This window comes from Pleurodeles waltl, chromosome 8 (genome assembly GCF_031143425.1).
Source record: "Pleurodeles waltl isolate 20211129_DDA chromosome 8, aPleWal1.hap1.20221129, whole genome shotgun sequence".
Taxonomy (NCBI): Eukaryota; Metazoa; Chordata; class Amphibia; order Caudata; family Salamandridae; genus Pleurodeles; species Pleurodeles waltl.
This window is the reverse complement of record NC_090447.1, coordinates 273,625,610-273,697,698: the sequence shown is the minus strand read 5'-3', so window position 1 is coordinate 273,697,698 and position 72,089 is coordinate 273,625,610.

Here is a 72,089-nt window from a genome sequence, read left to right as displayed (position 1 = left end):
AAAAAAACAATGTACACATTTTGCAAATGTAAACAAATCAGCCACTGTTTTGAGTGGTGGTGACACATTTAACAATTAAAAATACACTAAATCACATTCTAAACTGATAGCTGCCTGACCTTGCCATCAGGAGATTTGCAATCCGATGGCTGTCCATCGAAGTTGGCCGCTTAGTGGGTGTAAACTGCGCGACAGACACAGCCATGGGCTAATATGTGTGACTGCTGCACACAAAATCCAGTGGATGTGTCGGTCTCTGTTGACAATCGTGCATGTTGTGTAGACGGCTACAGCGGGTTCTAAGGCTATAAGTACATTCTGCCACTCGGGGGCAGATGTTCTATTAAATAAAACAAATTCCTCACGAAGCCCGAGGGGATTAAAATCCCCTCGGGCTCCATGAGGCTTTGTTCACAGCTGTTGCTGTGCTGTTGCTGTGAACAAAGAGAACTTTGGAATGTTGGCTCCGGGCTTTTACCGGCTGGCAAAAGCCCGGAGCACTCCATTGTCTGCAATGGAGATCGGAACATTCCAGTGTTCTAATTCATGTTATGAACTTGTCTGCAGAATTATTTTCGGCCCTTTAAATATGAATGTCTGTTTGTGTTTTAGATGTAATGGTGCCACATATGGCAAAAGGTATTTCCCGTGATGCAAGTACATACAACACAGGGTCTCAGTCACCCAGACAAATATTTCCCATTCCTACACACACATGGTCATGGATCACCAAATCCACTGCACTCGCACTGACACAAATGGCAGCCCTTTCATAGTGCCCTTAGTTAGCATATAGTTCAATGCATAGTATCTGGCTGTATGAACATTAGGCATTCAGCCAATGCTGCTCGGCATATGTGGTAATGCAATGCAAGTTGTTTAGCCTTCAGGAGTTCACAATGATTTGCAATGATCAGAAGTAGCTCTCACTACATGGAATGTTTCAGACTCCTGGCCTAGATGAAGTTAGTAGCCTGGATTTTCAAGTAAGGACATTAAAAGTGATGAGGGTACTTAATGCATCACTAAAAGTTTGTAGTTTCAAGAAGAAATAATATATAAAAAATTATGCTATGGCTACTTTTTAGAAATGCTTGAGAAAGTTTTGGCAAAATTGTGTTACATCAATACAAACAACCAATCTCATTTTAAAAAAAAGGTATTTTGTATCCATACAGGTCAATGCCCATTAGAAAAAGGCCATATGGAAGGCCATTGTGAAGAAGGTGTGGACCATGGGGGTCTGCAAGCGGAGCAGCATTCACTGCAGGAAAAGGTGGGAGGACTTACAATGGTGGTCTCAAAAGTCATTTGAAGTCCAGATTGGTCAGTCCTCCCAATGTTGGAAGAGTGTGCAGTGAGGCAGTGAGGCAGGGAATCAGCTTGCCACTGTGTGTAGGGTGAAAAAACATTGGACACCGAAGGACACAGTGGCATGGAGGGTGAGGGGACTGGCATGCAGACCACCAGCTCAACATCTTCGGAGGCCTCCACAAGTGACCAGTACCTATTGGTGGTGCACCCTACAGGGCCTGTTCCACCATTATCCTTGTCCACCACCCAGATTCCCACCTCCTCCTTCCCTCTTACCCCTGAATTGGCCAAACCCACCCACAAAAGGGCAGGAGTCTCCTTTACCACAGGTACCTGCCCTTGCTCCTGTCCCCCTGGCTGTGCTCAGTGAAGAAGAGACTACTGACCTCTTAAGCAGCATCTATGTAAGCCAGAAAGTGGTCATGAATGGCATCCTGGGTCTTAGTTCCCAAATGCCACAGATGGTTGTATTTCTGGATGCCATTCATAGTTCAATATCTGGCATGCAGAGATGACTTGTAAAAATAGCCTCCGGACTGACCGCAACCCCCCCAACCGGCCTAACCAGCCCAACCTTGTGCTCCTACTCCAGTCCCTTCCCCATCCCAAATCCCTACTCCCACTTCAATCCCAAGCACACTCACGTCTTTGCATGCACTCAGTACAACAGTCACAAGCAGCACACCCAACCATAAACACAAAATACCAAAATACACAAACATACACCCATCCAACATATACAAACTACTGACACTTCACCCACATGCACCACAAGCACCACCATACACACAAGCACCACCACCACACCCATAAATACCACTACAACACACACAGGCACCAGCACCACACCCACAACCACAGACACAAGCGCCACCACCACAACCACCACCAAACACCAATCAGCACACCCACAATCACTACAATGACCAGCACACCCAAAATCACCAGCATACCCACCAGCCCCACAACATCCACCTCAACAGCACACTCATCCAGACACATAGTCATACACACACCTACATGCAAAACAATACCCAACTAACCCTCCCACCATGCTCAAAGCACCTGAAAACAAAACACCTAAAAAAAACAATCACATCCAAACACATGCCAGACACACATGCATCTACAACACATACAGACACATGAACCATAACCACACTCATCACCTGAACAGCACAATCATCCAAACAAACACACTCACAGAACTGCAACAGCACTGCAACAACGCAAATGCACATACTCACCTGAAAACCACACACCTTCCAAGAAGCACACACCCAAACATATATCACATACACCAGACCCACATGCACCTGCAAAACAGACACAGACACATCACTCACTCCAGCTCCCTCTACCTCTCAAACCCAATCCTCTCCCACGCCTTAAAACACTTCTCCTCCATCCACGTTTAGTCCCCTACCTATCCCTGACTCCTAACAAACCCAAACACACCCCTCCCAAGAAGGATATCGGAGGTGCCTGCTCTGTGCCCACTAGATGCCTTTCCAGCAGAGGTTGTCTCTTGGCAGTGTTACTATGAGGCACATTCATAACATAAACCCAAAGATTGATGCAGTGCATCCTGTGTTTGCTTTTTTATGATTTCGCAATAAAAACATGATATTGAGAGAAGAATCTTATTAAAAATATAAAAGAAATTGGCAGAAATGTTGGCCTTTATTATTTATTAATTAAATGTAATTGATTGATGCCAATGTTATTTATGAAAATGTGAGTAAAATGAACTTACTTTCATTTATGACAGTGAACAAAGCAGGTTTTTATTTTTGACTAATTTGTATAGTGCATACATTAATGTTGAACACTTGTTATGGACAGGATAATTTTGGTGCAAGCATTCATTATGATAATGGACATTCACACTGAAACTAAACATTTGTAATTTATTTTTACATGTTGATACAAGTGTTACAAATAAACACATATGCCTTACACATAAATGACTTTAGATTTAACTGTAATTTAATGGTATATAGACAATGAACTAGGCAAGGGGAAATGTAAGATTAATACACATATAAAATGTTTTAAGTTTAGACATGACATTTCTGGTGCATTTCTTGAAAGCCCACTTGTTGCATTGTGTAGTGCAAATACAGTGGATGTTTCAAACTTCACATTGGTGAGTTGGTATAATGAACAATCAATCGTGATTTGATAGTTTACGTAAAATATTACCTACTCCTGTATGGACACATTTTGTATTTGGGATTAATGTGACTTTCTGTGTAGGTGCCGATTAGCATGAGGTCAGTTTGGTCAAAATTGTAAAGTCTAAGAAATATACAGGTGTGTTTCTTTAAATTTCTTAAACTACCACCTTACACACACATATATGCATTGGACATTATTATACTATTGCTTGTATGTATATAAACAGACAATTCCAATGGTGACAGGTAACAAAAAGACTCTTGCCTTTGATTCCGGTGACAAAAGGGTTGATTTGTGTAATGGTCCAGTTTCAGCAGCAAAGGCAGGTCTTGTACAATCGAGTCTATGATGGCTGGAGTAGTGAAAAGAAGAAAAAAGGTAAATTTTTGAGCTTATATTCCTTTCAATGCGTCAACTCAGGATTAGCCAACAAACTTACATTGGCAGGAAGGCACGTCGTGGTTGGCTCGCCGGAAAAAAACTGTCTGTGGTTCCTCCGCCGGCCTCTTTTGCCTATTGCGCCATCAAAGCAGGTATAAAATCTTGGCAGTGATGGTGATTTACTCATGGACTTCGTCAAGGGGCGTGCCAGCATCTAAATAGCATCTAAATATGGTCAGTGGACAGATTAGCTGATGGAAATTTTTTAAAAGTGCTAGTGTGTTTTATTCTAAAGTGCTTCCATTATTACATAATCACTATATGAAATGCTATTTGCCCAGAATTACTAAATTGCATAATCTTGCATGTGCAGTGGACTCATCCAGGTGAAGTTGTGCTAACTGCTGTTTCAGGCACTATTCTAGGGAAATATAAAATTGGTTTGGTAGACCGCTCCTGAAATAGGTTAGAACATAACAAATAGGAACAGGTTTTGGTTAACCCAGACCAATCAATCTCTTCACCACAATTCATAGAGCACCAGGACAGTAACGAAAACAGGTCAGTGCAAAATAATCAAGCTTTATAACTGATTTCATATTGTGTGTTCTCAACATTATATGAGAGTTTAGCCTTCGTATCAGGTGTCAAAGTGGCTTAGCACATTGGCATCTACCAGTGCATTGCTTTTTTGGTCTGCATGATGGAGTTTTCAGTTTAATTTAACATTTATCCAAATACAAAAGTGTCAGACTTGACATCCTTTGTGTTGTTTTCCCCCAACCTTTGTCCTTTAATACTCCTGTTTTGCTGGCTTTTGTTTTGCTGGTCTTAGGACTATGCACACTTACCTCTACTAACCAGTACTAATGTTCGTGTGCTTACTCTCTAAAACATGGCAACATTGGCTAACACCCAATTGGCACATTTAATTTGCTTGTAAGCCCTCAGTACAGTGGTACTACATGTACCAAGGGCCTATAGGTTTAAATGCTACTGGTGGGACTGCAGAACTCAACGTGCCACCCACTGAAGTAGTCTTTATCATGCCTCCATCCTGCCACTATAGCCTGTGCATTCAGCTTTAAACTGCAATGTTGACCTGTCAAAATAAACCTTATGCCAGGCCTAAATAGCCCATAGGGAAGGGTGCAATGTATTTACAAAGTTAGATGCGTACTTTTAACTTTAACTCCTGGAAGTGAAAAACTCTTAAGCCCTTTTCTTTTCTAGGTCTACCTCTCCTATAGTATAACATTGGGTTAACATATTACATTTAATAAAGGATAACTTCCAATTGGGAACAGGCCGGCTAGTTGAGTTTGGTGTATAAATCATTTACAGTTAAAACTCTATTTAATGATAAAGTTGGAATTGATTTCAAGTCACAATTCTGAAAATACCACTTTTAGAAGGTTGGCAGTGTTTTGTCCTAACCATTTGGCTCCTGCAACCTGTACTTTGAGTCACATGACTAGATGTAGCTGGGAAATGGTCTTTGTGTATTGCTCCTAGACAGTGAAAAAAGGTGACTAGATGTTGGCAGGATGAGCCATCTCTGACTTGATGATGGGGAGGAACTGTCATCTATCACATTTGCACATCACAAAGCATATGTCTGAGCATACTCAAAAAGGGTTTAACACTAGGTTTTTGTGCCCCCAGACAAGCTGTGGCTGGGACAGGGAGGCAGGAAAATCCAGACAACTCTTCCAGAATCTCCACCTTCATCAAAGTGAGCACCAGGTATAAATAGTCAACCCTCAGACCCAACTCTTCAGTACACCTCTGGCCCTGTGGAAGGCTCAGAAGGGCTGCTGAGCTGGTCTGCAAGAAGGACTGCTGCTCTATTGCCCTGCTGCCCAGCTGCCTGAGTAAAAAGAACTAGACTAGCATTCTGATCCCAGGACCACCAAAGTGACCCCAAGGGCTAGTTTGCTGGCCTCCTAATCAGAGCCCCAGGGACATAAAAGGCTCAAAACACCTTGAACCCAGCACCTGGACTCTGCCTGCTGTGAGTCTTGCCCCCATGTGTTGCCACCCAAGTACTGACAGAGGACTTTGCCCTCCATTCTATCAGAACTGCCACTGCAAAAAAAACTCTCTTTGCAGGACCAAGCAAAGCTCTGCAACCCAGATATAAGGTACTACTTTCAGCAGGTCTAACGTGGTCACTGTACCTTGCCTGCACTCCATCACGGTTGGCCTGAACTTATGACATTGTCCAGCATGACCACACAGTTGGTGCTTTGTGATTCTAAGTACTGTTTTAACTTACATCTATAAAATTGGCTGGTTCTACTAACTGGATTTTGTCATTTGGGGTCAAATATTTTATTTATTAAATGTGTGAGGGATTTTTCTTGTTTGGTTTTGTTTTCACCTTATTACTCTTTGAAGTGCTGCATAAGTACTTTACACATTTTCTCCAAGTTAAGCCTGACCGCCTTTGTGCCAAGCTACCAGAGGGTTAATCACAGGTTAATTTGGGGTTTGCTTGTGTTTCACCCAGCCAAGAAATATGGTTGCTGTTTCAGTAGGGTTTCACCCTCTCAACCAGTTATTCAATAGCCAACAAAAGTATAAGTATTTTTTATTGGTATTAGTGATTGATAACACACTGTAGCTTTACAACTCCCACACACCGTTTTTTGTTGCCCCCATCAAAGCAAACCCTTCTAGTTTAGGTAAGGTTTAAAGTCAAACAATGAAGTAGAGCATATGTGCATGTTTTGTGTACAGTTTCCACTGTAATCCAGTGAGACTTATCCCAGTAATAATATTTAAATAGGACAGACGTTGGAGCTCACAGGCTATAGCTTCTTCCCATCGAGAATAATTGTTCTTTCCATAAATTATTGATCAGAATGCAAACATACAGAGTAAAAATTGAGGGGCATATTTACTAATTTTTCATACACTGCATGGCAGCAAGCAAAGTTTCTGCACTGCGTGAAAGGAAGAGAGAAGAAATGCTCCATATTTTCATAGATATGTAGTGTTTCTGCTCTTTCCTTGGGCTGGTGCACTGTGTGCTGCCTAGCACCAATGCAGGCACACTTGCACCATAGTGCAAGGATGTCTTTGTTGCAAGCAGGATTTTTCTTGTGTAGGAAGGATTACCTTCCTGTACAAAAAGAATACTTGCAGCCATTTTTCTCTGTCTGTGTGGAAAGAGGAAATAACAAATAGAAATTAGGACTTTTCTACTTGTTATGCTTCACTGGGAAGGGCATAGCAATTTGATACATTCCCAGGTTTACTTGTGCCACAATCCATTGGTGGATATATGGGAATGCCCATAGTACACCAATAGAAGGCCTCCCAAATTGAAATATAGCATAACACAGCACAAGCAGCTGCATGATGTTACATTTTTTTACAAAGCCACATAAGGTGGCACAAATCTCCCTTTGTGTGGCTTTGTAAATGTACCTAAAGCCTTTGTATTGTTATTGCATCACCTAGCACGATGCAAGAAAATGCAACGGCTTGATAAATCTGGGCATTTTCACCTGTGTCCATAAGGAGCCATTTACTCCCTATCATGTCACTAGACTAGTTCTTGTTCATTGTGTCTGTGAGTGTGACTGGTAGACCAGTAAGCCATTAAGTATGCCATACATTTGTTCTGCCATCAGGCACTTAGCATTCAGCAATACCCCTTTTTACACAATGGACAATTTAATTGTCCCATACACAAACTACTGTGGAAGGTTGATTAAATGGCAGTAAACCCCCAGTCTCCAGCTAATGTCCTTTCTTGTCCAGTGTTATTCTAGCAAGTAATTTTTAAAGCAGGACCAGCAACGTTTAATTTGTTGGATTGTACTTGCTTTCCTTTTTGTATATAGGTAGTACCAAGGACCCCAGCTACACTTGACCTTATTCAGTCACTTTCACAACAGCATGGAATAATGATGGCAAGAACAGACAACAACAATATAGATCATCAAGTCTAATGATGCCACCATTTTCACTTTACTCTTAACATGAATAATTGGATTAATGTTGATATGGACCCCCACAGCAGTAACTGTGATCTGAGGAGTAGGGCAATCATATACAGTCTTTAACTTGAAAACTAAAGCTTTCTCCGTGACCAACTTTATTCTGATTTCTTCCTGATAACTGGGACACTTTGTAACTCAGTGCCAGAATCTAATATTTAATGGTGCTTTTTAATCCCTAACATCCTGTCCCAAAGTGAAATTGTAAAGTATGTTTTTTCCTTTAATTTGTTTATTAGGTTTGTCTATTGGTTTTAATCTTGTTGACTGCTGGATGTCAGTCCAGGAAAGTCTTATATATATTCTGCACTTATTTTGCAACAGATCACTATTGGACCGGACCTTCTCTGCAGGGTCACCCCAGACTTTTTGCCTTCTTTTCATGAGCCAATTTTGGTTGGCATTAGGACACTGTGCACTTTTCCCCTGCTAATGAGCTGTAAAGTGCTTGTGCTCTCCCTTCTAAACCTTGTAACATTGGCTTCCACCTGATGGGTACACTTAATGCCCCTAGTCTATAATACTACATGTGCCCAGGGCCTGTAAATTAAAAAGCTGCTAGTGGGCTGTATCACTCATGTTGCCACCAACTAAAGTAGCTCTATCCATTTTGACCTAGTAAAATAAACATTTTGCCAGTCCCAAACCTTCCTTTCTAATACCTATAAGTCACCCCAGAGGTAGGCCCTAAATGCTCACATGGAAGGGTGCCTGGTATTTAAAATGTAGGACATGTGTACATATGTTTTACATGTCCTGATGGTGAAAAACTCCTAAAATCATTTTTCATTGTGGAAGGGCTATCTCTCCCATAGACAGACTCCTGGTTACCTTATTATACTTATTAAGTAATACCTTCAGTTTAGGAACTGATAGAGCAGTACTTCCTCCACTTGTTTGAATTGTAATTTAAAATCATCTTTAATAGTAAAGTCAGATTTAAAGTTACTATTCTGAAAAGACTGTTTTTAGTATGTTGCCATTTTTCAGCCTAATCCAAATGTGCCTTTCTGCCAGCATTCAAGGTTGCATGACTGTGAATGGCTCTCCTGTGGTGTGGTGTGTATTCCTTCAAGATGCAGGGACAAAAGAGGTCTGACTGAAGAGGGAGTAGGGCTTCCTGATAGGATGGCTGGAGAAGAGTTGCGCTCTGCTCTAATCAGACTTTAAAGACTGTCTGCAGAACATACCAAGAAAAACCTTCATTACCTTTCATCAGAACACACCTTAACCTGTGGAAGATTCGAAAGAAAGACTGCTTTACTGTCTGAAAAAGGAAGAATGTACCTGTAGAATGTAGGAGCATTGAACTCAGTCTCCTCAGAAGTGAAGCCAATGGTGAGGTGGCTGACCTCCTGTTTGGGATGCAACACTACATTCTCACCAGGTTGTCCTGATGATGATCCTTAAATAAATAAATAAGGGTTGAAACATCGGCTACTGATACTGTGAAATGGGGCGTTTTTTGTCAATCAAGGATGTGTGAACTGTGCATTCAGTCATTCTCTTCCCTATGTATTTAAATTGTATCTAACTATAGTAGCCCTTCTGCTGGGTATATGTATATATGATTGGTTTTTATATGTCTTTTCTGTGCTTCACTTGCACCGTTCACAAGCACAATATTCACGAATACCTTGTGTTCACTTGCACATTTTGGCTATAAGAATTGTGGTTACTGTTTATGGTTTTTACTGCTGTCATAACAATAATATAGACATTGATTTTAATATGCATACTTCCCTGTGGTAACCTTATTTTTTGAGGTTCTTGAATTTTGGTTTACAAATTACACCTGTTGATACATTGTTGTGGATACTCATCCATGGTGCAGTAATGAAACTCGCTGCCTTTTCAGTTGGGTTAAGAATTGGACTTAAGAGAGTTTAGAAAGACACGTTTGGTGCAAAGTGCTGCTTACCTTCTTCATCCAAGCCAGCCTCAGCATAACCACCTATTTTTCCCTCAAGACTGTGGAAACCCTTTTAACCATGTCAATGGGCATCTGTTCTGAAGTTCCCATGAATGTTCTAGTTTCATCTGTTTTGATCTGTGGCTCATGTTTCCTTTACATGCCTCAGCATATGATCATTTGAAGGTAGTATCCCAATATGCTTTTGGATGTTTTTTCCACTTTTGGTGAACATAGTACATCAAATTCATATGGCACCATATTCAAGGTTGACTGTTTCTTCTTTGGTGAAGGTTGGCATCACTCCAGCTGCCACTTGGTAGTTTCTTGTGGTGCAGGAACATAATAATAGCTTCTTGTTGAGCTAGATTTCAGGTCGGTGTCTTCTGTTATTATGTTTGACCTCTTCCCCCATGGCAATCAGGCAGCTAACACCTGTCCAGCACTGAATGTCCAGGTATTAAGGACTAGCATTAGGGGACTAAAGTACAAGCTTATTGGGTCATGTCCCTGTCAGAACTGTAGGTATTTCGCTCACAGTAATGTTTGTATTTCCAAGAGTGTTTTCATTTGCATTTGATCTCCATAGAATTGGTGTATACCAGTGGTCTTCAAAAAATGTTATGCCGCACCCCCAGTATAAAAAGGAACATCAGGCCCCCTCCACATTTTTCACAATTATTCTATTAAATTGGCAATGTTTAAATATGTCTAGATGTATTTAAACATTGCAGCTAAGTTGTGTTACTGTTTCAAAAATTCAATCAAATACATTATGCCAACATACTGTTCTGATCAGGCAGGCCTTACTATTGTGTAAAAGTGTCCACAGTGTGATTATTAGGGGTCTGGTGTGGGTTTTGAAGAGTATTTGGAATCTCTTCCCTTTTGACACATACTCCCAGCTTGGATATTAATGACAAAACATGTTAGTGATGACCCATTGCAAAGCAATTTACTGCTGCTCATTTTTTTCAGCTTAAAAGAAGTCCTGTTGTTAGCATGATGCTTAATTTGGCCAGAGCCGGACACCCCCCTGGGATAATTTGAGGCTCCACTAGGGGAGCCCACCCCACAGTTTGAAGATCCCTGGTGTATATGGATGTAGTACAATTTTATCCTTGTTTGGCTTTTGACTAATGGGTGATACTGCAGGTGTCTTGCAGTATCTCTTTGGGCTGGGTCACAGGTGTTGGTGTGACTGGCTTAGGTGTACCCAGGTGTGTTGAACTTTGAATTCATTTGCCTGTTAGTTTATCATGTGTATATAATTTATACATACAAACATGCAGACACCAACCCTTCAAAAACATAAAACATAGCCGCCCACAGCTCCCGGCAAGCAAAGCCTCGGCGTTCCCAGGAAGGTAAGGACCTCTGCCTTCTCTCATTGGCTGACCTTAGGTCAGCCCATGAGGTGAGGCAGCATTCCTGCACTTGTCACAGAGTGGGATCGGTTCCCTGATACTTGCTGAATCCACACCACTCTGTGACAAGGTGTCACTCAGCCCTGGGTACTTGATGGATTAAACCTGAAGTGTCCAGGTCTGATGCAATTGGTGATGCTCTCCCTCGTCCTGAGGGGGTGGCACCTTGAGGCACTTTTGTTAGGTTGAGGAACATTCAACTCAGGCATTCAGGAGCCTGTGCATTCAGTGTATGTCTAGCTCCTGGCTGCCTGACCCAAACAAGAAGAGTGTCTGTCAGGCTGAACTTTGCTCTGAATGACAAACACTCTTCTCCGGAAAAAGATGAGGTAGCTGGCCCCTTTCACCAATATGGATGGGATGCAGCCTCGTCTAAATCAAACTCTAATTTTTCTAACTATGCTTGATTGCTCTGTGATAGATTTTTCAATAAGGATTCCATGTGACAATGATCATATTTTGAAATGTTTGGATGGTCTCAGCTGGACATTTTCAGTTTTCTTGCTTGTACCCATGCATTACATCAAAGATCTATTGCCAGATTTATCACTGCAATACATCTTGATATGCTGTGTTTTGTGAAAGGGAGAGGGCAGGAATGTGCCACATACATCAAGAAATAGTACATTCCTGCTCTCTTTCTGAGGAGATGCATAATCTGCTGCCTAGTGCAAATGCAAGCACCTTTGTGTCATGGTGCAAGGGTACCTGTATTGCAGGTAGGATTGTTTTGGGGCAGGAAGGAACACCTTCCTGCACAGAAGCAGTCCTCTTAGGCCTTTACCTCTTTCACACTTAGAAAGAAGAAATTTCACATTGGCTCTCATTATGCTAATGAGCCTCACACTTGCAAAGACAAACAGAGGCAGGAAATGGTTCAATAATATTTATTGAATCAGCTGCATCTTAGATATAACATACTAGAAGCAAAATTATGACAAGGAAAGTGAAAAAACGGGAAACGTCCCACCATACTGTCACTTATGCACTTATATGCAATTCCTACCTAAGGTATGTTAGAGCACAGCAGGATAAGCCCTAATCCGCCCTTCAGGATTCCCCCTTGGGAAGACATTATCCCCCATACGTGATGAAACTAATGAAGAGGCCTGTTATCTACAGAGACACCATCCCTGTGTAGGTCAGAGAACCAGTGGTCTCAGCAAGCAGCTATGACATAGTCAAACAGCATGCGGTCGTGGTCTTCTGGCTGGAACCTCCCTCTAACATGTATGGAACAGAAAAGTGTTTTTATAATAAAACAATTGATGTTCTGAGAAAATGTCTCCACTTCAAAATATGTGTATGTGTGGGAAAACAGGGCTGATTGAGAGCCCCCCTGGCTTTTTGCCCCTCATTTTTCACTTTTTGCTGGTGTTTTCCTGAATCTGATGGTGCCCTGGGTACTGCTTACCAGTCCCAGAGCCTGTGCTTGGTATAAAATGAGTATGCAAATTAGAATAATTATAATTGACGAAGTCAACCCACCTATAAGTCCCTAGTATATGGTAGGGCATGTAGGTTTTGGGACCCCAGCATAGGTGGTGCCCCCATAAGTGCACTCCTGAGATGCCCAGTGTCATTTTAAAGGCAGGCTTGCCTTGCTTGTTGCTTTTAAATTCAAGTTACATGCAAATTTGACTTTGGAATTAAAAGTAGTTCCAAAGTCTTAAACTACCTTATTTTTTACTTATGATTTACCCCTAAGGTGTGCCCTATGTGCCCCTAGGGCTAGGTGCCATGTAACTATGAGCAGGGACCTTGTAAAAATAGTTTTTAAGCCCTGGTGAGGTAAAACAGCCACATTTGTTTTTCCCTCATTGTAGTGAATGGCCTCCATGGTCTAGAATGGGGAGACTTTATTTTAATTTTAAAAGTCCCATCAAGTAAAATATACCTCAAGTTTGGTATTGAATTAATTGTTATAATAAATCCCACAACTTCCAGCTGTTGGATTTAATTTAACTTGTTCAGGTAAAGAGTTTTAAGCTTTACCTGAAAGTTGCCAACTTCAGCCCTGCAGTGTTTTTGCTGCTTTGCTCTGATTGGCCAGCCTCTGGCAGCCTGGCTGGCCAGGCTGCCTTGATGAGGTGTGAAGTAGCCTGGCTCAACACAAAGAGATGTACCTGGAGGAGGAGATCTTTCCTCAGCAGATGGAGTGGCAGGAAAGGGGGAGGGCTGCCAAACTGGTCTTCAAAAGCAGGGAAGGACATTTGGAGCAAGACAGCACCTCCCTCACATCCTGAAAACCCAGACAATTAGGTGCCCCCCTGATTAGATGAGGAGAGGGCAGGAGAAGGGTGTGTTTAAGGTTTTTAGTCACACCAGTGGGTGGGCTCAACCAGATATAACCTCCAAAAATCATTTTCAGGCATGGTGGATTTTTGAGGAATGTTGATCCCTGGGATTGATTTTTGCCACACTTCAAAGGAAGTGGTCATCACAGGGGGAAGAACCCTGCACCTGATTGGAGAACCAGGACCCTACAGTTTTTCACCCAGAAGCAAGGATAAAACTGGCGGACCTGCATCCACACCTCAGATCCCTACAAGGAAGAGCTACAAGAGAAGAAGGACTGCCCTGCTAGACCCCTGGCCTGCACCTGGACACTGCACACTGGAGGACTGCACGAGCTGCACACTTGGGCTTCACCACAAGAAGGACTTTGCCTGGCTTCAACTGGTTCAAGGAGGGACTCCCTGTTTGCTACAGGTGAAAACTTGCTAACCAGAGTTCCCTGCACCAACTCCTGAAGAAACCAACCAGCTGACCACTATCTATTGGCCAAAAAGGAGTTTGCGCCAAGTGCATTCTGGGTGTTGTAGTTTGCACCCTCAAGGAACATCTCAGAGCTTCTGGAACCCTGGGTTGAGCTGTGGACCTCAAAAGAACCTCAAAGGAACATCTGGAAGAAGATCCAGAAGTTTGGAGAAGTTTGGAGAACTTTTTGAAAAAAGCTCCATAAAGGGACCGCCCCGCCGCAGCAATGCTAGTCGGCTTGCCTGAACCGTGACCCAGCCTGACTTGCAGGTTCATCCCAGTGAAGAAAATCTCCAAAAAAGTGACTAAGTCCGAATGTAGGAAGTTGACTGGGACCTCCTAGACAGTGTAACCGAAGAGGGCTTCAGGGACGTCAGATCAAGATTCAGGTTTGCCCCGGTCAAAGGATTTTCATCTAAAAAAATCGATTACGTTTGAAGGTAAAAATCTCCACTGGAGGCCACCGCGACACCTATCTGAGGTAGAGTTCCAGGAGGCCGGATTGGACTGGCGACTTGGTCCCGCTGAAGAAAATCTTCAAGAAAACGACTAAGTCCAAAGGTAAAATTTTGACCCAGGCCTCCCGCGAGCTGTAGCCGAGCAGGGCTTCATCGTGGTTGTCCTCAAACTTTGACTTTGCCCCGGTCGAGGTGCGACCAGATGACCAGATCGGTACTATTCGTTTCTAAACGCTAAAAAGCATTAATTCTTTAAAAAATCCATATCTTCGGTTCCCTTTATCTGATTTTATTCATTTTGGTGTCATTTTAACAGTAATATTTATTCCTATTTTCATAAATTGGTTTTGGATTTTTAAACTGTTTCCTGTGTTTTATTTAATTACTGTTTTGTGATATTTGAGTGCTTTAAACTTTGTCTCCTAAACTAAGGCTTGTCTCTCGTTGCCAACCTACCAAGTGTTGAGCTAGGTTTAATTTACTTAGACCTAACTGGACCTAAGTGGAGGTTAGTGGCCTATTGCTAAGTGTAGGTACTTACCCGCCCTTACCAATAACCCATTTTCCAACAGTGTGTTTCTGTGAATTTTAGAGACGCACTGTACCACTTGTGCCAACAACCTGTCCAATCTTGCTGCAGCCTTGAGGAATGCACTGAGTGAAAAGAATATTGTGCTAAGATATAGAATAATTTCCTATGCAAAAGGAACTAGATAAAGAAAATAAAACACCACCATGGATCCGACTAATTCTAAAATAATTAAATGAAGCAGAATAAAATGTTACCAGGCTAAAAGGCAGAAGCAGCAGTCCTCGGTGCTAAAATAACCTGCCCAGCGACATCACTAAAAATGGCTATACAACAGAAACAAATATATTTAACCTTGCTGTGCCTACACTGGGAAGGTGTACCCCATTTTGATGCATTCCCTGATTTACCAGTATTGGTAAATCTGGAAATGAGTCAAAAGCAATGGGTGGAAGCATGGGAACAACCTTGCTCCACCCATGGGACGCATTCCTAGGGCAGAATAATATAAGGCAGTGACTTGCTCTGTCTTGCATTATTCCAAATTTACCAAGCAACACAGGCCAATCAATACAAAGCGGACTTGCGCTGCTTGGTAAATCTAACTCCGGTATTGCGTTGTCCTTGCGACGACATGTGTGAAACAAGGGCAACGCAATACCATGATAAATCTGCATTTAGTATGGGTTGTCCTGCTTTCCATTTCTATAGGCAAACTCGTCGAGAACACAAACTCTCAAAAGCATTGAGGTGTACGCTGTACCCATTTGATGTCATCAGTGAACATATGCGGTTCCACGGACTATAAAGGTTGGTAATGTATATGGCAGTTTGATTTCACATGCAAATTATAAATGGTGATCGTCTTAAGGGTGGACTATCTTTTAAATGTATTTAACCAACATTTCGCACTCTTTAAAAGAGAGTTTCAAAAGGAGCATAATAAATGAGAAAGATAATTTCATCCATTATGTATGAGATTCATGTTTTTGTGATCTTTTCTTCTTGCATTATTGTTCAGGGAATTTCTTATTAGTCCAGGTTCATCATCTGCAAAGCAACAAAAGAAGAAATAAGACACTCGCCTCGTTTCTCTGTAAACCGCGCTTAACATGTCTTAAACTCAAACACTGCGATCCCAGCGGTATACAACTACTGAGACAATATGTAGTGCACATAAAAATTAGTAATTTCTTCTTTTCTTCTTAAAATGTCAATCCAGTAAAAGAATTTCTAACTGAAGATCACATTGGTGGCCTTTGACCCACTGAATCATTGCATGCTGACTAAGTTTCTGTCCTCCATTTCCAAGGTCGAAAGAACAAAGTTAGTTTCGATCTAATCCCCTTGGAAGGAGTGATTTCTGGGACTTTTAATGGCAGCCTTGACCTCATTACATGCTGCTATTTCCTGCAGGTTAACTCGGAGAACAGTGTCGTCATTGTTCCTTTTTCAAAGGGCATTTGTTTTCCTGAAGAAAGGTATTTTCTTGAAAGAAGAGACGTATGTTATTCTTAGAGATTTCGTATATGGGGATATGATGCACAGTCCACCCTCAAACGCCAGCCAATAGCCTAAACAGGCAATAGGGATGGTGAGAGGTTTACAAATTAAGGACCAAGCAAATGTAAGACTACAAGTTGCATCTCGAAATGTCACAGTCTTTCGAGATTAATGACTATGAGCACAGATTAATCAAACATATAAATTGATATTTAATGGATCGCTCTAAGAGGGAGCATCGTTGGACATGTGAGGATTAGGCTGATGAAATAAACATAAAAAGAGCAAGAGTTGCACCTAAGAAACATGTGGCTGGTACATGTTAAAAATCAATAACTTTACTTCAAGGTCCTCAGGTAAGGACACCCTGGAGAGCATCACAATTCTCAATAAGCTCTTCACCCTGCTTCTGCTCACCCATAACTATCTCATCAGCGATTGTTAACACAAGCGGTTATTGAGGTGAAGCAAGTGTGTATTTGCCCTCTTGTGTAGAATTTCAGAATTGCTCAGCTGATCTTGATAAAAAGAGCATGCAGGAAGTATCCATTGCCCAAAGATATAGCTAATAATAGTTACTGTTACTTTGCATTTGTATATCCTGCATTGTTCCATTAGTCAGTGATCAGAATCCCATTTGGTAGTCTGGAGTATGAATTGAATGAATGTCCTAATGTTTCTATGACAGATCGGAGTCAAATCAGATATTTAGGAGAGTGTGTGAATTTTGACTCTAATGAAGTTTGGGTTACATGGAGAAGACAGTTGATCCCAGCTTGACGTTTTACCTTCTGAGGTAGGGCCTGATTTAGAATTTGACAGGAGTTCCGTCATCCTTCCGTGGTAGTGGCTTCAAGGACTCCGCCAAGCTGACAGAGTTCTGACCGGAGGATTTAGATGTGTGGTGGCTGAACCACCAACCGCATTGATAAAGTGTTGTCCGTTGCATGAGCAGTTTCCTGCTGCTGACGTGGCTGACTCCTATGCTGGCTAAAATTACTCTGCCGATTTCAGGATGGTGGGATTGCTTTGAGTAGATTTAGAACTCTTCATTGTGCTGGCATTGTTATAGATTTGTGTGCCTGATGGCATGAGTCTGTAGTGGCACCCATTCAACATTGTTTTATGTCTGTGGCTACTGGATGGATGCTATTAGCACACACCTGATGTCTTTTGGCCATTTGTAAACACACATGTATTCCCCACTATAAACCAGACTCCATTTCAGACCATGACCCTTTGCCATTCCACTGCACAATACCATGTTGCTACTGAATTTACCACACAGAAGTCAGTTTATTTTCTTTTTTACTCCCTCTGTTAATTTTTCAGTTTTTTTTCTTTTTTTTCTTAAATCGTGGATCCACTATTATATTCAATTTCATTTACTCATAATGTCTGGGAGGATAAATATGAATTTTACAGAGGGAGAATTGCCTGTCATGGTGGGAAAAATCATTAGAGTAAAGCCACAATTGTTTGGACCCCAATTACAAAATACCACCATAACTCAGAAAAGGCACATGTGGTCCAGGATATTTAACAGAGAGAATGTTATAGCCAATAATATGGGCACACAGAAGGAAATGAGGAAGAGGTGGAATGACCTGCTGGGGAGAGTGCATTTGCTTTCCTCCAAGAATCACCTGGAGGCCCAGAAGAGTGGTGGTGGTTCTCCCAGCCCCCCATTACAACTATTGCCCTGGGAGGAGACGGTATTGCAGATACTACATTCCGAATCCTTGACAGGAATCCCTGGTACAGTGGAGACAGGTAAGTTAGACTTATCAATGACTAAACCTAAATGTAGTTTTTACTCTTATGTTACCTGTTGTTAATGTGTTTTCCACCTTTGTAAATCAGATTACCCCAAATTTAAAAATCCCAAATCAATCACCATCACCAAATCAGTAGCATTATGGTGCCATCACTCCTTTTACTTCTGGGCAATACATGTGGTGAACATGAGTGTTGCGCCTCAATGATAATTTCTTGTATTTGTTCTTAGTTTAATTGAATGTATTTTGTTGTTACGATAGCAGATTCAAACCCCCATCTATTATACCATTAAGGTATGGTGCTTGTAAGTCTTTTTTTTTTACCTTTTAACATATTTCAAATATGTATACATCTTCACTGTATATATTTTACTAGGAATGTTCAATTTACAATTTTCCAAGTCTTGACAATTTCAAATTCAAAGGACTACAACTGCTATGATGCCTTGTTTTTGTATCAGGAAAATATGTTTGCAATGTGATGTTGGTCATCCTCTCTTTCCTTCCATAAATGCACATGTGTCAAAATGTCAAGCATTTCTCAAACACCATTTTATGCATTGAATAAAAATGGGATTATTTTATGACATTTTCTATCTTGTTACTCTCTTGTCATTTTATTTAAGTGATGTGCATGCAGAATATAAGTTGTAATGATAATAGTTACTCAGCAAAGTTCATATAATGACCAATGGCACTAATCATACTAAGTTGAATACTAGTCTGCATTTTAGTCTGATAGGCATTGGAATGGTTTACTTCTCATTTGCCCTCTCTACTGAGTTGGGTTGGATGTGTGGTATATTTTATGTACAGTCCCTAAGTAATCATTTTCTTTTTATTACATTGCTTCACATGGTGTTTTTGAAGTTTGCATGTGTGTAATTTATAATGTTTGTGTAATTACTAAACAACGCTGAAAAGTCTAATCATACAGTTAATCCTATTTTTTTATTTTAGGTTGCTTCATTTATAGCTCAAAAAACATTTGATGCATAAACCAGACTTTTACAAAATTGTTTTCCTGCAATTCATATTAGGTCCTACATCCAGAGTACGTGGTCAACCATCTGCCACTGAGGATACCTCCACTTCAGACCAGGATCAATCCTTCAATGCAGACCTCACTCCTGAAAGTCTGGATGATGATGAGCAGCCTGGTCCATCTGGTCTGTCTCTGCAGGAAGCTCCAGTGAGTCTCACTCTGCCCACACCTAAACCTCCCATCCCATCCCAGCCGTTACAGCACCACAGCCAATAGATACCTCCACTTCCTCTGTCCAAAGGAACATGACCCCAATATTATGCCTCCCAGTCCTTGCTGCTGTTGAGCCAACACCACAGCCTCCAGTTCAGCCAGGACCCGGTGGGATGGGGTACACCGGCTCAAGGGCACAGGGTAGTGGGAGTAGGGCTTGTGTGAGGAAATCTGTTGTCCAGTAAAGTGAAGACACTCGGTTCACTGTCACCCAGGCCATCATTGACACAGTATTGGGATCCCTACATCAGTCCCAAGTCTCCTGACTCTGGGATATTCAAAAGTTGCAGAGGGAGCACATTGTAGAAATGCAGAATCTGAACTCCAATATGAGCTACCTGACTGGGGAGCTGTTTGACATTTACCACCACATGTCCATGGCTTTTCCAGCAGCATGTACCCCTTTCTGTGGCCAAACAACATCTGGGCCCACTTCTCCTACCTCAACCTGGCACAAGCAGAAACACCTGCAACAGTGCGAAAGAGGACATTCATATTAACCACCAGGAGAGGACAGCAAGACCTCCACCACCACCAGCAAGGGATGCAGAATCAAATTTTCTCCAGTGTGTGACTACCATTTACTCTGATCTATTTTCCGGACACATTTACCTTTTTGATGCCAGTTGTAATTTCTACATTGGACTTCAAACATTTTTGCTTCTACAATAAGAGTTTCATTCACTATGATTGACTATATTTATTAGTATTCATTCTAAAACCACAAACTCAAAGACTGGTGTGGTAGTTCTTGTGGTCTTTACAGTTTTTACTTCTTCCTTCCATCATTATTTTGGAAATGCAAATAACCAAAATGTTTTTCCCCAAAACATTTTTTACATTTAAGTAATGTTTCTGCCTTTTACAAGAATGTAAAAATATAACAGACACCACAAATCTTGATACATTAATTTAATACATTTGTAAGAAAGAATTGTTTCTCAAATTTAAAAAATAGTGTACAATCCATGCATAACCCACATTTTCTGTGCCATTTTTATTTGTACAGTTCCAGACATTGACTCCATTGAAGAACGGGATATAATCATAAACATCAGATTTAATAGGAAAACTATTATTGACTCATGTCTTTTGCTAAAGCCAGGCATCCCACCTCACAATGGTAATCACATATAATGTTATGGGTGGACTTACTTAGAGCAAGTTAAGCATCACATGTTGCCTTTTGTGGCAATATTCAACAGAAAACAAGTCTAACGCAATCTCAAAAATATTCATTTAATCACTGTGCAACTTGTCTTTGTACAGGATATCTACATCCAAAGTGTGTGTGTCTTTCACAAGATCAACCCATGTTCTCTTGGCACTCTGCAACAGCAGCATATAACTGAAAGTGTCACAACTTTCAAATGTCCAAATATAGATGACATGGTGAAGGGTCCAAAAACATAATAGCAAGAAAAAATAATAATGACTTTACGTGAAAAAATAGACACATTACAAATTACAAATTATGAGGACACATTTACTTAGAACAATCAAATGGGTGAAAATGAACACACTAGTCGATGTGTTAAAACTTTGGTCAACAAACATATTTCATGAAATACCCATTCCTAAAACATCCCCAGAACTGCCTGATATGCTCATTATAGCACACATTGTTTTGACTTTGAATGTAACATTGCGCAATGATATACTTAACACCCATGTGAAAATGTTGTGAATAACATCTTGACATACTTCATTTCCTTCCTCTTCACCACTATCATCTTCATTTGCCATGTCAAAACCCTCACACGGTGGCTCATCATGGTCTACATCCTCAGCAATGTATGGGATGTTCTTTCGCAGGGCTATGTTGTGCAACACGTAGAAAGCCATGGTGCTATTGTACACCTTATCGGGTGAGTGGAGGAGGGCTCCATCAACTTTGGCCTTTAGGAGCCCAAAAGCCTGCTCCACTGGCTACGGTGTTCTTTCACGGGCTTCTTGTCGCACAGCACTGAACGTTGGTTGTGACTTGACACTAGATACTGCCACAGTCTATTAGAAGGATCCTGTGGCCACGAAATGGAATAGTGCCATGATTTTGACTATTGGTGTTATTTCTGTGGGATTCCTATTGTGAGGCAGAAGATCTGGCTGAAGTGAATGACATAAATCACATATTCAATCTGGATTTTCTTTTATAATATTCTGTACTTCCATGGTGGCAAGGTCTGGAAATGGTCTAAACATTTGACGCTGTTGTCTTCTACCTCTCTCTGGGTTCATATTTCTGCATTTAGGAAAAAAAAAGAGAAATAATTCTTTAAATGTGCAAACATTTATTTGATAATCAACACACATCTCATGTCTTTGTAAAATTGCATATGGTTTTGTGACATATTTGTTAGCAACTTTTTTTAAGTTATGCTGGAACTTAATTTAACAATTTTTACCATATCTGATTTTTTAAAATCATGTGTGAATAATACATTTAAAATGTACTATTTGCACTTTATTTATTTTTTCTCTAATATTCCCTCAACAGAAGTACAACATAAACTGTGCCACTATTGCATTTAACCACCGTAATGCATTACATTATTCTGTTTTAATTTTTTTTTTTTTATGTGTTCGTATTTAGCTTATGTAAACAAACTAGACTCAATTTTGAGTGGTGGTGACGCACTTCACATTTAAAAATACACTGGTAAACATTCTAAAATGGCAGCTGCCTCACCTTGCAGTCAGAATATTTGCAATCCGATGGCCCTTGATGGAAATTGTCCGCGTAGTAGGTGTAAACACTGGAACGGACACACCCATAGACAAACATGTGTGACTGCTGCGTACAAAAGCCAATGGATGTGTCCGTCTCTGTTGAAGATTGCGTACATTGTGTGGATGTAGGCAGCATATCGAAAAAAGCTGACTTGCTTCCTAACACTTCAGCCAAAAACACTGCCTCAACTTTTGCTGCTGTATTCACACTCTGGGAGCCAGGATGCCAGGAAGAACAGGTGACAGGGCCCCTAACGTCTCAGCTGAGGATTTGGATGTGCTTACTACAGAGGTCCTGTCCTGTACAGCCTGCACTATGGCTCACCAGAGGAAGAGGTACATGTTCTAAATGAAAATGTATTTCTCACTAACTTTTTATTTTAGGAAACACAGGCTAAAAGGTTCCTTTTAGTTCCTGAGTGAAGTTTGGGGTTTGGAGTGAAGTTAACCTAGTATTTACACGTTATCAATGCTTTTAAATGTCTGTAGATGAAAATAAAAATTTACCCTGATGAATTAGGTAACAGTTCATTTCAATTTAGTCAAATTTCAAAGTTTAGCATTTACAAACTGCATGTCCATCACTCCCAGTGCCCAGTAGACCCTCTGGCATATGTATAAGTGAAAAATACAGCCATATGTTGAAATAAGAGAAATGTAAAGTGCCGATAATTAATTAATGTAATGAACTTGTCTGCAGAATTATTTTGTGCCCTTTAAGTTTCTTCCACATTCAAAATAAAAAGTGTCAGTTTGTGTCATAGATGTAACAGTGCCAAATATAGCAAAAGGTATGTCCTGTGCTGTGCTGCAAGTTCATATGACACAGGCTCTCAACCACTCAGACAAATATTTCCCATTCCTACACACACATGTTCATTCATCACCAATGACCATGCTCATACTGACACACATGACAAACACATGACAACTCTTTCATAGTGCCCTAAGTCACAGTATATGGTTTAAAGCATAGTATCTGTCTCTACAAACATTAGGCATTAAGCCAATGCAGCTGGGTGGGGATGTGTGTGGTATCAAGTTGCCTTCAGGACCTCACAATTATTTGCACTGATGAGAAGTAGCTCTCCCTATAGGAAATGTTTCAGACCCCTGGCATAGAAGATGTTAGCGGCCTGGATTTTTAGAGGAAGGATATAAAAAGGGATGAGGGTACTTAACCGATAACATTGTGTTACATCAATACAAACAAACAAAGTTTCTCAACTTTTTTTCTTTCTTTCTTTTTTTTGTAACTATACAGGTCAACGCCCATCAGAAAAAGGTTATATGGAGCGAAGACCATGACCAAGAAGGTGCGGTCTCTGGGGGTCTACAAGTGGCACAGCATTCAATGCATTAAGAGGTGAGCCAACAAACAACCCTGGACCTGAAAGTCATCTGAAGTCTAGCTCGGTCCGTCCCCCCAATGTGGGAAACGCATGCACCTGCACCTTATCGTCCCCAATGGCCTGCTTACTTGTGGTGGCTTATCCCAACCTTGATGGGCAGTTGAGAACCCAACTGCAGCATCAAGGTATAAGTTATTTTTTTGGAGTTCTCATTGTTAGTTAACTTTTATTTGTTACCACAGTAATTTATGGTGTCAACATAAAGGTTGATACACATCCAATGTGCAAGAAGAGTCCTGGAAGATGTACGTTTTGCACACGGTGTATGATGATGTGTTTTGTGTAATGAATTGTTGTAAATGTTACAAATAGATTCCTTTAAGCAGACTCATGCCTGCCAATAAAAAGATGTACCTGTTTTTTTTCTATGTTGTGAAGTACAGTTCTACAAAACAGGCCACTATTTATGATTGTGTCAGGTGTGATGCTCCATCACAGTTGTGAGGATGTTATATTGGCCATACTACAAGTGACATAGCATACAATGCACTTATGATACACTGGATGTTCCAAACTTCACATTGGTGAGTTGGTATGATGAACAAACAATAAAGAGCATGTGATCTGACATGAACAAAAACTTGAACAACAATGGCAACATTTTTTAGCAACAACATTTGAAAAATGTGTTTTCACTGCAAAATTCAAGTCAGCTCAAGTTAACGGTTCCAGATTGACATAAAATCTTACTCTTTCACAAATGTACATGGAAGCCAGTCTGTTTCAACAAACATGAATTGGTAGGCAAACACTTTCAAATGAAACAGACAGCAATATCTACACATTGGTGACAGAGTAACATATACCCAATGCAACATTAGTGTGTCCTTTGTGATGTCCAGATCTTAAACTAATATTGAAGCAAATACGTTTTTGAAAGGGATTTTTGCAGATGGACAATGTAAATGATTCAAAGGTTTCTTGCTACTTATTTAGTTTTGTGACATGAGTTTACTATTTCAAACAACCAATCTGTACCATTCAGAGGTGTTAAATAATTCCATGAGAAATATGACGTGTTTAAGCGACATGATCAAAAATGAAATGGGAGTTATGATGGTAATTTAGAAAGCTGTGAGCAAATAGGTCCAAAATATGGTCCCTACATGCATGGGATAATGTTAAAGTATACCTATGTTTTAAAGCTTTCAAGCAGGTAAATATAAAAATTAGGAAATGTTTTGTTGAAGAATATTGTGATATTTTTTATTTGCACAGACATAATAAAAATGTCGTATGTCTTTTCAGCATCTTTAGAAATAGGTGAATGAGACATTGGCCAAGAAGATGGCCACTGTGTGATGGGTGGAGAAACACAGACAACAATGGACAAAAGTGGCATGGAGTGTGAGGGACTGGCTCGGAAGCCACCAGCTTGATATCTTCTTTGACCAGACCCTAGTGGTGGCAGAACCTACAGGACCTTTACCATTTGCACCACCATTTGCACCACCCTTACTCCCATCTCCATAGTCCCTCTTGCTCCCCTCAGCTGGCCAAACCCCCAAAAAGGGCTGGGGTGTTCTTTGCAGCATACACTTCATCCCCTACCCCTCAACCCCTATCCCTCTCTCCCTGACTGCGCTCAATGAAGAGGTTATTGAACTCAAATCAAATCAACTCAGGATTTATGGAGCTCAACTTCTCACCCATAAGGGTCTAAAGTCAGTGAGGAAGTTTATCCTCCATGCTTCAGTTGGAGAGCCAGGTTTTATGGTCCTTGTACTTCCTGAATTGAGGTAGCGATGGTGACTGCCTGAGGTGCAGGGGCAGGGTGTTCCAGCTCTTTGCTGCGTGGTAGGCAAAGGATTATCCTCCAGTCAAGGTCTTCCTTATGCGGGGTACAGTGGCTAGTGCTTGTTGAGCAAAACAGAGAGGTCTGGTGTGGGAGTGGAAGGTGATGTGATGGTTCAGGAGGACCTTGTACGCGTGGAAGATGAGTTTAAAGTTGATTCATTTCTCAATAGGAAGACAGTGGAGGCCTCTTAGGTGATTGGTGATGTGTTCGCGGTGGGGAATGTCCAGGATGAGTCTGGCAGAGGCGTTTTGGATGTGCTGTAGTTTTTTCAGGTTCCTCTGGGTGGTGCCGGCATAGAGGGCGTTGCCATGGTCGAGTCTGCTGGGAACCAGGGCATGGGTTACGGTTCTGCGGCAGGCCTTTGGGATCCATTTGTAGACCTTCTGGAGAAGCCGGAGTGTGTGAAAACAGGAGGATGCAACTGATTTGGCTTTTCTGTTCATGGTGAGTGATGAATCCAGGATGAAACTGAGGTTGCATGCATGTTTTGTTGGGGTGGGGTGTGCCGAGGATGGATGGCCACCAGAAGTCATCCCATGCTGATGTGGAGAGTCCGAGGGTGAGGATCACGGTCTTGTCAGAGTTGAGCTTGGGAAGGCTGTCCTTCATCCAGGCGTTGACAGATTCTCTCCTGTTGTGAAAGCTCTTCTTGGCAGTTGTGGGGTTTTCAGTCAGTGAGATCATCAGCTGGGTGTTGTCAGTGTAGGAGATGGTGTTCAGCCCACGGTTCCTGATGCTGGATGTTCATGGTTCATGGATCATGCTCCTCACAGTTTACAAATGGATCCTAACAGAAACAAGAAAAACAGTAACCCAGGCCCTCGTCAGCAGCAGACTCGACTACGGCAACGCCCTCTATACCGGTATCCCATCCAAACTCCTACAACGCCTCCAACGCATCCAAAACGCCTCCGCCCGACTCATCCTCAACATCCCTCGCCACTGCCACATCACCCCCCACCTAAGAGACCTTCACTGGCTCCCTGTCAACAAGAGGATCACCTTCAAGCTCCTCACCCATGCACACAAGGCACTCCACAACACCGGACCAACACGCCTGAACAAAAGACTCAGCTTCTACTCCCCCACCCGGCAACTCCGCTCCGCCAACCTCGCCCTCGTCTCCATCCCCTGCATCCGGCGCAAATCTTCCGGCTGCAGATCATTCTCGTACTTCGCCACCAAGACCTGGAACACCCTCCTGTCGGATCTACGACAGACCCAGGACCTTCTTTTCTTCAGAAAACTCCTCAAGACCTGGCTCTTCGAGCAGTAGCTGGTGGAGGTGGGCCTCAAATTGAGAGTCCAGCAGGCTCTCAGTTTGAATGCAACAGAGGCAGCAGCAACAGGTGGAGCTGCACAGAGGAGAGTGAGCAGATGCTGACCAGGCTGTCAGAGGAGTCGCCCTCTCAGTGCGCAGTGGCCACCATGAAGAAGGAAAGGGAGGCAGGGTGTCTGGTCAGCTGGGTGGCAGAAGGGTGGGAAAGTGCTTTGCAGGGAAGGAGTGGTGGGTGCAGGTGCAGCAGCAGCAGGGAATGGGGAATGTGGGGAAAGTGAGAGGCTGAAAGGAGAAAGAAAGTGATAAGAAAGAAAAATAAAGATGACAGAAAGATAAGCACAAGTGAAAATGACAGCAAGATACTTACACACAGATGGCCACTAGCCCACCAGGGATTAGGTGCAGGCAGGAGCCTGTGGGTAGGGGTGGGCCTCGAACTGAAAGTCATGCAGGCTCTCAGTTCGATTACAGCAGTGGCAGCAGCAGCAACAGGTGGAGCTGCTCAGAGGAGAGGGAGCAGACGGTGACCAGGTGGTTATACAGCATCTCTGTAAGCCAGACAGTGTTCATGAATGGCATCTAGGGGCTTAGTTCCTAAATGCAACAAATGGTTGCATTTCTGGATGCCATTCATAGTTCAATGTCCGGCATGCAGAGTTTGCTAGAAAAAATAACCTCTGCTCTGACCGCAGCCCCCCCAACAGCCCCTACTCTGGTCCCTTCCCCATTCGAAATCCCAAAGCCCATCCCAATCCCAAGCACACTCTTTTCTTTGCACACACCCATTCCACCAGACACAAGCAGCACACCCACACATAAAAAGAAACCCACAAAGAAACACAAACATACATACATTAAACATATATATATATATATATATATATATATATATATATATATATATATATATATATATATATATATAATATTGACACTATACCCACAGGTAACACAACCACCATCACAACCACCATACCTACAAGCACCACCACCATATCCACACTCACAACACCCACCATCATAAACAGAAGCACCACCACCACAACAGCAACCACACAAACAACCAACAGCACTCCCACAATCACTACAATGTCCAGCATACCCACAACCACCAGTACACCCACAAGCATCTCAACCACAACATCCACCTCAACAGTACTCTCATCAAAACACATACAGTCACACACAAACACACCCCCTACATGCAAAACAACAACCACCAAATCCACATGCTCACAGTGCCTACAAAGCCACACATATCCAAACATACACCAGGCACACATGCATCTGCCACACATACAGACACCTGCACCACAACACACCAACTACCTGAACAGCGCACTCATCCAAACAAACACACTCACAGAAAAGCACACCCAATAAAACTCAAATGCATACACTCACCCAAACACCACACATCTTTCAAGAAACACATACCCAACCATACACCACATACCTGAGACCCACATGCACTTGCAAAACAGACACATGCACACCACCCACTCCAGCTCCCTCTACTTTCCAAACCCAGTTCTCTCCCACCATTGCTACCCTTCCGTCTCTACCAATTTTTACATCTTACCTGTCTCTGACCCCTAAGAAACCCAAGCCCACCCCTCCCAAGAAGAATCCTTGAGGTGCCTGCTTGGTGTCCCCTGGATGACCCTTCCTGAGGAGGTTATCCCTTGGCATTGTCATTAGGAGGCAAATTCTTGGGCAAATAACCCACATATTGATGCAGTACATACTGTCTCTTTTGACCCTGAAGTTTTGCTTATGTTTAGAATTTTTTGAGAGACGAAAGATGAGGGACAGAGTACTAAAACTTTCTAGCCACTCACCCTCAGTCACAGACCTGGGTTAAATCCGTTATTCTTTTGCTCACGATGCCATCCAAGTTTAGACCCAGCCATATGCAAATAAGTCTTGACCCTTCCATCCATGGCAACAGCCAATCCCTCACTGCCAGGCCAGGTCCTCCCTGAACCGCAAACACGCATCCTGGGACTGGTTTCATCAAAAAGTTGCAAAGTTATCAGCTACTATAGAAACATGATCCTAACTATAACTATCCAGTGACAACTATCACTGGGAAAATATACATATGTATATAAATGTATACACATCAGTAGCCACTCCCAGAAATAGGAATTCCTCAACTTTTTTCTTGCTAATAACTTTTCCACTGCTCAAAGAATCTCTACAAATCTTTGCAACCCTTTTGATTTTTCGATATTGGCTGGTGATGCAAAGTTTCTCAGTGATTTGTTAAGGGGGTACAATGAAAAAAGGGGGTCCCAAAATGTGTTTTTCCACTTTTGCATTTCCCATAGACATTTTACACAGATGTAGCAGCAAAATGGCCAGATGGATTTTCTTTAAAATTGCCAAGAATATAGATCATTGAGTAGAAATGGTCCTTTTTGTTACTGGATATAATTGGTTCAGCAGTTAAAAGGTTGGAAGGTACAAAAACGTAGTCATACGGTAAGACTTGGTATACTGCAGTTTTCTTGTGGTTCACCGCAATACATGTACATATATACATATGCTGTTGTCCCCCTGGTCAACACAATCACAATGTTAACTGTCTGCTTTGCAAACAGTGAACATTGAGAGGGTGCTGGTACACCCTGCATCCTACAGCATTGCCGATTGCTCAATTACGAGTTGGAGACAATGCTGTAGGGTGTTTCCCGCTAGGCCAGCAGACGGAAACTCAGGTTTCTGCCTACTGACCTAGCGGGAAACTATTAATGGGCTCGGTGGGTAGATAGCCACTATGAGGAAAATCCTCCTATCGGAAGTTCGTCATACGGCCTAAACTGTCCGTCAAACTCGTAAGTATGCCCTTAGTCTACATTTTGAATTTTAAGTGGAAATATAGTATACTGCTAGAATAAAGGTGCTTGAGAATGGTTGAGGCACTTTAGGTAAGTTTATAGAGGAAGGAAAAAGTTGTTTTATTACTTCATTTATTTTAAAAATGTTTATGGGGTGCTGCAGTACTACCTAGAAAGTACTACGGTACTTCAGAAAGCTTACTGTGAATTTTATTTCTGTAACTACCATGGTACTGTATAGGTCATGCTTCTCCAACGAGTAGCTAGTGCGCTACTGGTAGCTCTCCAAATACCTGTGAGTAGCTCTCCTGTGTGCAGTACAGCCTACTAAGACAGACAATTCTGCTTGGTTGAATTACTGTATCAAAAATGGTTGCATATTTAAAAACATATTAAAAGTTGATACTTGAGTGATAAATCATGCAGCTTTGGACAGAGTTATTTTTAAAAGTATTAACTTAGTGTCAGGGGTATTGCGGCTATAGTTTTTTTTTTACCAATGCAGCGGGAGTCCACATTAAAAAGCACTTTGAAAATTACTTCTGGCAGCGTGCCTGAGGCTCTGCTGTGATCACAGCTAGGGATCTTGCATTTTGTGGACACTAATGTGATCTTGTTTGATGTGCCACTATTCCAACTCTAATATTAGTTGCTCTGGATGTTTTCTTTAAACATAAGTAGCCCTTCTTTCTGAAAAAGTTGGAGTCCTCTGATCTAGGTACTACCGTAGTACCCAGTAAACTTTTTTTGAAATATATGGAAGTAATATGACTCAGTTTCCCTGTGTTTACAGACTTACCTAAACTGCTGCATTCCTTCCTATGCACTTAAAATATAATAGTACACTGCATGTCCTCTTAAAAACCCAGAGCACAGACTGTGTGGTCTAAACAATATAGTTGCATGTTACTTTTATATGGGCTTTCATTACCCAATCATATACCATTTTGTCATCATGATGTTCTCGAATATGCCACAAAATTACTGCAGTATGCCACAGCACAATATATCACTATGTTTTTGTGCATTATGGGTCAGGTTCACAATAGTACACTTACACTTTTGTGTAAATTTATCATTGTTTAATATTCACGATAAGCCTGACTTAGATCTCTTAGGATGGGTTACTCGATCGCAACGGTGACAAATATCCCATCCTCCAAAATCTAAACACCATAGAAAACAATGGTATTTAGATTTCGGCAGATGGGATAGCTGTAACTATTGCAGTGGAGTAACCCCTCAGCCGAGATCTAAATCAGGCTGTAAGGCATTCTACTAGTAGTATATTTATGACAGCGGCATCGCCACATATAAAAAGATAGGACTGTCGTACAACTACCTACTTTGTGTCCGTTTTTGTCATGCATACCTGCCTCCTTGTGAACTGTATTTTTTTTACCTTTCCTCATTTTCTGCAGCTGACTTCCTCTTGTATGTTGCATTTTTCCCCTTTCCCTCCTCCATGTTTTACATGTCTTGAGGTGTCTACAGAAGATTGTTGGTAACGTAAAGAGGAATATAGACCTAAATATTCACAACTTATAGTGTGGAAAAAGGGTTTTATTGAGCATGCAGTCAATAGTAGAAGAAAAGAGATGATCATCGTGGACTGCAACAGGATGTTATGACAGTACAGCATGATAGAATATCAATGCAATATCTCCTTTCCATTTCCTTGCACACCTTCATTGCTTTTCAGATCTGCTTCTAGACATGTTCATCCATTATGAGAAAATATTGTAATGTTGAATGGTTGACTACTTGGTTTTCAAAATGTCAAGTAAAACTTTCAAAGTGATTCTTCCAATAGAAGATAAACAAGGATAACTTAAAATTAGTACAGCACTGATTTTGTAACGTGCAGAATAATGTGGTGGTTACAGATATTTAAGTATGTGCGTTTGGGTCTGTGGAAGAGAACAGAGGAGACCGATGAGGAACAGAGGAGACCACCATCTTGTGAAGGGGTGGAGTGGCAGCTCACACATGTGGTACATCACTTTAATTTCTCAGTGATAAATGCTGTAGTTTTGTGAGGTATTCCTTCCTTTCTTCTAATTCCAGTTAGTAATCCATTTTATGAATTATCCAGCCTCCTACGTTCCTACTGCATCCTCTATTGAATTGATGGCCACTGCTCACTCACCTATCACTTCCTCCATTCGTTCTGTCCCAGTGAGCTCAAAAATGTCAATCCAATCTCTTCAAGTGCCACATTTTCCCACAGTTTCGGCCTAAGTGATTTAATTTCATGACTTTCATCACAGTTCTGTCTTCTTCCTTCCATTACCCATGTGGCTAAGCCTACAAGTACAGTATAAGCCTGACAACTCACAAGTCCATAGCCGAATATTTATTTAGCCAAAGCCCTGTACTCTATATACAGCTCACCTCACCCAACAGCCTGCTCCCCAATGCAAAGGAAAAAAGTATTTATAGGACATTATTTAGGGTGGAGTGTTTAGTGTGGGACTCTGGGCTTCATTACAAGTTTGGCGGAGGGGATTACTCTGTCACAAACATGACGGATATCCTGTCTGCCTTAATACAAGATACATAGGATATAATAGAATTTGTAATTAAGCAGACAAGATATCCACCACGTTTATGACGGAGTAATCCCCCCTGCCAAACTCGTAATAAGGCCCTCAGTGTGGAACTTAGGTGGAAGTAGGATATGAGCAGGACCATTGTCCCTAAAAGAAAATGTTACCCTGTCAGAATGGCTCCTATAATGTTGCACATATAAAGACAAGTTAAATATGCAGTATAAATGTAATGTGTCATATCAATGGCAATACATTTATGTTTGCCAGCTAATTCATTATGTGTGTGTTGTAAGTGTTACCACATAAACCACTTCAACTTTTCATCATTTAAAAAAAAAAAAAAAAATGATTACGGTGGTGGTCATCAATTCCTTCGTACCACAGGCACACCTGCCAGGTCGAATTAGCAGTGCAAAACTTCACACACAGACACTGCAGTGGCTGGTCTGAGACATGTTACCAGGGCTACTCATGTGGGTGGCACAACCAGTGCTGCAGGTCCACTTGTAGGATTTGATTTACAGGCCCTGGGCACACATAGTGCACTATACTAGGGACTTGTTAGTACATCAAATATGCCAATTATGGATAAACCAATCATCAGTACAATTTACACAGGGAGCACTTGCACTTTAGCACTGATCGGCAGTGGTAATGTGTGCAGAGACAATAAACCAGCAAAACCAGAATCCATTACGCCATAAAAACAGGAGGTCAAAAGGCAAGTTGACAGTGGAGACATGCCAAAAGCTGCCAGGTCTAACAGTATGTATGAGAAGAATCTTTGCCCTACAACCAAAAATCACATCAAAAACATTTCCAATTACCCTTGAGGACCACCAATATTCTGGTACTGGACAACTGTATTTAAACAAGTGTTTGAATTGAGTACTACAATTCATGGTACTTTCTTCTTTGTTTGGATCATTTAGCTGTTCCTTCTCGTGGAGGACCATTCCATATAGGACATAGGTGCTGCCTAGCTGTGTAGCCACAAACTGGAGGCAATTCAGCGGAGTACCAATAGCTTGTGGTCACAGAGGAAGAGGCTGCATCCACCATTTCCTCAGGCCACCATTGGAGGTAACCTGCAACATAATCACTGCTGCTGCAGGCAGCCAATGTTCCCAACCACCAAAGCCAACCCCTGCACAACACCACCACCATCTACTTCTGTCCTCCAAGATATTGTACAGAGCCTAGAAGAACTGATGAATGGCCTGTAGGGTCTTTGAATGAGAAAGGAGGTTTATAGAGGCCTATTATTTTTATAGGGAGGGAGGGTGTGGGACTGTTGTTGTGAGAGGTGAAGGTGTGAACATTTGGAGACATGGTAATTTAGATTTTTGGACATTTAGGATTTTTAGGGTATTGCTTTTTAGGGTGAAGAGAGGGCCTGTAGTGGAGGAGAGGGTGGGAAGAGAAATGAAGTATGGGAACAGTGCACTTTTGTTTGATGTTTTTCAGACTTATTGATTGAGGGGCAGGACGGTTTTGGGACGAGAGGCTGGTAGCTTTTTTCTTCCTAATTAATGGGTTAAAGTTTTTACTTGAATATCTGTCTTTGCATTTTGAAAGTGTAATACTACTGGTAATTAAACAGAAAGAATGACCAAAATAGTGATGAGAGGATGGCCTCCTCACCTGTCTCATCGCAAAGCAATTATCAACCAGTGTACATCCCAAGGTCAGAGCACAAAATTGACTATGAACACACAAGCCTTCTTTACTATAAGACTTGATCCATCTGTGCTGCACCCATGCTTCCATCAGTAATAGTTGTATACCACTTACTTACTGTCCTTGCCCTTCCCTCCGTAACCAGTGACTGTTAATGGGGTCTGTCAACACATACCAAAACAACAATCCTTCCTTCTGGAGGACTTCTTTTTTAGCTGCATAGATTAAACAATGTCTGCTACTTGTCCCAATAGGCAGATACCTCACTTCAGAGTTTTCCAAAGGTCCTTCCTAATGCTGGTGGTGGCCAAACAATAACAGGGAAGACATCACAGGAAAAGCTAGTTTCTTATTTTTCCAAATGATGCTGGTGAGGTAGCCCAAGGATTCTGATTAAGCATCTCTGGCAACTAGATTAAAGGACCACACAGAATGTGTGGATAATCCAAGAATGAGATCATCATGACAAAACAACTAACAACATAGTGATGCGTTATATACTAAAGTAAGCAGACAAGTCTCATGAGTTAGGACTCTAGAGGAGGTTACTTATGTAGTATCCATCCGGCAAGGATTCAGTGACGACATTGTTCTAATTAGTCTTTGCACTATGGTTCTCCTTTCATGACTGAGTAGGAGGAGTAAGGTAGGCAAATATGTGCATTTTGCTAACCATCTCCTGTAACAGGTGGCATATCTTTAACCACATCCACCCCACTATTTGTGAGATCATACAGCCTCAAGGAAGAAGGTTAGGGTATCATGAACTGGGGTGAAAGTTAGAAGGGAGATGACAGTTTAGCTACCAAATGCACAAAGTGCTTTAACTCTCAGACTTCTAAATTATCCAAGGTTATCCAATCAAATTGTTACCTAGAATTAAAAAAATACAAAGTAGGGAAGACCTCAACAGTTAAAAAAAGACACTGTATACAAATGAAAGGTGCATCTGGTTTTCATCTGGCATTTGACTGTCATGATTGCAGGGCTGAACTGCAAATCAGGAAAGCTATGGAGGGTTCTTACAGAGAAGGGTTGTGCAATATAAAATTAAAATGTCAGTATTGGTGAGTAAAGGTAAGTATTATGGCAAAAGGCCGGAGCATAGGCTGGTGCAGACTACTAGTCTCATGTACCCTCATTAAGTTCTCCTGTTTCCCATAGCCTTAGATAGGCAATAGTCCTTCTTATAACTGTTGTCCATGGTACTTTAAGATTTCACTTTTAGGAGATAGACCTTAAGTGTTGAGCAAGAAATGAAAAAGAATCAAAGAAATTGAGGATTAGTTTAGTATATATATTCAAAAATAAGGATATTAAAATCCTATCAATTTTTTATCTTGCTGACAGAAAGAAGAGACAAATCTCTTGATTTAACAAATGAGGGCCACTCAATTGTTAAGGACACAGATACTCTTCACCATGAGCGTGATTATCTCTACTCCTACAAACATGACCAACACTCAGGAATTTCATTCAGATCTTATCAGCAAACAGGTTAAACTGTTAAAATCTATAAACTCAGACCTAGCACCATAGATCCCTTTCAACATTTCCCTGGTCGAGGTGGGCAAGAACCTTATAACACTAACGGAGAATACAATCAATCTAGCAAGGATGGATTTTTTATTAGCCTATTACATCTCCTCATTGGAACAAAATGCTCAATTTAGAAATCAGAGATCAAATTCCCCTCTTCATGTGATAATTCCTGGCTGGCTGGCACAGGATACAGTTTTTTTCCGTCCAAGCTGGTAAAACTTATCAAATCTGTCACAAAACTATCTCCAATCCCATTGTTTCAAAAACTGATTCTTCAATAACTACCAACTTAAATTCATAGTCCGGAATGCAACGTCAAGAATTACTTGTATTGACCAAGAGGCGGCTTCCAGGCCAACTACGCAAGCATATTGGCACAGCTAAAAAAAGCTTGATTATAAAAGGATTTTAGTAGCAGAAGAGTGACAGGCCAAACTAGACATATATCAGGCTCCAACGTTCTTAACAAGCAATGCAGTCTTTTATAATCCGTGTATTTTAGAAACTAAACAGGACAGACCACAAATTAAACTTGGTCTTACATTTCTGTATGGATTTTGAATTACATTTTATGCATTTAATGCAATGAAGCTATATTTACAGACACTGACAGGTTAATTAGTGACATAGGTCCACATGTACAAAAGGTTTTAGTGGTTGCAAACGAGAATCGGGTGACCTCTAAATAGCCTTTTGACATGTACTAACCCTATTTTGCGATTTGAGATCAGATGTACAGCCATTTTTATCAGTCGCAAATGGAGATTCGGCCCATTTGCAACCACTAACTCGGCCTCTGGCACGTACAAACCCTATGTTGCAAGTCGGTAACCTATAATAGCCTCACAAAATAGGGTTTGTGAGTTGCTATTAGGAAGAGGCTTGCCAAGGGCGATCCTTCCTAATAGAGAGTCACAGAGGAATGTACAATTCTTTTGTGACCTGAATGCATTGCCAAAAGAATCACAGTTTACGGCCTACTTCAAGTAGATGGTAAGCCAGTTGCAAGCAGGAAACGGCCCCCAGCGCACACCTTCCCCTTTATGAATGGTAGCAAAAATGCTTTTCAAATTTAGATTGAAACATTTAATTTTTATTTTTAAAATGCATCCCTGTTTTTCTTCAATGAAAACAGGCTATATTTTTTTTTTTAAACGCTTTATTTCTTTAAACAGACATGGTGGTCTGCTGTCCCCAGCAAGTCACCATCCATGTGAGTGCTGGCCATTCCCAATTTGACGCAAATTGCGACCTGCCTTGTGAATGTTAATGAATAGTAATGAGGAATGTTACTTGATTCCAATTTAGGAATCACAAACAGTGTCTGAGACACTGTTGTACATCAGCTTTTGTAACTCACAAATTGTGAGTCACTAAAAATAGCAATTTGCGAGTCGTAAAAACTGCCGTTCATACATCTGGCTCCTAGCAACCTGTTACTGAATTGCAAAATAGGTTTGCGAGATCGTATTAGGAAGGGGCATTTTAAGGACCTCCCTTCCTATTAGTGCATTGCAGCGGCATGTGTGAATGTTTTGTGACCGGAATGCAGTTGTAAAACATTAACATTTTACCGACTGCATGAAGGAGATGGTAACCCATCTTTGTGAATGTGGGCTCAAACAATTTTTAAGAGCAGGCTGTGGTCCCATGGACCACTGCCTACTCCTAAAAAGTGAAAAGAAAACTTTTCATTTTTATTTTTGAAATGCATCCCGTTTTCCTTTAAGGGAAACAAGCTGCATTTAAAAAACAAACAAAAAAAAAACGTTATTTAAAAAGTAATCAGAGACATCCATCCCTGTGATTACAGGCCATTCCTAATGGGTCACAAATTGTGACCTGCCTCATGAATATTGATGCGGCAAGTCCATTTGCAGCCCACTGGGAATCACTAAATGTGTCTCAGGTACATTAATACATCGTAGTTTGCGACCTAATTGAGAGTCGCAAAAAGTCGCAATTAGGAAGTCGCAAAATGATTTCTTCGTACATGCGGCCCTTAGTGACTTTCGTACTTTGCCCTGACAAGGATTGTGGTTGTTGCCTGAGTGGGGGTTCCACCTCCCTCAACCAATAACTCAATTCCTTACAATGCATAACACAAAAATGGAAATCAGGATGCTACACACAAATGTCCAGAAAACATTGTAGAAGCCACATGGTTAGGTGAAATTAAGTAATAAGACAATTTCTTTGGGTTTTGTGATAATGGAGGGTTACCTTGTTTAAGATTCGAAAAAATATCAATAAAGGTGTGCGAAAAATAGATACCAGCTCCTAATTCTGCATTTCAACATTTCACTTCAGTGCCACACGACCGTGACCTTAACAATGCCTTAAAATCCAGTGAACGTATTTGAGTAGCAGGGCTGAGTAAATGGTTCCAACTGTGAAGTACTCCAATATTTACTGCAATATCTACAGCTTGGCCTTGTAGATCCAATAGAATGAAGGGGAAACCTTATAATGTTTTGAAAACGTGTCCACGACTTTGTTGAGAAAGAATGGCCTTTGCAGTTAATTGAAAAGTTTTCTATTGCCGAATCATTTCTGTCAGGAATAGATCGGTGACAAACGAGGCGTGAACGTTGCACATTAATTTGTCAATGACAATAACAACGCTGAGCTGAATATCGGTCGTCTGTGGTGACACAAGCTATGTCATTTTCCCTTTATTAAGATGAATGTCCACTCTATATGGCTTTAATACTGGTGTTAGGAAAGAAAATAATCGCTAGACAGAAAGTTCGATTTCTTAATTATATGTTTTAATTTTATTTTGATTGTTTATAAAAATGAAAACTAAATTGCCAGGCACAGTAGGTTACATGGTATAAGCAAGGATGATTATAAAACAACCCTTGCAATTATTCTACATGGAGATCACAAACCTTTTTAAACAAGCATTTTAATAGTTTAAGGACAAGGCGTCTAGAGCAGTGCTTCCCAAACCTATTAGAGCCAAGACCCATTTTTTTTAGTACGGATGCAGAGAATATGTATAATGTTTGCATTACCAAGTAAAGTGACCTGATTTGCTCTGAGCCTATTAAAATATAGCACACTCCAGAATTACACCGGTTGAAGATGTACAGTTAATTTACAACTATATACATTGTGTTGTGTGTTATAAAAAACTGACTTTCATTTCTTTTCTCACTTCATGTCGCCCCAGACAAAATGTCAGATAATTCACTTTACTGTTTTTTCCCTGACTGCAAAGTGAGAGAATTTCGAAAACAGCAGTCGTCGTGTTAAAAAAAAAAACAGCAGAAAACAAAGCCTTACATTTGACTTCTGTCTTTGAAACACAGCAAATGTGAGACAATAAATGCAGAATTTTATTACGACCCACAGAAACACTGGTCTGGAGAATGTTGACACAACGGTTGTCTATAACATAGACGGACAGGTGACGTGCTTGAATTAAAAAAAAGGTATGGGAACCACAGACTCACAATCAGGCACACATGCAGTTATTAATGCAACATAAACATACACACACCACACACGTGTGCGTGCGCGCACAAACGCGCACCTGTGTGCATATCTGGCCCTGGTAGACACACACAAATCATAGAATTTATTCAAATTCATACCCTCTTTATTGTTAGCAAAGTAATATAAAACTGAAAAAAACATAAATAACATGCAGCGAAAACAAAAGTCAAGGAAACCTTATATTGCACAAATGTATCACACATATTAATAAAAAATAATATATAAAACGAGTATTACATATTGTAGTTTTGCAGCCACAACAGCTACAGATTTTTTGGCTTTTGACTTCTAAGTAAATTCATTTCAACATTTTTGTACAGATTTAAGTAACAACCATTAACATAAATTAGACTTAATCCTTGGTAAATCAGATTTTCTAACTTGAGAGGAGGCAATTCCATTCTTTGTAATTTCAGAACTCAACATATGAGATCAGATCTTGTATACTAGTTGCCCTGGTAGATATCAAGAATGTTTATATATGTAAAAAATCATATAGTATTAATAGTGGTTCTGTTGCTCGAATGTGAAATTACCTTAAAAAAAGAAAAGGCAAGAGGCATTTGGCAAAGCAGGAACAGTTTGTTTGATTAAACATTAGGACGGGAAGTAATGTCTGAGGACTGTCTCAAGGTACAGTTAATCTAAGCAGTGTTTTATACATTTCTCTGAGCACCATAAAATAATTACAGCTTTCCTTTTAGGGTAAAGAATCTTGTCTTGGAGTCATAGATAAGCTCCTGATAATAAATGCAGGTGGGCCTCAACCTTGCGTGGACACAATGAGGGCCAGTGGATAACAAGTCCAGATGTCGAGTCTGAGGAAAGATTGTGGTGTGTTATTGTGCATGCTGATTTCTGAATGGCTGAGTGTTCCTAACTACATGTGACATCTGACTTTATGGTGTTTGGGAATGTGCGTACCACTCTGACCAGATGTGCTTTATTGGGGCCAATCTCGTGGGACAATTGTGGTGTCACTGCACCTATCTGTGGGACCGATCTTGAGTTTCTTGTTTCTGGGTTTGTTTGCTGGCTACATGCTGCCCTACCTGTGACCTGTCAGTCAGTAACCTCAGGCTTAAGTCTCAGAGCCTGCCTTACCATCTTATTTTGAGTCGGGATTGACAGAGAGTTCATGATGGGTGAATTCACTAATATTGATGCAATTTCATTGTTACAGGTGAACGTATCATTGTACACATCAACATCAACTTTTTCGGATTCTTCATTCCCCCCTATTTGAATTTTCAACTATGCCATCCAACCCATACTTCATGATAGACACATTACTGGGGACTACTTGTTCTTCAGTTTTGCTTACTACTACTTCCCTAGTTACTTGCATTCTACCTAATTAGAGGGCTGCTTTTTACACCAGGAAACTCCCACTTGCAGGAAACCACACAAAAACAATGATAAAATGAAAACAGGCAACAATGATGTGCACAGACTGTTCAGGCACCAGTTTGTGAACCACTCCTGCTCCGGGGCACCTCCCTCTTTACCCATGTCTTTTGTAATTGGTGCATTAATTGGATGGAAAGAGTCAGAGTCCCATTGTCCAAGTTACTGCCTGGTATAAATGAGCAGCCGGGCACACCAATCTTCGTGCACACCCCCCTCCATTACGCTCATTAAGTCCAAACATATTGATGTTGCATCACCATGAGGCGGATGTCTCTCAGTTCCTCCTTGATTGAATTAAGGCCAAGCTTAGTGCTGTTAAACATCTTGAGCATTTACCACCTGCTATTTGTAACCAGCAGGCATTCACTTTTGTCTACACAGTGAAGAAGGGTATGGACCCTCCTGCCTGTGCATCAGAGAACAGTCTGAATTCTTCTGGGATGTCCTTGTACTAAGCCCAACCAAATAATCAGCAATTCTTTTCTCATGAGCCTCATGCAACAGAGAGGTGTCCAACAGTGTGGATGTGTGCCATTGCATGTCTGTAATGTGCAGGATTGATCCATAGTTTTAATTTCTTCCCAGCAGAATTGTTCCTTTGCCTCTGAAACACAAGGAATACAGTGTGAGTTTCTATACTATTAGGAGTTGCTCCTTCCCTTCTATCCATGTATATCTATTTTTCTCAGAATCCCAGAGTTCCTATCATGTGGTATCTATGCTGTTATTGAACCCTCCCCTAAGAAGACTCATTTCCCTTTGTATCATCGAGGTGGATGTCCCTACATTGGAACTCCATGTCTGGGGTCCATTTGTTATTAACAAAGACAACCCCAGATACGTTAAGGGCCTCCCTGGGGCCACTGATGGAAGCGGGAGTGGACGTGTTTGTGCATTGGTTTGGCGGTTTTGCTAACTCCAAGAATCTCTTTCCTGGAAAGCCTCGGGCCGAACAGTATCATCCCCAATGGTGCCCTTCCAGCACATCCCATCTAGCTTAGTTTGGATATCACTAAGCTTGGTGTAAAGGAACAGTGCAGTGGGATTGGGCTTGTATCAGTTAGATTTACTACTATTGTATGGGATTCTACTCAGTGAGGTTGTTTTTTACCTCTAATCCTACATAGGTATAGGTGGAGAAGGCATCTTGCTTTTTCAAGGGCTACCTCTTGGGACAAGTAAAGACTGTATGTGCCTTCTGCATGCAGTATCAGCGAACAGACGTCATATGACCCTGATGATGTCTTGGAGCCTGCAGCGGTAATGTGCTGATACCATGTGTTGTGTAAAATGGCTCTGTGTAGTGCGTGTGGCATGCTAGTGTTCAGTGTGGCTTAATTGAAAGTGAGGTGGGAGAGGTCCCTAAGCAAGCACAGTAACAATTTCTAGGTGGACTCCATTACACTAGACAGTTCTTTGGAAGTGAATGGATGTGCCATCCATAATAAACAAAGGATATACACATTTGAAAAAATACATAACTTTTTGAACACTACATGTCTTGAAATGAATTCAGGTCTGTAGTCCTCTGGCTATCGGGGTGTTTCTTATTGTTAATAGGTCAAAAAAGTTCACAGTGCAGTTCATGGGGGATTTCTGTTGAGAGTTTCAGCCGCCTATCGGAGAGGTGACCCAAGCATGCTTCCCCTCCATCTTCAAGGCGGTAGGTGTTGCGAAGATCACTTGATACAGGTTGCCTTGTTTTCATTTCCTTACAAAATTCTTGTCCAGGTTGAGGTGTTTGGTAGCTTGACAATGGTGCACTTGAAGTTCCAATGACTGGTCTCTCTGGATAGGAACTTAGGGTCAGATGTATCAAAGGGTTTCACCCATTCTCTGTCTATGGGAAAATGAATTGGTACATATGGCCCTTAGAGGTTTTGGTTAGTTCAGAGAGATACACATGCAATTCATTCCATAGTGCTTGAGAGCTAACTTTGGTGCCTAATTTAAACCATGTTTTTGGGATGGGTGTCCTCATCAGTGTACCAGTTACAGTCTGGTGTGGTGTGAGATGGTGATCGCTGCTGGGTGTTTTCCCTAATGCAAACAAGACTAGGGGCAGACAGTGGAGCCACTTCCTATTAAAACTGGTGCAAACTTTGCTTATTTTATTTTTTAACAGGCAGTTGAGTCTCTCAATGATGCCGCTTATTTGGGGTTGATGTTCTGAGGTGAGTTTATGTGTTACTCCTAAAAGAGTGCAGATGTTATTAAACATGGAGTTGACTAAATGTTTTCTATTGTCTGACCGGATGAAGTCTGGTACTCACCACCTGGGAATTACTTCTTTGACAAGGAACGCTGCCGCTGCCTTGGTGTCACATTGCACGCAAGGGCCTCGAGTATGGGCAGACTACTACAATCAGATATTAATATGTAGCACATTGATCGATCATGTCAATAAAGTTGATTTGTAACACACTGAAAGGCTCCCTTGGTCTCTGGATAGTTGATAACATGGCCTTGGGTGAGTATAATTGGCAGATGGTACATCCGTTCAAATACATCGTCATGGTTTACGTAAGGTTAGGGGATTAACCAGTCGCTGTGAAGTTCTGCTATCATGTTGTCTTTGTCTGTGTGTGCTGGTAAGTATAAGTGGAGCAACACTATGTTGACTAAGGTCTGCGACATGACGGGTTTCCCTGTGGGTATGTATCAGTATATGAGGTCATGTGAAGTTTGCAAGCAACATGTGGCTACTCACCGCTCTTTCTAGTCAGGCAATGTAGTTTCCTGCAGCTCCCTCAAGTACCATCCTGCCGTTTCTGTGTAAGGCTTGATCTGTGGCAGTTCCGCCTTAGGTGCCTGTTGTAAGTGAAGTACACATACTTCCTTAAACATTCCATAAGCTGCTCTTTCAGCAAATTGGTCAGCTAAAGCATTTCCCTGGGATATGAAGTCCTTGCCCTCAGTATGAGCGATGCATTTTACCACAGCCACGTGTTTGGGTAGAGTCAGTGCATCAATCAGTAATTCTAGGAGGTCCTCATATGTGACGGGCCTGCTGCCTGATTTCAGAAAGCCTCACCTTTTCCACCTTCCAATGCTAGAGTACACCATGGTGGTGACATATTCTGAATCTGAGTAAATGGTTACAGTCCTTCCCTAATTTTCGGTGAGGGCTTTGATTAATGCTGTCAACTCTGCCGCCTGTGCTAAGAGGTGGGGGAGGAAAGTTAACTGCACGGTGACTTGCAGTTTTTCTGATGGCGCATGGCTATGAGCCATTACTATCACTGCCCTGTGTGTCCTACCCCAGTCTCTTGATCTATCATGGAGGAACCGTCGATGAACAGTGCCTCACTATCTAAGATGGGATCCTCTCCTGCGTGGCTGATCACCTCAGGGTGTATGTTGAACAGTCATGGATCGCCTCCCCTTCTTGAACCTCGTGGGCTAGGAAGGTGGCTGAGTTTACTAGATGACACCATACTATTTTTAGTGATGGCCTGGAGAGAATCAATTTGTAACCCAAAATTCCTTGTGTAGTCAGTCAGTGTGCTCTTGCTCTTTTGTATGACCATGAACAATGAATGTTCTGCATACAGTGTCAGCGGTGCCCCCTCACAATGGAGATACGTTTATCGACAGCAAAGGCCACTGCTTCTAGCGCCTGTTTGCATGGAAAATGACCCTGCATGACAGATTTCAAGAGCCTGCTATAGTATACAGGAGGTTTGAGCCCCAAGGGTTACTTTTGTGTCAGCACTGCTGACATGACTTGTCCATCGCTGTGGCTGAATGAAAATAATTCCTTCTTATAATCGGGTGTTTCTAACAGGGCAGAGTGTGTTATCTCTGTTTTGAGCTTGCAGAAGGCATCATGCATCACAGGCCTCTATGCTATAGGCCCCTTCGGCTCCCTCGACCGAATAATCCAATGCAGGAATAGCAGGCATCGGGGAGAGCACTTTCATGCCTGCATATGGTGGGGGAGGTGCGGACGCCTTGCTTGCTGATTGTGGGATAGGATTATCGGTCTGGACTCCTCAAAGACGGCCCAAATTCTTATAGGGCTTCTCTTCTGCCCTACTTTTGCCCTACGTATTTGGTCCATATGTGTGTCCTCATGTGTTCGATTATGGGACCCTGGTTTGCATGTGCTTTTGTGGTAATTCCATGACAAGCTTGGGCAGCTTTTTAGGGGACAGATGCACTTGTAGCTTTTCTGGTTTTAGGGAATCTTAACTTCTACTCTGGTTGTGGGGAAATATATATATGGGGACTGATAGTTCTAACTACTTACTATGAGCTCAGTGTTATTTATAGATGCAGCAACATGAACATTTTACAAACAACAAAAACAAAGCATATGAAGGGTCACAAACTAGAAGAAAGTGCAATTGTTAATTCAGTCTCTAAGAAATGTGGCATCAGAATAGCAAACTTACTTTGGTATCAAATAGTAATTTGTGAGAATTAGCAATGCCTTCGTATAGCACATCGAGTCATTGACAAAACACAATACTCAAGACAAACACAGCCGTATGAATTTACTAGCGCCACAACATCAAAGAGACACAGGCCCTCATTATAACATTGGTGGTAAAAAATGCATACCGCCATGACGACGGCCACCAAAAGACCGTTGCCGCGGCTACCAGCCATCCATTGTATTCTGACCCCAGCAGGATTTCCGCCAGAAGGAAATCCGGCTGCAGCCATGTCAGCAGATGGCAGTAAGGTGACGCTGCTGCCACCAGCAGTCCCATGCCAATAGACTGCCACCGGCCGTATTATGACCCATAATACGGGCTGGCAGTGTTCTGCTGGTAGACGCTGATGGTGGCAACAGCATCCCGTCTCCTGCCGGAGGACTCCCTGAGTCCACTTAAGTCGGGTCTCTAACAGGGGAGGGGGGTGGAGGGTGTTGTGTGTGTGTGTGTGTATGTCTGTGTGTTCGTGGATGGGGGTGTGTGTTGCATGTTGGATGCGAGTGTGCATGTATGAAGATGTGAGCGCATGTATGTTGTGTTATGTGAATGCGTGTATGTTTGAAAGTGTGTGCGGATGTGTGTGAGTGGATGTCTGCATGCGTGGATGTTTGTGGGAAAGTGAGTATGTGTGTGTGTGTGAAGAGGGGAGTGTGTATGTAGGGGTGGGGTGGGAGGCTTTGGAGGGGCAGAGGGGGTGGGAGGTGTAACTGGAGAGGGAGTGGGGGAGACCACTATAAGTGACAGGGAAGGAATTCCCTGTCACTGATGGTGCCTACCGCCATGGTTTTCGTGGCGGTAAGGATGCCACGAAAACCATGGTGGTAGGCGGGGTCACAATCCCGCAGGCGGAACCTATCTCCAGCCCTGCAGCTGTCACCTCCATGGCAGTCAGATTGATACATTGGTAGGATGGCTTCAGCCAACTTGCCAATGTCATAATATGGCGGTGAGTACCGCCAGCCTGTTGGCAGTACTTACCGCCATATTACCACCGACCGCTGGGGTCATAATGACCACCATATTTATCAACTGGAAAAAAGAAAAACTGGTAAGACACAACAAAGTGATGACTTTGTCAAAATACTTTAGCCCACTCCTAGCGCATAATATCCTGTGACCAGGGGAAGCTCTGCATGGTAAATGGGACTGAGTGAGCCAATAGTCTTGTCAATATTGGCTGTGGGACAAAGATAACAACAATTTATGCAGAGAAAAAAGGGATAGCTCAACAACCATAGGCTCTTTTCGGCCACACGCAAGGTACGCCTAATCTCCTAGATCCCAATCTTTTTCTTTGCTAATGTCCGAATCACACTCTTCCTCACACCCAGGGGTCATGTGTACCACTTGTGTCAAGCCCAATGGTCCAAGCGGACAACACCTTTCACTTCTTTCAAATGCCAGCAGCGGTAAGAAACTGGTAGCACTGAGAAACGCTTTTAGACTAATAAATAAGATTGAGATGCAGCCCTATATTATACCAAGGGCCTATCCGTACCTTCTATGTAATACCCTGCGGTCCAAGCGGTGAGACCTCAGCCCTACATAACACCCAGGGCCCATGCGTACCATCTGTGTAATGCCCAGCAGTACAAGCAATGGACGCCTCTTAAAATTGAGAAGGCTGCCCTATATCACAGCCAGAGTCTATGTGTACCATCTGTGTCATGCCCAGCAGTTCAAGCAATCACCCCTGAGCCATACCCAGGGGACAAGCACCAAAACAAGATTCAAACAACATTCACCTTTCCCAACGCACTGAATATAAAAAAAGGTGACTTCCTTGGGTTACGTTTCCTCCTAGTACGCCAAATGCTGGACTAAGACTCTGATGTAGTCTCTTACCCTTCTGACGGCAGCTTCAGCGCAGACCTACTCCGCAAATTCATCAGAACATCTAATCAATTGCAGTGCCTGCTCACCTTTCCTTGCTGCACAATATAGAATCCGTCCAGGTGGAGTCCCCTTCCTTTTCTCAAAATCGGTATCAAGGAAAGAATCAGCTCCTGGATGGCTTGCCAATATGTTGCTTAAATGTGAATATACCTTGAAAAAATAAAAGACAAGAGGCATTTGGCAAAGGTGGAACAGTTGTTATATTTAAACATTAAGGCCGGGAGACAGTTGTCAGACCCCGGTTCTGTTACTGTTCTCCCTGCTGTAGTGTTTAATTAAACAAACTGTTCCTACTTTGCCAAAAACCTCTTATTTTTCATTTTTCCAAAGTAAATTCACATTTGAGCAACAGTTCTAGCCACCTACATCAAACCTTTTAGTAGAGAGTGTAGCTGAAGAAAGGATCCTTAGTTTCAATAACTAATTGAATTTAATGAGACATTAATTGGGCACATGACACTGCATTATGGGAAAAAGGCCATGACATGAGTCTGCTCTAGGCACAACCTCACATGGTGCAACCAGTGCAGACAATGATCATCCATCCAATGCAACATTGTGCTCTCTCCAGCACAGGTAAAAATTCAGGCTTAGGCTGCAGAGAGCTCAGCAGGTGAAGACTGATGCTCAGAACCAACTACCAGTGAAAGAGAGAAAGAATGTACTGACAAAAAAGTCACTGTCTTTGCTATGTCTAATGTCTGAGGAAGAGGCATGGTAGAGAGACTCATTTGCTTAAGAAGAGTCCCTGGACTGTGTTACAGAACTTAAAAAGGATTTGTTCCAACCCATACCAAGGTACTGGATACATTCCTCTTCCAGGTCACTTGATCATTCCAGAATACCAGGTGGGTTACCAATGGCATCTCATAGGCAAGCCAATCCCAGTGTTTACATCAGACACTCTGATGTGTCACCTTCCAAATGCAGCAGTGCATCACCTTTTCACAGTCACTGGTGGTTCAGCGGTCCTGTGACATTGCCTGCTTTCAAAGGATGCATAGAGACATTGACTTCATACATGACATTTAAGTAATTTCAAAGGACTTCACACTATTATCTTAAATAACTCCACTGGCATTCCATCAATGTGCAAACTGTCAACAATGACAGAGCCTCATCAAACAAGTGTATGCAACCTCATCTTATATAATACATGAGAGCATCAACATCCATTGGTCAACAATAGCACATCAATTGCCTACTGGAGATTTTAGGGGGCTGTGGCAGCTAAGTGAGTACATAAAACAAGCTGCAGGATGTGCTTACTCACATGCGGCATCTCTCCCTCATAACACTTTTTCATGCATTTCCGTTGATTGAAGTTGTAAGGACATGCATGAGTGTAAAGTAAGTAGCTGTGAAACAAGAGCAAGTATAATGTAAGTTACTGTGAAACAAGAAATCAGAAATGTATTCTTCGTTATTATCTGCAGATGATTGTGAGTATGGCTTTTCTCCATATATACTCCCTACTTTCAGATATCCTACCATTTTCATCAACAGAGGAATAATGTGGCACACACACGAGTCTGAGGAATCATGGAGCACAAATTTGGTATCTCCATGTCACACTTCAGAAGCCTTAATCCCACAGGTGCGCTACGGTATTCCCCTAAAGTAATGCCCACAATCATCCTTATCTCCTATTGTGTGTTTCCCAATAACACCTTGCAAAGGAACAGATATATAGACCAGCATCCAGCACCATAGTCCAGTCCAGGTGGCAGGTTAGGTCGATAGCCAGAGGCCAACATCTGTATGAACACAACCAGCTTGTTTCCTTGCATCACTAGAGCCACATGTCTGGTTGTAGTATTACAGTAGATGGACAGATTTGAGTCCATGTTGACTTGTGAAACATATCTCAGTGCACACATACTGTCCTCAGACACCAGTGCCTACTACACCAGGTGTGAGCACATAGGGAGAGGTGGTGAACCTGTACACCACCCCATGCTAGAGGAACATCAGGGACGTGGTCTTCTGGGTGAGGAATGGAATATGGTTCAAGCAATGAGGCCAAAAGCACATCTTATCCAGAGCCCTTCATCCCATCCAAACCATTCCTTACACAGAGGCGGTAGTGTAGGTGTGAAGGCAATTGTTGGTTGGGCAGCAGGAAATCCTGATGGCTCTAGAGCAGATGAAGGAAGAAGTGGCTAGGGGTAGGGGTTTGCTGTCCTGCAGGATGGCCGGACTGCCAAACACAGTGAGATCACCTGTTTCCTCTTTTACTGGAGTTGCCACAACGCTCTCTCTCTCAGACTCCACACTAACTATCCAGTTTCCCAGCCCTGAACTTTTCATCACCCTTGTCTATCCCCCTGGATGGACTGGATGGAGATTGTGGTAATGTTCACAGAGGAATCAGCTGAGAGACTAGATATTTAGGAATTTGAAACCTCAGTGCTGGAATGCACTATTACTGGATGGAAGAATTTCAGATTCTTGTTACCTTACTTATATTACCTTAAATTGTCAATTGGACTTGTGTTGGATACTAACTTTGAAACATTTTATTTGGACACTACATTTTGTTTAATTTCTCAGGCATATTTTTTGTATTAGAATGCTTTTCTCCTTGGGACTTTCTTTTTCCAATCATATTTATTTTACATATCTATTCTACATTGCACATTTAGCCATGGATTTTCATAGAGAAAATATGAAAATGGTTATGGTGCTGCAACCATACTTCAGTATGAAAACACTGTACAGTTCTCTGTGAAATAAGTGTGGATGTGTGTGTGTGTGTATGGTGAAAATATAAATAAAAAAGCAGAGCACTCTGGTGAGTTCCCAAATTTAGGTCTCAAACAGCTCCTGCATATGACACCATACAACACCAGTGACATTTTCACATCTCAATTAAGAGAAACACACAAGTCAGGGGTAGCTTATATTCATTCCAGGTTTGCTTGGATAGCATTTTATCATTTCAAAGCTGTAATACTGTGCCTGGAGTGGTAAAAGGCTTTTGTCATTGCACAGATCAGCGTGGATGGCAGTGTGCTAATCCTATGCTTAAATATTTTGCTTTAGAATTGACAAAAGTCTTTGGGCCTGACTTAGATCTGGGCAAGAGGGGGGGACTCCATTGCAGCAGTGGCGGATATCCCATTCACCGAAATCTAAATACCATTGAAAACAATGGTATTTAAATTTCAGCGGATGGGATATCTGTCACTATTGCAACAAATAACCCCTCCACCCAGATTTTAATCAGGCCCTTTGTCCCTTTCGAGCTGGGTATAGATTGCACTGTGCTAACCCTATCCTTAATAATTTTGCTAGAAAAACAGGAAATAGGAAATAGGCTATCTAGTTGCACTCAGTTTACACCCTGTTCAAGTAGGAACCCTCACTCCAGTCTCGGTAAGTGAGATACACAGCTCAGATAACCCCTGCTGACCCCCTTGGTAGCTTGGCAGAAGCAGTTAAGCTTATCTCAGAGGAAATGTGAAAAGTATTTGTACACAACCAGTAACACAGTAAAACACTACAAAAGTATTCAACCACAGTTTAGAAAAATAGCCAATATTTATCTGAGTGAAACAAGACCAGAATGACAAAAATCCAACATAAACAAGTAGAGATATACATTTTTAAATGTTTAAAAGAGTCTTAGATCCTCATTACAACCCTGGTGGTCGGTGATAAAGTGGCGGTAATACCGTCAACAGGCCGGCAGTAAAAAAAATTGAATCATGACCATGGCAGAAACCGCTCAGACAGACAGCCACTTTAACACACCGAATCAACAAGCACCACAACGGTAACCACCAACAGCCAGGCGGAAGACAATGTTCCGCCCACTGTATTATGACCGGCGTATCCACCACCTTTTTTGGGGCAGTACCAACTACATCAAAAGCCTGGCGGAAACACTGCACAGAAGGGAAACAACTCACCTCTGGAGACTCACGGAACATCCACAACACCATGGAGCCCGAGCTGCATGTCTTCCCCATGCTCATCGACCTTCTGCTCCATCATGAACACTAACGCCGGTAAAGATGACCACGGTGAGTACTTCCGCCTAGCACACAAGGGAGGGGGGAGAAAAAAGAGAGTGACACACACATGCAACACCCCCACCACCATACACACAACCAGATGCAGCAACATAACATATTTACCCTGTACCCCTCAGGAATAATGCAAGGACAAAATGATTTGAAGAAAGTGAGTGTAATACGATAAAATACTATAAATAAGTGCATCCAAACGTAAATACATATTTACAAATGTAGGGACGCTGCCCAGTCCTCAGTGTCAGTGAGCCAAAGCGACACAACACATAGGCCAAAGCCTCACCTCAATCCTGCAACAACACGGATAGAACACTGCAGGGGCATCAGGTCAAAAATACACAGGCACCTCAGGGGGACGGGAAATAGGGGGACACCTCAGCCGGAAGATGGCACAATGCTACTGGTCCTGGAGGGGGCTACATGCCCTGTGCGCTGACCTGGTGAGTGCAAGGCCACAGTCTCTCAAGTGGGTTGTTTGCCCACTGCTTGGTCCTCGGGAGTGCAAGGCCACAGTCTCTCAAGTGGGTGGTTTGCCCACTGCTTGGTCCTGGGGAATGCAAAGCCACAGTCTCTCAAGTGGGTGGTTTGCCCACTGCTTGGTCCTGGGGAGTGCAAGGCCACAGTATCTCTAGTGGGTGGTTTGGCCACAGCTTGGTCCTGGGGAGTGCAAAGTCACAGTCTCTCAAATGGGTGACTACTTCTACTGGTTCTGGAGGGGGCATTGTGCCTAGTGAGCTTCATCCTAGGGAGGATGGGGTGAGTGGATGGCTTCTCCACTGGTTCTGGAGGGGGCATTATGCCCAGTGAGATTCATCCTGGGGAGGATAGAGCTGGCAGTGGTAGGGGGAGGCTCCGGCCCTTCCCCTGTAGCCTTGGACGGCTACCCACGTGGGCTGCTGCCTCTGGCACCAAGGATACCAAGACGACTTAGGACCACTAAGTCCATAGGACCACTGCCTACTCTGAGAAAATGTTTTTCATGCCATTCACAAAGGATAAGGGGTCCCATGGGGACCCCTTCCCTTTTGCGAATGGGTTACCACTAGTGTGACACTGGTGGTAACTGCGATTGCTTTGTGACCACGTTCGCGGTCACAAAATAATACAGCGTTGCACTGCGGCTTGCAATTAGGAAAGGGAACACCCCTTCCTAATTGCGACTCGCAGTTCCATTTTGCGAGTCGGTAACCAGGTTACCGACTCGCAAAGCGGGGATTGGGCATTGCAATGTGCTTTTTGCATGTTGCAAACAGCGAATTTCCCTGTCTGCGATGTGCAAAAAGTTTTGAACATCTGGCCCCAACTTCCCTGTATGAAGGTATATACATATATATATATATAGCAAATTGAAAATGTGGCTTAATCGTGGCGCCGCGCTCCTAAAAACCGGTGCTCCGACCGAGGGCAAGCCGTACCCTCAATAAATTAATGAAAAAACAAAGTCGGTCGAGCACTCCACCAAGGATGTTTATATTTTTTTATTTATTCAAGTAACTGTGACAAACAAAGAACAACGTGTTTCGACCAACACGGTCTTTATCGAGTTCTAAAATTCATGAATCCATTTGTGTCTTATTTATAGCTACTTGCACTATTAACCAGAATAATGCATGCTGGAACTGATAGTACTACATGCAAAGAGATAGAAATAATAAAAATAGTACAACCAATCATTTCATATTAGTCTGAATGATTATGCTAACAAATATAGGGCCTGATTACAACTTTGGAGGACGGTGTTAAACCGTACCAAAAGTGGCGGATATACCACCTACCGTATTACGAGTCCATTATATCCTATGGAACTCGTAATACGGTAGGTGGTATATCCGTCACTTTTGGGACGGTTTAACACCGTCCTCCAAAGTTGTAATCAGGCCCATAGTGTGATTATATACATTTATAAATTAAATTTCTAACAATTATGAAACACTAATGAAAAATTATTATTCAGTTAGATTAAACAAGAGAAGCATATACAATTTAATTAATCATTGTATTATCCAAAGTTAAAGTTTCAGATGCGTATTTTATCACATAAATTCCAGATTTATTCATCTTTCACACTGAAAACACCAATTTAAATAAATGTGTGCCAAATGGAGTTAAATACATTTCTTAGCCAATTGATTTTAACATCATCTTAAATATTCTCAAGTGTCTGTGATAAATAGTATGAGAACACTAATACATCAGATACAGGAATTATTGCTGTTTCAATTTATAAATGGACATAAAGTTCCTCATCATAATTCATCCCATAAGGGGCCCTCGTTCGCATTTGAATTATATATCTGGATTCTAGTTGACGCAGTTTCTTAATTCGATTGCCCCCTCTTTCCTGATCTGGTATGTGATCTATCCCGTAATACCTTAAACTTTTCCAATCACTTGATGTGTGTGTTTGCAAATGTTTAGCAGTTGCGTATGTGATATCTTTATTGGTTATTGCTCTAATGTGCTCTAGTATCCTTTTCTTTAACATGCAAATGGTACTTCCTATATATTTGAGACCACAATGGCATTCTGTAATATAAATTACAAATTTGGTGTTACAAGTGATTTTATGTTTTATCACCAACCTCTGTCCATTCGGGAGTGATACCGTCTTTATTGACTTGCCTATTTTGCATGCTTTGCAACTATTGCACTTAGAGAAACCCTTTTGTTCTTGTTCCAACCAATTAGAATATTTTCTTAAGGTAAAGTGACTTCTCACCACCATGTCTTTAATACTCGGTGCTTTTCTGTATGAAAAATTAGGTTTGGAACCGACTAACGGCCCCAAATCTGAATCTTTCTCAATTATTTTCCAATGTTTCTCAATTATGTTCCTTATACATCCACTTTCTTTTGTATATCTCATAATCATTCTAAGTGGTTCATTCACCTTTGATTCTTTTTTCTTAAAAAGGATATCTTCTCGTTTCCTTGATGTAATCAAATTCATATTTTTCTTTAACAAATTTTCATTATATCCTTGATTTCTGAATCTTTCATAAGTTTCTGAGTATTTTAAATGTAACTCCTTATCATTAGAGCAGATTGATTCTTCTCATTCTGATAAATTCCCCCATGGGTATACTCCTAATCAACGATTTTGGGTGGAAACTATGCCCGTGTAACACACTCTTACAAGCTGTATCTTTCCGATATACTGTTGTTTCTATTTTGTTATTCTCAATATAAATAGTAACGTCTAGAAAATGTATGGATGTTGTGCTGGTTTCACATGTAAATTTAAGACCTACTTGATTATTATTGAGAATAGTGAAGTATTGCATGAATTCATCTCTAGAACCATTCCATATAATAAAAAGATCATCAATAAAACCCATTTGGCACACATTTATTTAAATTGGTGTTTTCAGTGTGAAAGATGAATACATCTGGAATTTAAGTGATAAAATACGCATCTGAAACTTTAACTTTGGATAATACAATGATTAATTAAATTGTATATGCTTCTCTTGTTTAATCTAACTGAATAATAATTTTTCATTAGTGTTTCATAATTGTTAGAAATTTAATTTATAAATGTATATAATCACACTATATTTGTTAGCATAATCATTCAGACTAATATGAAATGATTGGTTGTAGTATTTTTATTATTTCTATCTCTTTGCATGTAGTACTATCAGTTCCAGCATGCATTATTCTGGTTAATAGTACAAGTAGCTATAAATAAGACACAAATGGATTCATGAATTTTAGAACTCGATAAAGACCGTGTTGGTCGAAATGCGTTGTTCTTTGTTTGTCACAGTTACTTGAATAAATTTAAAAATATAAACATCCTTGGTGGATTGCTCGACCGACTTTGTTTTTTCATATATATATATATATAAATTTGCAATTTGCTTAAAAAAACAAAGGTTAGAGGGAAGTTGTAGTTAGGTTCTCATGTCAGAAGGTAACTATATCTTGCGCCCTCACCTTGCACATTTTTACTCTCAATAATTTATTGCCAAAATTATATATTAATATTATTAATTATGTCATTAAAGATGTCATATATGATGTAATATGTGGGGTAATTAGCAGTGCATGGCGAGGGTGCGAGTTATAGTTACCTTACAGCAGGGTGTTATAGTTACTTTAGCTAGCCATAAATATAACTGCTGAATTTCTATGGCTTTGTGCGAGTAAATTCAGAACCTAACTATAGCAACCCCACTTATTTATGACTTCGGCATCCTACAGTAGCGTCAGAACTGGGATCTAATTAGCCTTTTTCTATGTTAGGTCGTTACCCACTGGAAAAATGGATACCAATACCAGTATAGCGGACGTGATGCGCCAGTTAGCAGAAGGACAGAGACACTTCCAGTTAATATTCGAAGAACAAGTAAAAAACAGCGAAAGGGATCAGGAACAATTACAGACAGCGTTGAAGAGTCAGGCAACAATAATAGCTAATAACCAATTAGTTCATGAAACAGCTATACAAAAGCTAACAGAGACTATTGCAGGCTCCAAGATGCATCTGAATGTTCCTAGCTCAGTAGTACAGAACTATGTGCCGGGAGAAGACCCTGACTCGCTCTATACTAACTTTGAGAGGGTTGCCCTCTCTGCTACGTGACCCAAGGAACGTTGGGGTCAGTATGATGCCCCTTTATTGACAGGCGAATTGCAAACCGCATATCAGGAAGCCAACCCCAGTGGGACTACCCCATATGATGAGATCAAAAAGTCTATACTCAAAAGATTGGGATACAATAGTGAACATTACAGGGTGAAATTTCAATGGGGGAAATGGGGTAACCAAAATAAGCCAGGGCCTTATTTTTCCGAGTTCAAGATATCGGATTAAGATGGTTAAAACCTGAGGAGACCACTAAAGAGGAACTCATGCAAAAGATATTATTAGAACCCTATTTAGAGGCTCTACCCAGTACCACTAGACATTGAATAAGAGAACACCTTAATGTTTTTGCCACCGAGGCTATTGAGTTAGCCAGTGCCTATCATAGAACCATGGACTTTAAAAGCTATCCTCTTCGAAGTAACAGGTCCCTCCTTGGAGCTGGAAAACCATCTGTGGAAAAAGCATCTCCAAGGGGACTATTGGACACTAGTAGGCCCACCAGATCAGGGAGAAGAGAGATAGGAGCCCAACCCCAGTGCTATAACTGTGCAGAGTGGGGCCACATAGCCCAAAATTGTCCCCGGCAGGTTCAGAGTTCTGAACCAATGAAGATTGGGTTCACGAAAGAGAGGGTTCTGGGCACAGAGGGCATGTCTGCTAAATATGTCATTAGTATGATAGTCAATGGACAACCAAACCAGATACTGATAGATTCAGGGTGTCACCAATCCGTTATCAAAGCTGAAAGAGTAGCGCTCAAGCAATGGAAACACAACCAGAAAACGGCCATAACCTGTGTACATGGAGAAACCCGAGCGTATCCCCTTGCACAAGCGACTCTTGAATGGAGAGGTTGCATGGAAGCACTTGACGTGGGAGGGATACCGGGCTTATTAGAGGACCTCATAATAAGTACCGATTACTCTGATGTTTTATTACTGTTGGATAAGGCCATCGACTAAGAAAAAACTTCTCAGTGGTTGTTAGAGGGACCTTTCCATGAGGAGGCTATAGAGCAAGGTAAGGAAAAGGTGAAGCTAACTCATAGAAGGGGGAATATCAAACAATATAATGAAGGAGCCATATCTCATATTGTTTCCTTCTCTCCTGCAGTATCATTCGAGATTAGCAATGCAGGGAGCTTCCGTACCTGTCAGAGAGAAAATCCCACCCTTAAAAATGTCTGGGAACAGGTTATTCCTGAAATACCGGATAAGGTAGGAATCTTCTTTACTGTTAAAAAGGATTTACTTTACAGAAATGTGAAAACTCAAGATCGGACAAAAACCCAACTGCTGCTACCCAGCCCTTTTAGATACCAGGTAATACACTTGGCACATAGTCAATGCGGCAGAGGACACTATGTTCGAGGAAAAACAGAAGCCTATCTACTCAATAGCTTCCATTGGCCAGGTGTCTTCTCTGACATTCGAAAGACTTGTGCCTCTTGTCCCAGATGCCAACTCAACAATCCCCCACAACAGCTCAAAGCACCCCTGTATCCCTTACCGATTATTGATGTCCGTTTACCAGGGTTGGGATGGACTTGGTAGGACCCTTAGTAACTTCCTCCAGAGGGTATTGGTACAATTTGGTATTAGTGAACTATGCCACCAGATATCCTGAGGCCGTTCCTTTGAGAAACATGACCACCAGAATGGTGGCCCAATCAATGGTTGAGTTCTTTGCAAGAGTAGGTTTTCCTAAAGAACTGTTAACGGACCAAGGAACCCCCTTTATGTCCAAGCTAATGAAACAGATTTGTGATCTATTAGGTATTAGACAATTGGGGATATCGCTTATCATCCCCAAAGAAACAGACAGGTGGAAAAATATAACTGCACCATTAAGTCACTACTAAAGAAGACCATTTTGGAGGCAGGTAGAGATTTTGATAAGAACTTACCACTAGTCCTCTATGCTATTCGGACTAATTTACAATCCTCCACCAGATACTCCTCTTTTGAACTAGTGTTTGGTAGACTTCCCAGAAGTCTACTGGACATGGCAGTGGAAGAGTGGGAGGAGGAAGAGGATGAAGGGAGGGACCTCTTAGAGTATGCACAAAACCTTAAAGACACTTTACATTCTCAATGGGGGGAAGTACATGAACAGATGGAGAACACCCAAAAGAAACAGAAGAAATATTACGATCAGAATAGTAAACTAAGGGATCTTCAGATCGGGAGCAAATTACTAATTTTACTCTCCTCCTCTGAGAATAAGCTGTTAGCGAAATGGCAAGGACCCTTTTTGATAACAGGAAAAGTTACTCCAGTTACCTATAGAGTGGCAATAGCGCATGTGAAAAAAACTTAAACAGATATATCATATTAATATGTTGAAAGAGTGGAAAGAACCAGAAAAGCCCCAAGAAACACTGACCCCAGTGTCCTTCATTACTAACACTCATGCTCTGAATATTCAGTTTCCCCCCAATAGACAACAGAAAGGAGGAACCCCTTCCCATCCTAAATAAGGATCTTACCCAAGACCAAAAGGAACAAGTAATGTCCATGATCAATCGCTATCATGATGTATTTTCTACCAGACCGGGGCGAACATCCTTAGCCCAACACCACATTCACACGGAACAGGGACAATATGGGCCTGATTCTAACTTTGGAGGACGGTGTTAAACCGTCCCAAAAGTGGCGGATATACCACCTACCGTATTACGAGTCCATTATATCCTATGGAACTCGTAATACGGTAGGTGGTATATCCGCCACTTTTGGGACGGTTTAACACCGTCCTCCAAAGTTAGAATCAGGCCCTATGTCTGTCTGAAACCCTATCCTATTCCAGAGGCCCAGAGAAAAGCAGTGGAGGAAAAAGTAATCAAAATGTTAGATAACGATATTATCTAGCCTTCCACCCGTCCTTGGTGTTCTCCCATTGTGTTGGTACTAAAACCAGACAATAGCCTCCGATTCTGCATAGACTTCCAACAGTTAAACTCGATTTCGACATTTGATACTTAGTCCATGCCTAGTGTAGATGAAATGATTGAACAACTGGGGGCAGCAAAGTATATGTCCACCCTAGATCTCACAAGGGGATATTGGCAAATATCCCTATCCCAAGAAGATAAATGCAAAACAGCCTTCTCTACGCCCTCAGGTCTGTATCAATTCAAGATAATGCCATTTGGATTACACAGAGCCCCTGCCACCTTTCAAAGACTGATGGATAAACTCCTCCTAAAACATAAAGACCACACCACTGCATATCTCAATGACATTCTCATATTCAGTCCTTCTTGGGATACCCATCTGTTGCACTTGGACAGAGTACTGGAATCACTTAGAGAACCAAATCTCACAGCGAATTCCAACAAATGTAAGTTGGCACAGGATTCCATACAGTACTTAGGGTATGATATTGGACAGGATACCATCCACCCTCAGGTCACCAAGATACAAGCAATACAAGACACCCCCTACCCCACTACAAAAAAACAAATAGGCTCATTTTTAGGATTTGTTGGTATTCCCGGAGATTTCTACCCCACTTTTCAGAGAAGGCTGCCCCATTGACCAACCTGTTGCAATGAAAGAACCCTAATCGCATTCCTGTCCTGACGGCCCAGCAAACAGCTAGTTTTGAAACTCTGCGACAGAGTCTATGCACCCACCCGGTGTTATGTTGTCCATATTTTTCCAAACCTTTTTTTTCCAGACAGACACTTCTGATCAAAGGTTAGGTGAAGTATTACTGCAACCTCATGACTGCAATGAACCCCTCCCTGTAATTTACATTAGTCGTAACCTGTTGCCTCGTGAACAGAAGTAGCCAAACACAGAGAAGGAATTCTTGAGCATAAAATGGGCAGTGGAGGCCCTTCAATATTACCTATTGGGACGTCATTTTCCCATCCTTACTGATCCAGCTACTTTAACCTGGCTATACCAACACAAAGACACGAATCCTGGGATCCTTCGACAGTTCTTAACTCTTCAACCTTTTTCCTTCCAGGCAACCCATCTTCCACAGAAGCTGCTGGTCACTGCTGACTATCTGTCCAGGACTCACGGATCGTTATGGCTCAATCAGCCATTCTGGGAGTGGGAGTTATGTAATAGGTACCCTGTTACAGGGTCAATCCCGACAGCGACGATTGCCGGCTTACACTCAGACGGTTTCGCGGAGAAGTGCCCCGGGGGCACTTTGACGGAAGGAGATCCGACAAAAGCAGAGTGCTTCCGGGGTGAGGACTTCAAAGGAGAATTGAAAGAAGACGCATGGGAGAGCGAGGATGGAGAAGAAGAGGAAGATGCGGAGGAGAGCGAGGACGGAGAAGAAGAGGAAGACGCAGAGAGGAGTGACGACAGAGAGGAACTGCGAGAGGAGGCGAGGACAGAGGGAGATGTGGGAACAGAGGCAGAGGCAGACAAGGAGCAAAGCAGAGAGGAGCCCACCTCGAGACACCACACCACGTTCCTGGAGGAACATAACAACTCCATAATGTATGGGTTTATCTGAGCAAAATAGCTCCTATCGGACTTAGGGGACATGAGGGGAGGGAAGGAGAACCCAGAGGGGAAAAAGGAGAAAGCCAGAGAGGGGGATAAATTCCTAGAAACTCTGTGGGACAAGTGGTGAAGGAAGGCCACCCCCATAAACTACTGATGCATGAAACCCACGTGTGATTCACTTGGAGTGATCCCTACCTCACGTCCTCCACTCACACCATCCTTGGTGACCCCCGACCCTATCCCATAATTTAAAACCAGTTACCTGATACTGGGTTTCCATTTCTTCCTCCTGAGTCACATCGGTCAGGTGCTTGATCCGGGACGACCGGTTCCAATCCAAGGAAATCCAGAGGACTGAAGAAACAACCTAGAGAGAAAAAGAAAACAGTAGTAAAGAAAGGACATTAGTGAATTAAATATTTGTATCTCCAGAATTCCCTAAAATAAAAAGCAATCTTGAAGACCTCAGGTGCAGACCGTAGTAACCCCACTTATTTATGACATCGGCATCCCACAGTCTTTCTAAACTTTGCTTTTTTTCAGTGAATTTCCATGTTTACATTTTTTTATTTCCTAACTATAATGTCCCTGTAATCTTTTTTTTCCTTTGAATTTCTGTGGCTTTTTTTAGGTAAGGTAATTTTAATTACTTTACATTAAGCCAACCCCTGTGGCGCATAGACTTTGGCTGTGCGTGGTGGGGTTGGCCATAAGGCCTGGCCACTATAACCACCCAACCCCGGGGCACCGTCTACATTTATGTGTGTAATTGCTTCCCTTTTTACCACTTTCAGAACAGATGGACAAAATTTAGTGGCAAAATGTGCCTGCTCGCTGACATTGTTTTTCGACTTACTTCATCTTCTTGGTAACTGAAAACTATGCATAGGTTGTAAATGTGCAGAATAAACAACACTCAGTCTGGTGTTAAGAAAAGGTCGCATGGAAGGCAGTAGCTACCCTTAGTTGCTGCTCCCTGCTTTTTTTCTCGTTCCCTACACGCATGTTAATGTACAAGGAAACAGATGAAAACTCCGCTTTCAGCAAGCAGGAGGTGTTTCGTAGCTTGCTGAAAGTAGAGTTGTTAGATTTTTCTCAATGGGAGCTGTCAGCTTCCATCAAGCATCAAGCAAACAGCTACCTCCTGAGGGTGGGTACCTCAAGAGGTAACAGAAGCTGGCCATGGGGGGAGGTGGTCCCCAGGGCCTTGTATGGTTCCCACAGGGGAGCCCGGCCCTGAGGAGGTGGTGGCATCTAAATCCTGATCCCTCTGAGCCTTAAATAACATCTGTGAAGCTTTTGCCTTACATGACTGCTGGAGATTGTATGGTACTGACGCACTGACCTACATTTTCCGTTCAGCATCCCATGGCACCTGGTCGGACATCGACTATTGGCTCCTTACTAGTACTGTCTCTCAGTGGGTCACAGCTGTCAAGCATCTACCCCGCACACTGTCAGATCACTCGCCGGTACAAATCACACTTGCTATTCCTGTGACCAGGGGAACTGGAAAACTCTGGAGGTTGCCTGACATGGCACTTCAGGGTGCACCGTTCTGCTCAAACCTGAGGGAAGCAATGATAGACTTTTTCAAGTTAAATGAAGGTTCGGTGGGTACTTGGACAGTGCTGTTGGATGCTTTTAAGGCATATCTACACATTCGGGGATCATGCCTGATGTATGTCACAGTCTAGCCCGAGTCGAGATGGATGTAGCTGACTGATATTGATTGAGAGCCTGGGATGACTGACGTTATAGCCCAATTCCATAATCATAGGCTGTTGCTTGATGACTATAATGAACTGGCAGAAAGAGAGGCAAATTAAAATGGCAAATACTCTAGGGTATGCAAATATTGTGAGGGCAACAGACCTGGGAATTATGTCCCTCGTAATGCGCATCACACATATTAGAAATTAAGAGGTCTGATTGCAGCCGAGCCATCTGCACTGCAGCAGTCTACTCTGAGCTCTTCACATACTATCCCCACCTGTGCATGGCCCAGCCCGCACCTCCACGCATTGCAAAAATACTTAGACGACATTGCAATGGTGTGGTTAACAACAGTTCCTCAGTGAGCCTTTCTCTACTGAGAAGGTTACAAAGGCAATAAATTCATTAGAAGGGGCACACATCTTGAGACTTTTTGGGTTTATTGGGGTGTTCTATAAGAGGTATAAAGACATACTGTGTCCCTGCTTGTCTCAGTCTATGCAGAGGCATTGGAAGCTGGGGTTCTCCCTGAGACAATGCGTGAGGCGGTTATCACCATTTTGCCAATACCCGGTAAAGACCCTCTCTACTGTGAGTCATATAGACCCCTTTCTCGGTTAAATTTTGACAATAACATTTTGGCCAAGATGATCGCCACCCACCTCTCCCTTTTATAAGACAAGATTATCTCACCTGCTCAGTCTGGCTTTGTTCTGCACCACTCTACCTCCCTCAATCTTCGCACCATTTTTGCAGTGCTCAATAGATTGTCGGCGAGATACTGGCAGCCATTGCCTTACTGGATGCCGAAAAAGCATTCAAATCTTTTGAGTGGCCCTTTTTACATGCCGTCCTCTATAAGCTTGAGTTTCTCCGAGGTTTAACTGATTTGATCTCTCTGCTGTACTCGCAACCCACAGCTGCCATTTGACTGAACGGGGCACTCTCCCCTTTTTCCCCATAACATACGGCACCAAGCAGGGGTGCCCTCTTTCCCCCTTGCTTTTTCTAATAGCGATTGACCCTCTGCTACACCACCTGTGGGAGGGGCACATACAGTGAGGACTACTGCTAGAAATGGGGTCTCTGGTTAGCAGTCAGTTTGCACTCTGTCCAAGCTGGGGCCCTCGCTCTAGTCAGGGCAATGGAGATACACACTCAAGACAATCCCTGCTCACTCCTTGGCAGCTTGGCACAAGCAGTCAAGCTTATCTCAAAGATAATGTGTAAAATAACACACACAGTAATACAGTGAAAAAACTACAAAATGGACACCACACCAGTTTAGAAAAATAGTAAATATTTATCTAAATCAAACAAGACCGAAGCAACAAATATCCAACATACACAAGTCAAGATATGAATTTAAAAAAGAATACAAATCTCACTCCATAGAAAACAATGGAAACGTTGAGTTTACACAAAGTACCTGGTTTGCATAAAAAACAAAGCTACATGGGCCAACATGCATCAGAAAAGTCAGCAATGTGTTGAATTCTTACTCGCAAGTGAGGCCGTGTGTCGTTTCTTCTCTGGTCTGGTCAGTGTCATTTTCCTCTCCTGCAAGAGAGGGGTGCATCGATTTCCGGACAGGGCACCTCGGATCCACGCAGGTTCACGATCACTTTGATGCCCAGTGACAATGCGTGAGAAATTTGGTTGCACAGTATTGTAAAATCACACCTGGTGGGGTTTGTGTTGTTATCAGTGGCTGCAAGAGGGTGTTGCATCTTTTCTCCGGTTGCAATGCATTGATCTCCCAGCCGCGATGCAGGTGGAGCATCAATTTTAGCCGTGAAGTGTGTGACAGATCATTTTTCAGCCACGTTGCAGGTGGTGCATCAAAATTTCCCCCGCACAGTGTTCTGTGAGTGGATTTCAGTCCTTGTTCTGCCAACTTCACCTCTCAAGGGCCCAGGGACTGGATGGGGCACCACTTGGCAGGGCAGGAGTCTCAGCAGAGAATCCAGGTGCTGGTAGAGGAAGTCTTTAATGGCCCTGAGACTTCAAAACAGGAGGCAAGCTCAATCCATGCCCTTGGAGATTCTTCACAAGCAGGAATATACCACAAAGTCCAGTCTTTGTCCTCTTTCAGGCAGAAGCAGCAACTGCAGGCCAACCCAACAAAGCACAGTTATAGGCAAAGGGGCTGTATCCCTCCACCAGCTCTTCAGCTCTTGGCATCTCTTGATTCCAGAAGTAATCTAAAAATCAGGGTTGTTGGGTATAATACTTATACCCTTTTCTGCCTTTGAAGTAGGCAAACTTCAAAGGAAAGTCTCTGTTGTTTATAGGATCCTGCCTTGCCCAGGCCAGGCCCCAGACACACACCAGGGGGTTGGAGACTGCATTGTGCAAGGGCAGGCACAGCCCATTCAAGTGTAAGTGACCACTCATCCCTCCACTCTTGCCCAGATGGCTCATCAGGATATGCAGGCTACACTCCAGCTCCCTTTGTGTCACTGTCTAGAGGGTATTCACAAACAATCAAGCTGTCAGTCTGGCCCAGACAGGAAATGCACAAGCAGGAAGAGTCACAGAATGGTTTAAGCAAGAAAATGCCACTTTCTAAAAGTGGCATTTTCAACCAAACAATTTAAAAACCAACTTTACGAAAATATGTATTTTTAAATTGTGAGTTCAGAGACCCCAAATGCCATATCTAAATCTGCTCTCAAAGGGGAACTGCAGTTTGTGGATATTTAATGCCAGCCCCCATGTTAATCTATGAGAGAGTTAGGCTTGCAAAAGTGAAAACCGAATTAGACAGAATTTCACTATTAGGACATGTAAAGCACATCAGTCCATGTCCCCCCTTTAACATACTCTGCACCCTACCCATGGGGCTACCTAGGGCCTACCTTATGGATGCCTTACATATTTAAAAAAGGAAGGTTTTGGGCCTGGCAAGTGGGTACATTGGCCAGGACAAATTGGCAGGTTAAAAGTGCACACAGACACTGCAGTGGCAGGTCTCAGCCATGTTTACAGGGCTTCTCATGTGAGTGGCACAACCAGTGCTACAGGCCCACTAGTGGCATCTGATTTACAGGCCCTGGGCACCTCTGGTGTACTTTAGTAGGGACTATTAAACCTTATATGCCTATCACGGAAAACCCAATGACACATATAGGGGGTCATTCTGACCCTGGCGGTCACCGACCGCCAGGGCCAACGACCGCGGAAGCACCGCCAACAGGCTGGCGGTGCTTCCATGGGCATTCTGACCGCGGCGGTACAGCCGCGGTCAGAAACGGGAAACCGGCGGTGTCCCGCCGGTTTCCCGCTGCCCCAGGGAATCCTCAACGGCGGCGCTGCTTGCAGAGCCGCCATGGGGATTCCGACCCCCTTACCGCCATCCTGTTCCTGGTGGTTTTCACCGCCAGGAACAGGATGGCGGTAACGGGTGTCGTGGGGCCCCTGGGGGCCCCTGCAGTGCCCATGCCAATGACATGGGCACTGCAGGGGCCCCCTAACAGGGCCCCACATTGATTTTCAGTGTCTGCCAGGTCTAACTACTACAGATTACCAGCTTGCCGCTCTTAGTCTTGCTGTATGCAGATGATATACTATTATTTGTCCACCACCCTGCCACTAATCTCAAACCCATATTAGATGAAGTAGTCCGCTTTGGTGAATTCTCGGGGCTGCATATTAACTGGAGCAAATCAGAGCTTTTCCCGGAGACCGACAGCAGCCTTCCGCCCACAGTTGAGTTCCCCCTGCAATGGTGTGCTGATTCCGCTAAGTACCTTGGTATTCATATTCACAGAGACAAGGACCAGGTTGTTTGTTTAAATTATGGGCCTGCCATGGAGAGACTCACTGCACTGATGGGTGAAGCTACCACTGTCTATGGCAGGCCGCATTTTACTTATTAAAATGGTGGTTCTCCCACAATTCTTATGTCTCTTTTTGAACAACCCTGTGCCGCTCATGCACTCCTTTTTCACGACACTTGAAGGTTTGCTCATTCAGCTGGTGTGGGCAGACAGGCATCCCCGTATTTGCTGGGAGGTCCATACCCTTCAGTATGAACAGGGTGGGTTTGGCGGTTCCCCATCTTCAGTTCTACTACCTTGTGGTGCAATATCAATATTCACACCACTGGTACCACCCTGATGCTTGCCTTCACTATTCATTACCAGAGCAAGATCTGGCAGCTCCTGTCCCTTTGGATGCCCTCTTGCCTAGAGGAGTCCCTCTGCACTGCAGAAATATCCAACCTCTCTCTTCAACTACCTGGGCGTGGCGTAGACTAGTCCGCCTACTTCACTGTGACACGCTATATTCCTCAGCACTGATATTGGTTAATAATTCTTTTTTACCTATCACACAGGAAGCGCTTTTTAAGTGAACATTACAAACACTCAAACTACAGACCCTGGGTGATGTCTTTCTAAATGACCACATATTCTCATGCACAGCAAATACCCTATTTATGGATGCCACCCATTTACAACACTTTGTTCTTTGTCACCAACAGAGCGCTTTGTTGCACGGTGCCCCACTTATCCACTGGCTCCAGCTGATTTTGCACCAGTTACCTTGGTTGCTACAGCAGACTCAGGGGCACGACTGGTCTCCAAACTATATTGTGTGTGTATTGAGGCCCTGTACTGAGGCCCTCCCAGTCTCTAATGGACGATTCAGAATGTCCTGGGAAAGGGACCTGGGACGTCCCCTATCCCAAAACATTTGGGAGGCATGTTGTGCATAGAGACGGTTTGTCTCCTTTAACCAACGCCATAAGTTGATCCATTTCAAATTCCTGAGAAGAGCTTACCCCTAGTGACACAGCCCTCATTGAGCAGAACCGCTCCCCCGCCTGCCACAAATGCTGTGCACCGACTGCTGACTTTCCACACATGACTTGGACCTGTCCAAATATCAGGTGCTTTTGGTGTGAGGTGTTTGATCGACTATCGATTATTATGGCATGGCTTCTCTGTCTTGAGCCACTCATGGATCTTCTGGGTTACACCGGAAATATGCCAAAAACTATTAGGTGCCTCACAGCTATTTCATTCTTATTGGCCAAACATGAGATAGTGCTTCTATGGGGCACCAAACATACATCAACCACCACTTCCTGGTTAACGAGTCTTACATATTGCAACACTAACAGTAAACGTTATGCCTCGCTACAGCCTGTGACATCTAGGCCAAAGGTATTTGGCAGCCACTGAGAGACTACGTGAGTACACTGGTGACCTCTCCACCGTCCCCACAGTCCTCTTTTGAAGCATGATGCACCTGTGGTCCTGTCTTTCCCCCTTTTTTCGGCACTCTTGTTCCGAACATGCTGACTTTCTTTTTCTCTATGACACTGATTATGTTCCTGTTCTGATCAGACATTTCAAATGCCATGAACCTGTTCACCATGTACTTGCCATAAATAGTAATGCCTGTACTCTGAAATAATGACTAGCCATTTGTGTGTGAAATAGGTTTTCACTAGACCTGTATTGCTATGTGTTTGTTTTTTGTCACATCTGAAAATGATAAATAAAGTGTTAAAAAAACAGTGAAATTAAAACAGGAAACACACTTTTATTGACCTCCCCTTTTGCTTGGCCCCACTTGACTCATTGTCTCAAAACTTTCCATGCACTTCAAGTTTTGTGAAGATTCGCCAAGGGACTCCAAAGTTATAGGAAAGTCAAAAAACGCTTTTTCAGTGGAAAGTAGGTCCTAACTATAAATACCTATAGGCGACCGCCAATTGTGATAACCTCATTGCTGACTCTATATATATATGCATTCCCAGATTTACAGGGTTTAGTAAATTGATGAATGCATCAAAAGCCCAGGCACACACACACAAATTCATTCATTATTATTATATATATATATATATATATATATATATATATATATATATATATATATATATATGCATACAATTGCATATATATATATATATATATATATATATATATATATATATATATATATATATATATATATATATATATGCAATTGTATGCATATATATATATATATATATATATATATATATATATAATAATAATGAATGAATTTGTGTGTGTGTGCCTGGGCTTTTGATGCATTCATCAATTTACTAAACCCTGTAAATCTGGGAATGCATCAAAGACCATGGGTGTTGCATGGGAACGCACACCGCAACACCCATGGAACATCTCTATGTGGCAAAGTAAGACAATGCCGCGACTTGTGCTGCATTGCCTCACTCCATATCTGCAGGGCCATGTAAAGCCTCGCACAGTGGCTTTACGTGGCCTTGTAGATATGACCCTGCAGTCTGCGCTGCTAGTGCATCACAAAAGGGACTGACAGTCGACGCAGGCCGCTTGTAAATCTGGCCCTTAGTTTGTAAATTAATTAGGTACCGTGACTCCAGCCTTCCCGGTGCTAGAATTCTGTTTCCTCAATATTCACTCAGTGGAACCTGGTCTATACAGAAATAGCTACTACTGTAGAGAACAGCTTTTACTGGTCCTTGGAATATCTCCTCTCATCCTTGTATGTCTTAATTGCTGCCCACTGCTTTTTACCATCCAAACTGATCCCAGGATGGGAGTACAGATACCAGTGTGCAGTTTGGACAAGTGGTATCAGCTACTGGAAGCTCTGTATAGACAACAGTTCCCTTTACCTTAAGTTCATATTAACCTAACATGAAGTGAAAGCACTATGCTGATATAGGTGAGCACAGAATATTTCATACTGTAAGTTTTTTTTCACTTCTTGATTTTAACGTATACATGTGTGTTTCTCGAATTATCTGTATTTTCTCTATACACTATCTAGTAGAAACATAAACAACTTTAACAAAACATGCGCTTATGTATACAGGATCTTGTTATTCCAGTAGGCTTGTTTGTGCTGAGGCTCCAATTGGATAAGTCATTTGAAATGTTACTAATCAGTCAAGTTGTTAATGTGAATTTTTAGTTTTGGTTTATTTCTTCCTGGTGTGAAAGGGTCAACCGTGTATCAATATTTCCATGGTGATCCCTTGCTTATAGTCACTGCTAAGAGAGGGTTACAAATGAATGAATTGTCAAAGGGGGTTTAGGGCAACTGTTGAGCCTCTTCTTGACTATCAAAGGAAATGCATTTACTGTGGTCTATGGAGATCGCTTTCAGTTCAGTTCAAACATTTGTGTGTACAATTAACTTTTTTTACTTAAAGAATATTTCCATATAGAATAACACTAGCATGATTAACGTAAAAAGAATTTCTCACTCCAGGTGAGGAAGTCACAAGACAAAAAATACATACAGCTTCATCTCATTGCACAGAAACATGAAACTACCATAGAAATTGGGCCCTATTTAGCAAATATCTAAATATCGAAGCTTGCTATGGAAATTCCATACAATATGATCATCATAAGTGTGAGACTTCATAACATTTTTTGATCGTTGGTGCACTCTTATTAAAATTTAACACTGCATGAGAAATATCTAAAGTAGGCAGTTGTTGCAAGAATTCCAGGCCTAACTGAAACTGACTAATGTTGGCCTTACGCAACTCAGGGAGTAAAAAAGAAGACCTGAATATAACGTGCAAAATTGTATAAAGTGACGTACTCTGTTTCACTATGCTATTGCAATTACTTGGGGCTAACTCATGCTGCCAAACACATTGCAATGGAAAGCAACTTTAAAATTAATTAAATTCAGTCTAAGAGCATAAGGCAGGACCGATGAACAGGAGTATCGATCCACATTAGATGTGGTTCTATATTTGTTGACACTTGTAAATAATTATCAATAGTCCGCATTGTTTGCACTCTTGATAATCAATCATCCAAACGGAACTCAAAGAAGCGTTGCTTCACAGTCTCCTTACAATTTCATCAAGCTTTCTTGGATTGGTATTTCCATCAGGCCCAATATTTATTTTTACACATGCACACCAGGGTATCTTGTAAACCGTTTTTTAAGGATAAGCAACCATTAATGCATGTCCTTACAAATACCACCTCCGCGTTCTGCAAACTTTTAATCCATAAAAGGAGTTGGGCTGTATCGGCCTGGCCCTCCACATCAGGTATGCTCAATTTCTCATGGCAAATAAAATTAGCACAATTTTTGGGAATGGTGAGCAGTCTGTGAGTCAAATCATTTTCCGTGCGTTCGAGTACATCTGCTTTGTAATACCCCCAACTCCTGCACCATAAAGTCCTGCTGAAATACATTTACTTTTCTATAGGGTGATTCTCTGAACTAACGCTTTTTGTTTTAAGTTCCGTGCAAATAGGAAGATGTCCTTAATGCCACTGCAAAATTGATATGTTATTTGTCTATATGGAGGGATTTTCACAAAACTGGATGAGTTCAATGTTATTCTTGAATAATTAAAATGAGTTGTCTTCTCTAGGGGTGTATCCCCATTGCAAAGCACTTTGTTTTAGCGTTTAAATGCCCACAGGTGATTAAATAGGATTTAGAATAAGTCACTTTTAAATCTAGGTCTTCCATAAAAGTCACAAAGTACTCCAGTAACCCCTGAAGACCATTTGCAGTATGGGCAATCAATACTGCTATGCCCATGTGAAGCAATCCCTTCCTAACCTTAGTTAGTAAGTGCTTAGGTATTCCATTTATATAAAGCAAAAATAGGAAGGGTTTTAAAATGCATTCCTGTCTCACTCCTCTTGACGAAACTCTCTGAGGAGTGTTTTCACCATGTGGACCAAATCTCACTGTAACTTTTAAATTGGGGTGCAGTCAACGTGACAGTAAGAAGTTCAGCATCAACCCTTGTATTCTCAATTATTTACCAGCTTTTCTCATGGTTCACTAAATCAAAGACACTTGTTAAATCAATAAAAGGAATATGCGCGACTCCCCCCTTCTTTGCCATCATATATTTGCTTGCAATAAGGTACAGGTTTAATGCTTGTTCCTTCCTTGCCTATCCCTGGTCTACATCGAAATTGAGCTTTTGACAAGATGTTGTTTTCTTCCGCCCAAGGCTCCAGGGGAGTCAGCATTACTCTCCCTAAGAATTTAATGGTTGAATCAAGAGGGGACATTGGTCTATAACAAGGAGGAGACACTATGGCCCATATTTATACTTTTTTAGCGCCACATTTGCGTCATTTTTTGACGTAAACGTGGCGCAAACGTACAAAATACAATTGTATTTTGTAATTTGTGCCGCTTTTGCGTTAAAAAGCGGCGCAAATGCGGCGCTAAAAAAATATAAATATGGGCCTATGTCCCTTTTTTGAAAATGGGAATTATAATGTTCAACCTCCAAGACTCAGGAATAGATCCTGCCATAGCACTCCGAAGTATGTTTGTTAACAGGGAACACATAATTGAAAGTTTGATTTAAAAAAATCAACTGGCACCCCATCTGGTTCTGGCACTTTCCGCAAAGCAGACTGATTAATGGCCAAGATTACTTTACCTAGCTCCGTAGGAGTGGTGAAGCTCTGTTGGACCAGCTCGAGGGTTTAATTCCTAATTGAAGCATTGTGAACTTGTGGCCACTCTTCAAAAGACTGAAAATCCCTGGTAAAATGACTCACCCACTCATCGCTGGGACCCGGGATTCAGCCCTTGGCCCATCAAAATCAAAGAAAAAAGGATGGTTTACTGCCTCCCAAAACTCAGGCCCATATTTATGAAAAGGTTGTGCTGCCTTTGCGTCATTTGATATGATGCAAAAGTGGCGCTAACTTGTAGTGAATCCTAGTTTGTTTTAATGGGATAACAGGAGTTAGCTTAGCCTTTGGCTTGCAGACTCGTGCCCCTGTCACCTAGTGACTTTTAACCTTCTTAGCTTGCTCTGTCTTAGACCATTTATTTAATTAATTCTTCTAAGATGACTGCCATGTTTATAAATAGGCCATTTTGTTTAGATTTATGTTATCAGTGTCACCACACCAAGGCGTCAACTCGACAAAGACAAACAAACTGTAGGTGCTCACATTAGAAATTACTGTCCCAAGCATGCTGTGTTATCTATTGTTTTGGAACAACCTACGTCAGGGTTACAAGTAGATCTGTATAAATACATCACACTTTAGATAGATAATCAGAGGGATTCCGACCAGATACCATCCCTGCTATCGATGCTACACGTCGCCTTGACGCTGACCCGGACTTCGTATTCCTTTGGAGTCTGAGCACAAGACCTCATTCCAAGGTAACAACGGTTGGGGGCTCCTTCCAGGGACATGGCATTGGAAGATTAGGTTTAACATACCCAGCTCTCTTCTAGGTAGAAGGTTAGGCCTCTTATTGTAGGATATTAGGACATATCACACATTCAATGTCTTTTTATGCTATTGCAAGATGGTGGGGGTCTTTATAATCATGACCCTTGTCTTTAAAATTCTGTTTCTTGCACTGTTCATTATCCTAATCATTGCAGCCCATGCGATTTACAGCAGATTGCAGATTGTATTAAATAAAGACTATTGAAACATTACTGTATCTTCGTTATTGCCTGATATATCTGTGAGAAAGGGGTAATCTCCGTTTAACCACGACATTCCCTGAGATGTCATACTTCCGAGTCCATGCTTAAAGGCTGCCACAAATCACCTCTAACTGTTTGGGTTTTTGGTGAGGTACTGCTAGTGAGCCGGAAGGGTTGGGACTACAGTTGCGACTTGTTGTAGGATAGGCATAGTCACCTAGAAACATAAGTACTGT